The 61,909-nt window shown below is 46.0% G+C and overlaps 2 protein-coding genes across 2 annotated transcripts; one reads left to right on the forward strand and one right to left on the reverse strand.

Moving 5' to 3' along the window:
• Positions 1–235: 235 nt before the first annotated feature.
• On the reverse strand, positions 236–48,595 carry CBL (Cbl proto-oncogene). Its single transcript, XM_032229191.1, has 16 exons — positions 48,245–48,595; positions 41,084–41,331; positions 25,741–25,887; positions 23,670–23,826; positions 22,748–22,869; positions 19,509–19,646; positions 17,443–17,530; positions 16,403–16,534; positions 15,557–15,757; positions 14,004–14,141; positions 11,658–12,017; positions 10,643–10,734; positions 9,408–9,563; positions 8,150–8,253; positions 5,960–6,145; positions 236–4,207 (listed from the first exon to the last, which is right to left on the reverse strand). The coding sequence occupies exons 1-16, from the start codon at positions 48,389–48,391 to the stop codon at positions 3,924–3,926; spliced, it is 2,700 nt and encodes an 899-aa protein (XP_032085082.1). The 5' UTR covers positions 48,392–48,595; the 3' UTR covers positions 236–3,923.
• A 5,203-nt stretch (positions 48,596–53,798) lies between these two features.
• Positions 53,799–60,266, forward strand: CCDC153 (coiled-coil domain containing 153). Its single transcript, XM_032230131.1, has 6 exons — positions 53,799–53,859; positions 55,402–55,458; positions 57,032–57,151; positions 57,901–57,993; positions 58,768–58,898; positions 60,076–60,266. The coding sequence occupies exons 1-6, from the start codon at positions 53,799–53,801 to the stop codon at positions 60,202–60,204; spliced, it is 591 nt and encodes a 196-aa protein (XP_032086022.1). The 3' UTR covers positions 60,205–60,266.
• The last annotated feature ends 1,643 nt before the right edge of the window (positions 60,267–61,909 follow it).

A 61,909-nucleotide genomic window follows, 5' to 3' on the forward strand; every position in this document is an offset into this window, starting at 1 on the left:
AGCCAGCATGGCTGACTTGAGGAATTCTGGGAGTTGAAGTCCACAAGTCTTCAAATTTGGAGAGTCCTCGGGGTCCAGAGCCATAGGTCTAATTTTCATTGGTGTGGAGCTGCTGGGAAACCCATTCTCGGGAGACCCCCCCCCCAAAAAAAACCTGGGGTGCCCTTACGACTTGGCTCGGTACAAGGGATCCCCTATCACAAGAATTGACGTTGACATCAAACAAGCCGTGTGCTACAACAAAGAAATTTATTTAAAAATAAAACTTTTCCTTTTGTTTCTTTTTTTTTTAAATCGACACTCGTTGAAATTCCCTAAAGGCCCCCTCCCCGCCCCCACCAAGCTCTTGAGTCGGCCCCTTACCAGAATGAAAAATAAAAAATAAATAACAATTAGTATAACCTCTAAAACATTAACAATGCATCTGCGAAACAAAAAACAAAAAACCGAGGCCTTTATAGCCTAAATGAATCTTAAAGCTTGGCTATTCTGTAAGAATATTTACCTTCTGTTCTTACTCTTTACATGTCTGAAAGGATTAAATACTGCTAATATTTTTTTTTTATATTAATGATATTATAACTTTTTTTAAAATAGTCAGTGAAAATCTGATTTTTTTTTAACACCAATATTACATTGGTTCTCAACCTTCAGGAGAAATAAAGCTACTTATTATTTTAACCCCACTCTTTCCTACCCAACGAAGATAACTTATAATTTAGTGTAACCTCTCCCCGGATTGCAGTTTTTAGTCCTAAAACGCGGGAACGTTTGAACATTGGGCGGGAATGCCATCCAATGTCACCCGTGATTCATTCCAAAGTTTGCTGCCCGCTACAGATAATTTCCCTCAATGCAACTGCATGTTTTCAACGCAGGGAGGCGACACTTCTAAAGGAAAGAGATCCACTGTGAACCGAACAGGCACTGAACATTTAATCCACAGGAAACTCCTTGTCCAGACACACACACACACACGAAATGAATGGAAACGTCCAAGCACAGTGCTCAAGAGGCAATGCTAGTACACCATCCCTGCCCGCTTTGGTTGACCAAAGGCAACAAAATGCCCCCCTCCCCCAAAACTGGCCCGAGGCAGGCAGGCTCTGGCCCAAGGATGTCCAACCTTGGCAACTTGGGATGTCTTGTGGACTTCCAATTTCCAGAATCCCAACGCCCCCCAGCCAGCTAGAGAATTCAATTCTGGGAATTGTGAAGTCCACAAGTCTTTCAAGTTACCGAAGTTGGGACGCTCCTGGCTCCAGATACACCTGGGAGGAGGTCTACTGGATTTTGCTTCCGGGCCCGATAAAGAGACTGTTTCACGAAGGAAGCCAATGGATGGAAGAGTTGAAGGTCCCCACAGCTACGTTAAAAAGTTGTCCGGCAACGCTCCGTGGCCTTCAGGTGCAGCCTGGGGGGCAGGAAACCCCGGCTTTTCGTTGTTAGTAATGAAGAAGCTTATGAGAAGAGAGCTAGTTGTGACTGATGCTCATGCTATCTAATGGCCAACCGCTCGCTCGCTCCTTCCTTCCATGCTACGATACACCAAGGAGGAGCTCCGGGACTCTGCAGTCATCTCAAATCTGCTTTCAGATTCATCCTTGGAAAGAACAGCATTTTCCCTACTGAAAAGGCACTATACATTTGGCTTTCTGTAAAATAAATTGCGCTTCCCCCCCCCCCCCCAAAAAAAAAATTAAGAGATGGAGGGAGGAGGAGGGAGGTGGGGTGGATGAAAGTCAAATGTGAACGCAGCAGGGGACAGGACCGCAAGAAGCATTTTTGGTCCTCCTGCTTGCTGGGCTGTGACATTCGTGCGGTTTCTAAAGAAACACCCCCCCCCCCTTGTGAAATTTAAGACGGGAAAAGGAACATGAAGGGACGCCTGCAGAGAGGAATCTGGTCGGCTACGCAGCGTGGTGGTGGTGGTGCTGGCTCTGCTCTTGTCTAATCCACGGCATGGCACCCATGGAAAACAGATGCCCCTCCTTGTTGGGACGTGGGGTGAGAACACGAAAGATCTCACTTCCACGCAAGGAGAGCGTCAACGCAATCCCCCCCCCCCCCCCCGGATCACACCAAAAAGCTGCTTCGGTTTTGCGAAGAACTTGACAAAGTGACTCCTGAACTGACCCAGATTTTAACCAGCGTCTTGGAGAGAAACATAAAAGGGTTCCAACAATTTTTTTAAGCTGGGGGGGGGGGAAGCAAAGCCATTGCAACTTTAAAGGTAGAATCCCCCTGCTTCTAGGTCGCAGAGTCCTTTAAGCTCCACCATTGTATCTGGAGTCACCTGCAGGCAGAGAGATCGGACTGGCCGGCCGCACCTACTCCCAAGGGGGAGGGGGGGCTTGGGGACCCCCATGAGGTCTTGCCCATCTCCCGAGTAGAAAACATTTATTCCACAGGAAACCCCCTCCTCCTCCAGCCTCTTAAGAATGAAAGCCTCCTCGATTGGCGAGGAGGAATTAATGCTGTTTAAAACACGGAACCCAATCATGCACGGGGGGGACCGCGAGATGCCCGTTTTCATGCCGGGGTACATGCTCTCTCGCCCCGCAGGCGGCGCAGCAAACGAGGGAAGCAGGTGAGGAAAGCGGAAAAGGGGAAGGGGGGGGGGGGGGGACGGAGAGAGAGATTCTTGCTGACTTTTCCCCAGAAAACCAAAAACAGCTTCATCGTATCTCTTCCCTGAGTACCCAGGAAAAGTAACAACCAAACGCTTAAGCCAGGGAGTCACAAAGTCAGTGCGTTATGGACAACGGCCTTCCAACACACACACACACACACACACACACTTTCTTTTGTTCCTGATATTAACAGGCCAGGAAAAAAAGAGTTGTGTCTTTTATGCTGTTCCGCAGACCCCAAAATTGTTGCCTTTTTACTACTCGGCAGGTAAGAGGTTCCAGGAGATGCTACATACACCCTTTTTTTTTTAAGTGTCTAAGGGACCATGCTTGCGGTTAACTTTTAATTAGAGTTTTTACAGGTAAACGGGGAGGGGGGGGATGTGGAAAAGTCGTAAGGCGGTTAAAATGGGCAGCTCTGTTGACCATCCATAACATCTGGAGACGTTCACGAGGCAGCCGCTGTGGCCCAGCCCAGCCCGGATAACTTCGACGCAGAAAAGGTTGGAGGCTGCAGAGGTAGCCTTTCCCACCTGCCCAAACGCCTTCCCCGATCCGACGGGAGAGCTGTCCGGATATACCACGCTGTGGAATCCAGTGTGCGGCGGGTGGAGCCGGCACCGGGAAGAGGATGGCTTCTGAAGGAGCACCCAACGTGACGGGAGGAAGGGAAAGAGAAGGGGACGGCGGGCGGGGGGGAGCGGAAGGAAGGCGCGTCAAATCCTCCGGCTTCATCAAGAACCCGCACCCGACAGCAGAGGGTTTGAAAAGCCTGAGCCAAGACATACAGCAGCAAGGAGGCCTGCGTGTAGTAGTATCCCATACCACCAGGGATGGGGTGTGTGTGTGGAGAGATACCTTCACCATCTGGGCCTCCGGTTGGATATTCACAGCACGAGACAAGTTGACCAAACCCTTCCCCGTATTCTAACGGTATATCCAAAGTTTAGCAGGTCTGTTCTCTCCAATCAGAAAAGTGCAAGGGGGGGGGGAGGGAGAGGAGGAGCGGTGTCGGATGGGCGGGCGAAGAGAGGAGAGGAGAACCCAAAGAGGTACATGAAGACTGTTGAAGACGCACACCTATCTGCTCCGTTTCACGCCACTCGAAAAAACACCTGGACTTCGCACAAAACCCTGATGAGACCGAATCTCGGCAGAGGCAGGCCCGGCTTTGCAGGGGAAATCCCTCCAGCAGCCTCTACTTAACTCCAGGCCGATGTGGGCAAGAGGCTGCCCGGGCAGGTGGACGAACGCACGGGGCTCCAGGTAGGGCCGAGAGAGAGAGAGGTGCTATGTGGCCACGTGCGTGGGGGAAGAAATGGAGACAAACTCCCGGAGAATATTCTTGGCCATGTCAATGTTGTTGTGGGCGATGAGCAGGGCTTTCTGGATGTCCTGGTAGGCGTAACCTTGGCTCATGAGGTTCTCGATCTCAGAGGAGAGCTGCGGGGAGGCCACAGGGACCGCTCCTGCTCCGCTGGCCTGCAGGCAGCTGCCCGCCTTCCGTTCAGAGTTTATTCTCCGAGGCAAAGGTTTCGGGGGCCTCTCGGGAACCTGGGAGGTGTCCGAGGCATCTGCAAGAGAAAGCAGCGACGTGGCTGAGAGGAAGGGATTTGGAAGGGATTCTGGTGGCAGGTCGACCAGCTACGTCTTCTGACCGAGGCTTCCCGAGAGCCTGAAGCAGACCCCTTGCTCCAACAAAAAACCCTTTTATTAATTTACTGGATGCTCATTCACCTCCAGCAAAGTCTTTCAAGGGAGGATTTACGGTCACAGACCTTCTCTGGCTTGGAGAGCTGCCAGGCAGATATCTGCAGAACTTGGCAAGGAGTCTCAGAGAGTCACGAACCAATGAAGAAAACTAATTGTTTCCTGCAAACTCCACTCCCCCTTCACTCCTCTTTTATCTCCTCTGGGAGGGGCCATTCATTGTCCACCTGTGGCTTTACTCTCAAGTCGACCCCTGTTCTTTAGCTGTTCCCTTCGTCTGGCAACTCTACGCATGCGCACACTGGGAACAGGCTCCAGCTGTTCTTCTGCCCCACTGATGTCTGACTCTGAAGGGAGCTGATAACTGTCAGACGGCCCTGGCCCCCTCTCTGCCTCCGACACAGAGCCCTCATCAGAGCCTTCGCCAGACTCCAGGACTGGCCCATCTTCCTCCCCAACCGCCTCACTGTCTGAATCTGCTGCCAGCTCCGCTGGCCCCTGGTGGGCCACAACACTACGTTCCTTGATGGTGATGCTCCTTTCTAGCCATTAACCTTCTGATTTTCCAAAGAACCAGAGGGCAGGACAAGAAACAATGGATGGAAACTAATCAAGAGAGAGAAACAACCTGGAATTAAGGAGAAACTTCCTGACAGTGAGGACCAGTGAAATGGCTTGCCTTCAGACGTTGTGGGCGCTTCATCACTGGAAGTCTTTAAGACTGGACAGCCGCTTGACTGAAATGGCAGAGGGTCTCCTGCTTGAGCATGGGGCTGGACTAGAAGACCTGCAAGGTCCCTCCCTGTTCTATTCTGATTAATTAATTATATCATCCCAAAGGTGCTTTTTTTTTCAGGAGGCAACTGGACTTTTAGGTTTTTCCTCGAAGACGTTTTGCTTCTCATGAGAAACGTCTTCAAAGAAAAACCAGAAAATCCAAGTTGCCTCTTGAATAAAAGCACCTTTGGGACAACCAGGAACTGGATGATGGAGAATCTCCCATGACAATTAATTAGATGGAACAGTTCATAGGTCTGGCACTCTAGCTTGGCCCAGCTATCGTGGCGCTCAAGATCTTATCCTTGGGCCTTCTGAGCAATGCCTGATGAAGGTCAAGGAAACGAAAGACCCCAAAATTATCGTGGCTTGCCAATTCCTCCCCTTTTCTGAAAGGCAGGAGGACTTGAAAAAGAGAAATAGGAATAGCAGTTAGACTTATATACCGCTTCATAGGGCTTTCAACCCTCTCTAAGCGGTTTGCAGAGTCAGCATATATTTCCCCCACAGTCTGGGTTCTCATTTCACCCACTTTGGAAGGATGGAAGGCTGAGTCAACCTTGAGCCGGTGAGATTAGAACCGCTGAACTGCAGATAACAGTCAGCTGAAGTGGCCTGCAGTGCTGCACCCTAACCACTGGACCACCTCGGTCAGCAGTCATTATTGCCCGGCTCCAAGGATTTGACTGCTGGGGTTTCCCACTCAAAATCTGGGATTTTTGCTTGACATTTTTTGTCAAGGGTAGATGGTCAGCTCTGCCGTCCCGTCTGTTCTCAACCTTTCGTGCCCTGCGTCCTAGAGGGCCCCGCCCACCCTGCCCAAGAACGCGTGTGAGCACCTGAAAGAAGTTCGCCATCCAGAGAGGCCCGGCTGAAGGAAGTGGCTGCATTGGAAATATCAGACAGGGTGCGACGAGTGGTGACTGGCTGGGCGGACAAGCGGGGAACATCGTAGCCCTCTTCCTCGTTCTCTGACTCCTGGGGTCCGTTGGGGACGTCTTCCTCAGCTGCCACATCCCCCGCATCTGAAAAGGATGAAGCCCCTTCAGCACACCTTTAGGCCTGGGTGCGTTTTCAAGATGAACATGGGTAGCCTAAACCAGGAGGTCCCCAACCTTTCGGACTTCAGACACCACTAAATTCATAATTTTAAATCCCGCCGACCACTAATATGATCTGCCTAATGTCTGGTTGGGTGGGCGTGGCTAGGTGGTCATGTGACTGGGTGGGCATGGCCAACTTCATGTCACTCAACAGCCTCTATTTGACCCTCCTCTCCCACCCACTCCCTGTCTGCCCACCCAGGCTCCTTAGGGCCCCAACAGGAAGCAGTTGCAGGAGCTAAGCAGTCACGAGGAGAAAGAGTTGGCAAAACAGCTCAGTTCAAATTGGATCTGACCGAGGAGGAGGCTCAAGCAGAAGCACCTCAATGAGGACTAGGAGCATAGGCTTTCCAAGCAGAGGGAAGACCTACGGGAGTGCAAGGCCAGGTGCCGGCGCCTGGAGGCTCAGCAGACTGAGATGGTCAGCTAGTTCTAGGCCATGATGCAGTCCCACTGGAATGAGGCCCTCCAGCTCTTCGCCACCAGCGGCGCTTCCCTCCAGCCTTCACCCAAAGCCCCCCACCAGGAGGCTGAAGCAGACCCCAAGTCGGAATTTCTGCCCCCCTCCAACCCACACAAAAAGACCCCAAAGGGGGAGACTCTCTGCAGCAACACAAACGTTCACTGCACGTATCCGTCCCAGGGGGCATAGTTTGAGGACCCCCGATTTAGTGCAATATAAAAAATTCAAATAATATTTCTCACGGACCACCAGTTAGTGACCGCTGGCCTAAACCTCAAAGCTGAACCAAATGCACAGAAATTAAAAATTGTGATACATAGCACATATAAAAGCTGTTTTGCAATCTGACAATGGCCTAGACATTAGTATTTGAATGTAATCTTTTTAACGTGTGTGTGTGTGTGTGTGTGTGTGTATACACAATACACAAATATATGTATTTGTGTATTTTTTAAAAAACAAACAAAGGCAACAGTAAAAATATTGGGTTTCTGTCTGGATGGTCTCTTGTGACGAGCCGATGGACAGAGAATGGAAGTAGTGATCTTCCTCCCATATTTGGGCATACCGGGGGTTGTAACTCTAGATAGATAGATAGATAGATTAGATAGATTAGATAGATAGATTAGATAGATTAGATAGATAGATTAGATAGATTAGATAGATTAGATAGATTAGATAGATAGATTAGATAGATAGATAGATAGATAGATAGATAGATAGATAGATAAGATAGATAGATAGATAGATAGATAGATAGATAGATAGATAGATAGATAGATAGATAGATAGATAGATAGGATAGATGGATAGGATAGATGGATAGATGGATAGATAGATGGATAGATAGATGGATAGATAGGTAGGTAGGTAGGTAGGTAGGTAGGTAGGTAGGTAGGTAGGTACATACATACATACATACATACATACATACATACATACATACTAATCTAGGTGAGGTGTTAATATATATTGCCAGTCCATGTATGATATGCCATACGCTAAATAAATAAATAGAAATCTGGATCATCTTTGCAGCTACAGTTTTTTTCATTATACAAAAAGGAAAGTCGTCAGAGAGCAAAAGGAACAATATGGTGAAAGAATTTGTGTCTTAATTTTTGCTCCCTGCTATAAATTGCCAAAATGAGTGGTCAAAACCACAGGCAGGATGGAAGTCCCTGTGTACATAAGGCCCCGTGCAAGTGGGCTCCCACTCTCCGAAGGGACTGCTGAATCCTTCCTCCACCCAAGGGGCAGGAGAAGGAAAGGGGGGTGTTAATGGCTCAGGAGGAGACACACAGAGGAAGAGAGAGAGAGAGAGAAGATAATGAAAGGGGAGGCACCGGCTGGAATGCTTGTGTATTTTTCTTAGCGAGGACAGGCTGCAGTTTCCTTCAATATTTTGGCTTCTTCCAATATAAATCTAGCCTAAACACGATTTCATTTCCCAGGAGACTCACCAGACACACTGGCAGCTTCAGAGGAACATGGCGCCGCCTGGGACTGAATGTTGAACATTGCTTCGTAAGTCGTTCCCTCCATTTCCTGCTCGCCCTCCAAGACGCTGAGCAAAGAGAAAAAAAGAAGAGGCATCGGATTCAACTCCCGCGACAAGAGGAGACGCTCTGCTCGAAAGCCTCAGCAGACAGACAGACAGACAGGCTGCTTCATGAAACGTGGCTCCTTGGCCCAAGGCGCCATTTTGAGTCTGCTGTAAGGATCTCTGGCCATTGCACGTTGGATCAGGTTGCTTTTCAACTCCGTTCCAAACCTCAAACTATTCCAGCTTCCGATGTTGCAGGGAATTCAAAGTCCGGCTGATTTCGCTCGTAAATAGCAGCAGCTTTATATACCGCTTCACAGCATTTTTACAGTCCTCTCTAAGCGGTTTACAGAGACAGCCTCTTGCCCCCCCCCCCCCTAACGATCTGGGTCCTCATTTTACCGACCTCGGAAATATGGAAGGTCGAGTCTCTTGTGGCCCGCCAACAGAACTGGCTCAGACAGTGAGGAGGCTGGGGAGAAACCTGGGCCAGTCCTGGAGTCTGGGGAAGGCTCTGAGGAGGGCTCTGTGTCGGAGGCAGAGAGGGGGCCAGGGCCATATGCCAGTTATCGGCTGCCTTCAGAGTCAGACATCAGTGAGGCAGAGGAACAGCAGGAGCCTGTTCCCAGTGTGCGCATGTGCAGAGTTGCCAGACGAAGGGAAGAGCTAAAGAACAGGGGTCAACTTGGGAGTAAGGCCACAGGTGGACGATGAATGGCCCCTCCCAGAGGAAATGAAAGAGGAGCGAAAGGGGAGTGGAGTTTGCAGGAGACCATTAGTTCGCTTAATTGGTTCGTGACTCTGAGACTCCTTGCCAAGTTTTGCCGATATCGGCCTGGCAGCTCTCCAAGCCAGAGAAGGTCTGTGACTGTAAATCCTCCCTCAAAAGACTTTGCTGGATGTGAATGAGCAGAATTCACAGTCAATTAATAAAGTAGGTATTTGTTGGGACAAGGAGTTTGCTTCAGGCTCTTGGGAAGCCTCGGTCAGAACAGAGTCAGCCTTAAACCGGTGAGGATTGAACTGGTGGCAGTCGGCAGAATTAGCCTGCAGTACTGAATTCTCACCACTGCACCACCACATCTCTACTCCTTTCCACTCGGAGCCTCTAAGATTCAATCACAATCACATGCACTGGGTGGGGTGGGGGTTGGGAAATGCAAGGACTCCCTCACCGTGAACCAGGATTCACTTCCAAAGGCAGCTTGGCATCGGGTTTTTGTCCCACACAGAGAGGTGTCACCAGGGGCAGAGAGGAAGGGGACATGTACTCAGAGTCTTCGTCGTTCCCAGAGGTCTCTCCAGAGAGCAGCTTCGGGGCAACCAATGACCTGCGGGGGAGAAGACAATTCAGGTTTGCAATCTGTGATAGGAGGGCAGCCTCTGCCGATGAAAATTTTAAAGCGAAAGTTGGGAAGGCTTTTGGTCCATGTGTGAAAACCTTTCCAAAGCTTAGCTTTGTGACTCGCAATGTGCCCAGTCTTGCATCACAAATGACACTTCTAGCAATGTGGCTGCACACACACAACACACACACCAGGCCTCACACTCTCTTAAGAGAGAGGTGCCTCTGCAGCTGCTGAGATCCAGTTTAATCCTATTCTAGGATAGGATAGGATAAGAAAATTGGATGATAGGATAGGATAGGATAAGAAAATTGGATGATAGGATAGGATAGGATAAGAAAATTGGATAGGATAGGATAGAAAAGAATAGAATCAATATCAATATAAATCGTAAGGATAACAAGCAACAAGTTACAGTCCTGCACTCCTACGTGGGAGGAGATGGATGAGAGGAACGATGAGAAGACTAATAGTAACAGCAATGCAGCCTTAGTGAATAGTTTGACAGCGTTGAGGGAATTATTTTGTTTAGCAGAGGGATGGCGTTTGGGGGAAAAAACTGTTTTTGTATCTATTTGTTCTGGTGTACAGTGTCCTATAGCATCATTTTGAGGGTAGGAGTTGAAACAATTTATGTCCAGGATGCCAGGGGTCTGTAGATATTTCCACAGCCCTCTTTTTGACTCTTACAGTATACAGTATATAATCCTATTTTCGTTTCATGAGGTTGAACTCAACCCTTGTGGGGTTTCTCCCACGTACAGTCACCCTGAGCCGTCCTATTAAACCTCCCCAAACGAAATGAAAACTCCAGCCTCATTTACCTAAGCAGCTTAGCCGAAAAATTGTCCACTCCATTTTGTGCCTTCCGGCATCATGGAAAGCGATGCCTTCGCTACAGAGAGGATCAGAAACAAATGAGGAACCAGAAGCCAACTGGAAACTCCCCCGAGAGTTTCGACAGAGTTTCTAACTTCGAGTCACCGATTGGGCAATTGGCTGATGGCGCAACGTTCTTAAAACTTTCCGTGGCTGGAGCAGCTTCCTTGGGGAAAACAACGTACCTTACAGAGAGAGAGTAGATGGCATTGGCAGAAGAAGATGGTTTGATCTTAGCATGCTCGCCGTCTAAGCCAGCGGGAAGCCCGAGTTGATTCTGCAAAGAAAACATCCGGGTTAGAGGCCATCCCCGGCGTACCAAAAGAGGGATGCTTATTAAGCCTGTTGTGAACTTTTCTGCCGTTGGAAAAAAGGCCCACTTCGGCATCACCTGTTAGCTTTTAGCCAGTGCATTTGCACTCAAGGAAGGCATCACCACCACATGGGCCCAACTCTTTGGTCAGCTCTTGAATGGCCGGAAGAAATAGCAAGGTTTTTGTCCATTTGAGCCACGGTGGCGCAGTGGTTAGAGGGCAGTACTGCAGGCGACTTCTGCTGCCTGCCTGCAATTGGGCAGCTCGAATCTCACCAGGCTCAAGGTTGACTCAGCCTTCCGTCCTTCCGAGGAGGGTAAAATTGAGGACCCAGATTGTTGGGGAGGGCAAGAGGCTGACTCTGTAAACTGCTTAGAGAAGGCTGTAAAAGCACTATGAAGCAGTGTATAAGTCTAAGTGCTATTACTAAGTGGGAGGGAAGGAAGGAAGGAAGGAAGGAAGGAAGGAAGGAAGGAAGGAAGGAAGGAAGGAAGGAAAGACGGACTGTGGTGGCACAGTGATTAGAATGCAGCATTACAGACTAATTCTGCAGAGTGTCAACAGTTCGAATCGCAGCAGGCTCAAGGTTGACTCAGCCTTCCGTCCTTCCGAGGTGGGTAAAATGAGGACCCAGATTTTGGGGGGCAAGAGGCTGACTGTAAAACCGCTTAGAGGGAGCTGTAAAGCACTGTGAAGTGGTATATTAAGTCTATTTCCTCAGGAGTTACAAGATCAAACTCATCCCAACTAACCAAGGCGGCCAAGGTCTCCCCTAACTCAATGATCCCCAATAGGCGCATGTCATACTGGAAACGGTTCACGGACAGACATACGACCCCACCTCCTCCCCATGGGAAGTTCTGCACGCACACATGGTCGCACTCACCACTGGAGTGTCCAGGCTGAGCGTACTGCCCAGCCGGTGAGGCTCCACCCTGGCATCCATCTGAGAAGGCAGCGAGAAGGGGAGGGAATGGCGGTTCTTCAGCTCCCTGCTGGCCCAGGCTTCCGTGGGGGCCTTCAACATGGGCCGGGAGGGCCAGAGCTCCCCCTGGCGGTTACAGGGCACGGGGGGCAACTTGTCCCTGGAAGGACCGTCTCCTGGAGTGCAAGGCAAGGGTCGTCTCTGGGACCGAGACTCTGCCCCGATGGCGTGGGGCCTGTCCGGTGGAGGAGGCGGCGGGAGATCTCGGTGAGTTGGTGGGATCGGCAGAGGTTTGTCTTTGTGGAGAGAACCGGGTGCAGCCTATAGAATAAGGGTGATATTTTAACCTTTTTTCTCTGGTTTCTCTTGGTGGCTTTCAGATGCCTGGACTTCAACTCCCAGAACCCCTCAGCCACCCATGGAATTCAAAAAGTCCATCAGAAGTTTCCAGCCACTGATAAAAACAATAATTGGATTGTAACAGGCAGGTTATAGAAGAAAAGTGACTCTCGAGTGAATATTACATATGTCAAAGTTTGTAAAGATCCACAACATTCAGTCACCGCAGACAGATATCTACGAGACCGTCTTCTGCCACATACCTCCCAACGTCCGATAAGATCACACAGGATGGGCCTTCTCCGGGTGCCGTCGACTAGACAATGTCGTCTGGCAGCTCCTCGGGGGAGGACCTTCTCTGTAGCTACCCCGGCCCTATGGAACGATCTACCCCCAGAGAACCGGACCCTCCCCACTCTCTCGGCCTTCCGAAAGTCTACTAAGACCTGGCTATTCCGGCAGGCCTGGGGCTGTTGACCTCTTGAATGAGATCCAGCCCCACTAAGATTGAGTGCATGGTGTGTCTTTTAACTTGCTTTGTCTTTCTATTTTTAAATTTTTTAGTGTCCTTTTAAATTGTTTTTATGTAAGCTGCCCGGAGTCCTTCGGGATTGGGCGGCATATAAATTTATTAAACATTAACATTAACAGGAAGAAGTGGGTCCTTGGCAGTGGTGGGATTCAAATTTTTTTACTGCCGGTTCTGTGGGTGTGGCTTTGTGGGCATGGCAGGGGAAGGATACCGCAAAAATCTCCATTCCCTCCCCACCCCACTCCCCTGCTTTCCAGCTCCATTCTCCTGTTCAACAGGACAACAAAAGAAAATTGGCTGGGAGGCAGTGGGGGGCGGGGCCAGCCTATTTGCCGGTTCTCCGAACTACTCAAAATTTCCGCTACCGGTTCTCCAGAACCGGTCAGAACTGGCTGAATCCCACCTCTAGCCCCTGGCTGAAAAAACCAGTCCTTCAAGGCAACTGAGTCATTTAACTCAACAAATTCATCAGCTGGGTGACGAACGATCAAGAAGAGGATAAGTGGGAAAGTCCACCGTGCCATTGAAGAAAATTAGTCAAGCCGAGCAATTTCAGACGGAGCCAGATAGAGCCGAGGTGGCGCAGTGGTTAGGGTGCAGTACTGCAGGCCACTTCAGCTGACTGCTATCTGCAGTTCAGCGGTTCTAATCTCACCGGCTCAAGGTTGACTCAGCCTTCCATCCTTCCGAGGTGGGTGAAATGAGGACCCAGACTGTGGGGGCGATATGCTGACTCTGTAAACCGCTTAGAGAGGGCTGAAAGCCCTACGAAGCGGTATATAAGTCTAACTGCTATTGCTATTTTGAGCCTGGTTGTTTTCTTGCAGATGTTTCATTACCCAGCCAGGTAACATAAAGTGCTAGCTGACATCATCTAGTGTTGAAGATGTTACCTAGTTGGGTAATGAAACATCGTCAAAAAAGATAACGCCAAGGATCCCGCAGTTCGACCCTCAACTGCAAATGCTCTCGTCCATTGGTAAGACATTTCAGGCAAGACATCTTCCTCGCCAGTCTACAAGTTCTGGTACCTGCGGTATCTGCGAGACCGTCTTCTGCCACATACCTCCCAATGGCCAATAAGATCACACAGGATGGGCCTTCTCAATGTCGTCTGGCGGCTCCTCGGGGGAGGACCTTCTCTGTAGCTGCTCGGACCCTATGGAACGATCTACCCCCAGTGATCTGGATCCTTCCCACTCTCTCGGCCTTCTGAAAGGCTACTAAAACCTGGCTATTCCGGCAGGCCTGAGGCTGTTGACCTCATGAATGAGGTCCAGCCCCGCCTAAATTGAGTGCATGAAGTGATTTTTTTAATCTGTTTTTCTTTCTCTATTTTTAATTTTTATCCTTTTAGTGATGTATTTCTGTAAGCCGCCCGGAGTCCTTCGGGATTGGGCGGCATATAAATTTATTGAACTTGAATTTGAATTTACCTTGGAAGTGGTTCCTGGGCTTGAGGCTCCAGGTGGGTTGGACACCCGCTGCTGCTGCTGCAGAAGGTCCAGCCGTGGAGGTACTGGGGGAAGTGCTGCCTGCGGAGTCATTGAGAATGGAGAAGGAGGACGCTCTACCTGGAGACAGGCCAAGAGGAAATCCAGTGAAGACGTTTTTAAAAATCCGGGCTAATAATCAAGTTTAACACTACCTTGGCATTTCAAGTCACCTTCTCTTCAACTCAAGGGGGAGGCCTTCTGTTTATCCTCTACCTGTTCTGACCTCAGCAGAAGCAAAAAACAGGCTCCTTGTCCCGAAAACCCCCTTTATTTACCTCTTGTGAATTAATGGCATTCACACACCGAACAGAAATACGAACTGTTGTCTCCTACGACTACCACTCCCCTTTCCTTTTATTCCCAAGCCAGGAAGGGGCCATTCAGTGTCCACGTATACCTTACTTCCCAAGTCGACTCCTTGTCCTCTGTTGTTCTCCTCTCCTAACAGCTCTGCGCATAGACACATCTGGAACAAGCCCCAGCTGTTCTTCCTCCCCACTTATCTCAGGCTCCAAAGGCAGCTGCCTCTCCGGTGGCTGGGAAATGTCGGACAGCCCTGGCTCTATCTCTGCATTAGAGCATTCATCAGAGGCTACCCCAGGCTCCAGCGCTGGCCCAAATTTCTCCCCACCTTCCTCATCCTCAGAGTCTGCCGCCAGCTCCGCTGGTAGCCGGCGAGCCACAACAGTACCCAACAAATACGAGCAGGTGCTCTTCCTTCCTGTTCATTCCAATATCTCAGCAATAACAAGGCCTGTTTTGTCACTGATTCATCTGCATGCTGTTCTTCAACTTGCAATGAGCATGGTTTTTAAAGGCGATAGATGGCCCCCTTAAGGGGCAGCCAGCAGCTGAGGGCACAGGACTGAGGATACTTGGGCACAGGCCTGGAACTGGTCTCCGCTGAGGCACAGCGATCCCAAAAATCATTAACAGATCCCAAGGGAGGAGAAAACAAAATGGGTCCATCTATTATGCAAATCAAATGTGGCAGGACAACAGACGGGCAATGGCAGCCTCAGCAAGGGCTACGTTTTCCAAGTTGATCGCGAATTCATTACTCAAGAAGACGCAAAGAGTTGCATGGCTAACCAGCACATTCAAATACAACAAGGCAGTATTTGGGTGGGTGTAAAAGACCACAAAACTCAAACACACACACACACGCACACACACACATTACCAATTTGAGTTTTGCATGGCTGCTGGGAGGAAATGTATCAGGATCAAAGTGCTGGCAGAATGGATAGGGCTGCTGACTGCAGTATTTTACTGCAGAACTCCCAGCTGACCGGCAATTATAGACAATTATTGACACTAGGGACTTTGAATTGAAATGGGAATCCTGACAACCAACTGAAACCAAATGCTAGAAATCAATCTACCTACCTGCCTACCTACCTACCTACCTACCTACCTACCTACCTACCTACCTATCCCATTGTAATTTATATTCTGTACTTCCATGGGGGAGACCAACAGTCCAGTCTTACCTTTGCACCAGCCAGCTCTTTCATCAGGAAGAGTGAGTCATCCGTTCTGTCATCGTCATCGTCATAATTTGGAGAGGGGGCTCCTTCTGCCCCTTGCCTCAGAAGCCCTCCCCCTCCTCGGGGATCAAAAGGGTCCACCACAATGGGCTCCGTGCCTTTAATTTCACACCGGCAGAACGGGCATCCCTGCCCCTCCGATTCCTGCAGGCAGAGAGCAAGAGGGGGGACGGGACATACGGACCAGGTTGATTCACTCAGGGCCACCCCATGGAATGCAGCAGCAGGATTATCTGGGAGGGAAGGGGGGAGGGAGGAAAGAAAGTGGAGGGAAGGAAGGGAAAGGAAGGAAGGAAGGAAGGAAGGAAGGAAGGAAGGAAGGAAGGAAGGAAGGAAGGAAGGAAGGAAGGAAGGAAGGAAGGAAGGGAAAGGAATCATAACTTGCTACCATTGTAGGAAATTAACTAGTCTGAATGCATGACTAGAGGCCTTATGAGCCCAGCAAAAAAAAGTGGAAGGAAAATCAAATGTTGTAACCCCCCCCTCTCTCTCTCACGCACACACACACACACTCACACAACACCTTTGCCCCCTTCAAGGCTGCTGCACAAGTCAGCCACCCCACATTCGCAACAACTGCACAAAGACGTTGGAGCACAACTGCATAACCGTTGACCCAGCCTAGAGAAAAACACGCCTTTCTAGGCGCCTTTCGCAAAACTGGCAACAGCGGTGATGGTGACGCCAGAGACCCAGACAGGCACACTGGGCCTGGTGCCGCTTTCCGTAGGGGCTGCAGAGGGCCCTGTTCCAAGGAGCGGGGCTCTGACACGGGGGCAACCCCCATACCTGCCATGACGTGAGACAAGAAGTGCACATGAGGTGCCCGCAGGGTTCTATCTTCACATCTTTGTCGTTTTCGGCACAGATTTTACAGAGCTGGAAAGTGGAGCCCATCTCACAGTAGAGTTCGTATTGCTCCTGAGGGTAAGAAGCCAGAAAAGGGACAGATCTTAAAAACACCTTCCTGGAAACAGCCTTTTAAAAGCTCAGCTTCAAGAAGGGCTGCGGAGAAGCGAAAGCTGGCAACGCATTGCTTCTTGTCCTGCCTTCAGGTGCTTTGGAGAATAGCTTGACTCCCTCTTCTTTGTGGCAACTCCTGAGATATTGGAGGATTGTTATCATGTCTCCCCTGGTCCTTCTTTTCATTAAACTAGACATACCCAGGTCCTGCAACCGTTCCTCATACGTTTCAGTCTCCAGTCCCCTAATCATCTTCGTTATCCTTCTCTGCACTCTTTCTAGAGTCTCCACATCCTTTTTACATCATGGCGACCGAAACCGGATGCGGTATTCCAAGTGTGGCCTTACCAAGGCATTATAAAGTGGTATTAACACTTCAAGTGATCTTTTTAATTGAATTTTTAATTGAATTTTTTTAAAATTTAAATCAGATTTTTTTAAAAAACAAATATCAAATGTATTTCAATAAAATGCTTTCGGAGTAAAAATCTATCTAAAGATAGTTTTCTATTTAAGATACATTAATGATTTAGTTTATTCAGCATGAAACGGAGCTTAGTGATGTAGCATGAGGAGGCTGTATAATCTGCAATATTGGGACTGTCGGTGAGTCAACAGCGGGTCAGAGGAGGAGCAGCTGCAGGACAGAGATGGCAGCGGCTCTTTAAAAATTATGATTTAAATTGGGTTGATTTAAATCATGATGAGGCGTCTCCAAACTTGGCAATTTTAAGACTTGTGGATTTCAACTCCCAGAATTCTTCAGCCGGCATTCTGGGAATCAAAATCCACAGACCTTAAAAGTTGGCAGGTTTGAGAGAGCTCTGGGAAGCAAGGGAGGAGGGGAATGAGTGATCTCCGTTCACCTGGGTGACTTTAATGTGGTCCTGGGGTGTGGGTTCACACAGGCCGGTCAGGTCCGGGTTCTGATTTCTTCCATCGGGATACAAGTAACTAGAGGAGAGATGCAAAGATGATAGATTTTAAAAGGAAGATACAGCTAAACAGAGCAGAGCCTCAGACAAAGGGGAGAGATGACATTCTCGCGGAGGGCTGAATTAGGAGTTCAATCTTAATTATGAAGAGGTAAAGGTAATTATAAAGGTAAGGGTTCCCCTCCCACAAATGTGTTAGTCGTTCCCGACTCTAGGGGGCGGTGCTCATCTCCGCTTCGAAGCCAAAGAGCCAGCACTGTCCGAAGACGTCTCGTGATTAAGTGGCCGGCATGACTCAACACCGAAGGTGAACGGAATGCGGTTCCCTTCCCACCAAAGGTGGTTCCTATTTCTCTACTTGCATTTTTATGTGCTTTCGAACTGCTAGGTTGGCAGAAGCTGGGACAAGTCATGGGAGCTCACTCCGTTAGGCGGCGCTAGGGATTCGAAACACCAATCTTTCTGATCGATAAGCTCAGAGTCTTAGCCACCGAGCCAGCACGTCACTGAAACCTTACAAGGCCCCAAATTTGGGGGGGGGGGGGGGGAATTTAAGCTGTGATTCCCCTGTTGATGAAAACAGAACAGGTACCACGGCTTCCAGTTGCTCAGAGCCAAACCTGTTGCTCAATGCTTTAGCCAATCAGAGGTTTGGCATTTGAAGGAAGCTTGCACCGATTTGCTCCAGGTGGCCTGGGGAAGGACGTCACATGCACCGTGACAACATCACCGCGGACATAAGGCCACACACCCATTGGCATCAGAGATCGCTGTGCAAGTTCATAACTGCCTCTTTTTGCACAATGAGGCGCTGAAACACCTGCCATCTTTTTGATCTTGTTGTGGTTTGTTCCTGATGCCTATCTGTCAAACGCTGCAGGGCTGGAAAGAGAAACTCAAATCTGTTGCACATCGAAGGCCTGTGCAAAACCTTGAATTCAGAGGCCTGATGAGGCAGGTTATATTAGGACAAGCACAAGGGCCATGCTGGCTTTCAGAGAAAGAGCCAATGTTGTGGCCCGCCAGTGGAGATTCGGAAAGTGAGGAGGTTGGGGAGGAACCTGGGCCAGTCCTGGAATCTGGGGGAAGGCTCGGATGAGGGCTCTGTGTCGGAGGCAGAGAGGGGGCCAAGGCCGTATGCCAGTTATCAGCTGCCTTTGGAGTCGAACATCAATGAGGCAGCTGAACAGCTGGAGCTTGTTCCCAGTGTGCGCATGCACAGAGCTGCCAGACGAAGGGAACAGCTAAAGAACAGGGGTCGACTTGGGAGTAAGGCCAAAGGTGGACGATGAATGGCCCCTCCCAGAGGAAATAAAAGAGGGGAGAAAGGGGAGTGGAGTTTGCAGGAGACCATTAGTTCACTTCATGGATTCGTGACTCTCCAAGACTCCTTGCAAAGTTCTGCAAATCTCAGCCTGGCAGCTCTCCAAGCCAGATAAGGTCTGTGACTTTAAATCCTCCCTGGAAAGACTTTGTGGGATGTGAATGAGAGGAATTCACAGTCAATTAATAAAAGGGGTTTTTGTCAGGACAAGAAATTTGCTTCATGCTCTTGGGAAGCCTCGGGCAGAGCAGCCAAGGACAGACTGAATGCCTTTCCGTTTTTCAATTGCAGGGAATCCTCAACTTACAACTGGTTGCTTAACTAGCATTTGACGTTATGACGGACTCAAAATATGTTATTTATGGCCCGTCCTTAGGTCGCACAATTGCATTTTGAGAATTTCTGACCTTTTAACTGGGGGGAAAAATGATCACTGGTTAAGCGGGATTATGATTTATAAGTATGTGATTTGCTTAACGACGGCAGTGACTCGGTTAACCACCGTCATAAAAATCAAGTCCAGCACATGGTGATTTGACTCGTGATCCCAATGGCTCACAAGCAAAATTCTGGGCTCAACGGTGATCATAAGTCAAGAATTGCCTGCAGAGGCACCTTGACTGAAAAAAGAACGAACCAGAGTTATGATACGGCACCAGAAGACGTTACTTACAAGCCTTCCCTGAAGCCATCAATCAGTGCTTGAAAAAGAGGTTTGTTGTGGGGAATTGTCTGGAGGATGTTTCCATCTGCAGTGACGTAGCCAATAGCCCACTGACCAAGTCGGGTGCAACTCAGACGAAAAATGTAACTAAAACAACAACAACAACAAAAAGAGATTGATAGCTGAACAAAAACAAATTTGAACTTCCTACATATGAAGTCTTTTTTGAATGACAGCTCAGCAGAAAATCTCTTTTCCCCCCCATCCTGGCAATCGTCATTATCTGAATGCTTCTTTCAATGTGCATTAACAATCATAGCAAGGATGTCGCTTTTTGGATACTCTAAAAGTTGGCTTCCCCCCCCCCCGTTTTTTTTTATTTTTATTCTTTACAAACAGATCAAATCAATGTGCAAACAATAGCAATAGCAGTTAGACTTATATACCGCTTCATAGGGCTTTCAGCTCTCTCTAAGCGGTTTACAGAGTCAGCATATTGCCCCCAACAACAATCCGGGTCCTCATTTTACCCACCTCGGAAGGATGGAAGGCTGAGTCAACCCTGAGCCAGTGAGATTTGAACAGCCGAACTGCAGAACTGCTGTCAGCTGAAGTAGCCTGCAGTGCTGCACTCTAACCACTGTGCCACCTCGGCTCCTATGCAGCACTTGGGTGTCATACATTGCAGTGCAGACCAAGCTGAACAAGTTCATCCCAATCCTTATATTCCATCCACTTAAGTATTCAATAAACACTTGCATTCAATTATAATCCATCATGGTTCAGTTGTTCCATGTTTTCGCTTTGTAATATGAAGAATGCATCCACAAATATTACCCCTTCACTTATTTCAATCATTCGTTGTAACTCTAGAAGTTGGCTTGATCATCCTAGTAGGGATTCCTACTGAGGAATGTCTTAAGCCTGGAGGAATCTTATGGTTTTTGTAAATCACTCAGAGTCTATCAGTCAGTGACATGGGCAGTATCTACATATGATTGACAAATAAGTTTTTTTTTATAAAGATTTTTTATTTTTGTTACATAGACAACATATACACACAACAATAGAGAAACAAAAACAAAATGGAAAAAATGGATTGACTATATACAAAATAAATACGGGACCAAGAAATTCCAGTTAGCCTATGCTTAAGATCAGAAATGATTTAAATTGTTTAAAGTTAATTCAGCAAGAAGAAGCTAAGATCAATGTAGAGATGTCATTAATTTCTTTATTTCTTTTTTCTCAATAAATTTTAGACTGTGTTTGTTAAAAATCCATACCGTGTACGGGTTCCGGGAAGTCGGGGGGGGGGGGGAGGAGGGGGGTTGGGGGGGAGGGAGGGAGGGGCATACATTAGGCTAGACAAGAATTTGGTGGTAAACTAGAACTATTTTGACACACAAAAAATTGTACTCTGATGTCTTACTGATTGAGGAATGATGAAATGTTTGTTTTAAAAGAAATAAAACTTTTGAACCTTAAAAAAAAAAAAGAGAGAAACAAAAACAAAAAAGAAAGAATAAAAAAACACACAACCCCCCCCCCCCCAATCATCACATACATCATGTCGTTTGGTTACAGGTGTTTTAACATTTATCATTCTTATACATTTATTATTTCATTTAATAGGTTATAATTTAGTATCATTTCTTATTCCCCTACCTGTGGCAATCCATCCAACTACGTTTCCCCCCCCACACACACCCCGTATCTCTCTTTATATATATATTTAATACACAAAACAATAAAACACACACACACAAACACAAAAAAAGAAAAAAAAAACACACACACAAAAAAACACCATCATTACATATAGCATGTCGTTTGGTTACAGGTGTTAATCTGTAAGTTAATCACCAATATGCCTGTTGTGGCCCACCAGCAGAGCTGGCAGCAGATTCGGACTGTGAGGAGGGTTGGGGAGGAAGATGGGCCAGTCCTGGAGTCTGGGGAAGGCTCTGATGAGGGCTCTTTGTCGGAGGCAGAGAGGGGGCCAGGGCCATCTGACAGTTATCAGCTGCCTTCGGAGTCAGACATCAGTGAGGCAGAAGAACAGCTGGAGCCTGTTCCCAGTGTATGCACAGAGTTGCCAGATGAAGGGAAGAGCTAAAGAACAGGGGTCGACTTGGGATAAGACCACAGATTAACAGTGAATGGCCCCTCCCACAGGGAGTAAAAGAGGAGCGAAAGGGGACTGGAGTCTGCAGGAGACAATTAATTCATTCCTGCATTCTAGCCAAGTATTGCGGCGTCTGAAAGTTATCGGCCTGGCCACTCTCCCAGCCTGATAAAGGTCGGTCATTGGGAACTATCTTGAAAGACTGTGGAAGAGGAAAGACTTGGCTGGGGAGGAATCCACTGTAATTTAAATAAAAGGGGTTTAACGGGACAAGGGCTTGGTGCTGCTGGGGAAACCTAGGTCAATTTATGGTGTTTCGAATTTAGGGCGTCGCTGGCATCAACTATTTTTTCTTTCTTTTCCACAAGTCTTTTTTATTTCCATTTCATTCTATACAATCACGTTTACTGTGCATAACCGAGGCATATAACATTGGGTAATAAACACAGCCCTCACTTTTATAGAAAATGCCCCCTACAATACAAACCCAATATACCGCCTTAGCCCACCATACACCCTCTTTCAACCCCCTCCAACTTTCATTCTTCCTTCTCTCATACCGCTCTACACCTACTTCCCCTCCCCCTCTATCTAACCCTAACCCCATCACTCCCTCTCTTAATCCATTCCCTCCCTTCCTTCTCCTCCTCCTCTCTCTCACCCTCTCCACCCTCCTTCTTCTTTCACTCAGCTCCTCCCTTCGGTATACTTCTATTACCTTCCAATATATTCAGTTTGTTCTGTTTTGACATTAACATTAAAAAGCCACAGTATACAAGTGCAATCATGCTTTAGAATTTAACACATATTATATTTCCCCCCTCCCCCCCCTCCCCCTAGATCCCCACCTCCCTTCCCTCCCCCCGACTTCCCAGAGCCCATACATGGTATAACTTTTTGACAATCACAGTCTAAAATATCTCTACATTGAACTCAGCTTCTTGCTGTTACCCAAATTTTTAACAGTTTAAGTTATTACTGATTTTAAGCATAAGCTATCTGGAGTTTCTTAGTCCCGTATTTGCTTTGTATATAATCAATCCATTAACTATTTTTTGACTTATAAAATGCTTAAGCAGACCATGAATGGAGGTTAGAAAGGATGCCTCGAAGCACTCACCTTCCAGGTTTATGAATGAACTTCTGAAGCCGGGCTTTGACTTCATCGTAGGTGAGGAATGCCATGTAGCCAGGATGAGTCACCGCAAGGCTATTCCAGTTTCGGAGCAAAGAGGACCAGGGCTGGATTTTTTTTGGGGGGGGGGGGGGGTGAAAAGATAGGGAGTTATTTCAACAAGGAAAGAGCCCTTCCAATCGTAGCTCATTCCACTTCCCCTGCAGTCCCCTCCCCTCCGTGAATTGACTTCAGCAACGTTCATCCTCAACTGTTACACGAGGTGTTTCCCTCTATATAAGAGGTTATTAGAGGGTGTTTCTCTCTCTCATCATGTATTTCATTTCTCTCCTTGTGTCCGAGCTGAGTGGTAAGGGAATTTATCTCCATGTATATGCTTCTATATATTGGAATATAAGCCACTTTTAATTGTCTGGAGGCTCTGTGTGCTGTGTGTTGTGTTTTGCTCCTGGGTTTATCTCATAGTAATAGTTACGCTGCCAAAACTCTGACAGGTTATGGGCCCAGTATGCTTCTGCTCCCATAAATTGCTCTTAAAACCATCCATGTTAATGGGTCTTTTGCCCACATACATAGATTCACAACCACAAAAATGGAAGTACACAAATAAAATAGCAGCAGAGCATTTAATGGCCCTCCAATTTTTCTCTTCACAGCTTTCCCTACATGCCAGGGTATCAATCCTTCCTGATCACAGAAATCCAAACGTTCACCATAAGACAGAGAGATTTGGGAGGCAAGGAAGCCAGTAGATGGAGAGAAGGAAGCCCTGAGGGTTGAGGCTGTGCGAGTCAAGGAGAGGAAGACCAGCCATTTCGGCAGGAGGGGGAGAAAAGCTGTTTCAGTGGCGAACCAGTGTCCGTCTTTGGGAAAATCGTGGCTCATCAAGAAAAAGAAAAAAGCTTACCTGAAACAGACGGGTGAAAATATCAAATTCAAACACTGAAATGTAATCATTGCATGTCAGGTCGATGGTGGATTTCAACGCCATGGCTTCCAATCCGGAACTGATGGGGTGGACTTCATGTAGGGCTTGGCGGAAGGTTTTCCATGGGACAATGGTCCTAACAGTGGGATAAAATATAGATATTTATATATAGGGATGGTTACTTTTGCATCGTAGGAACTTAAAACGTCTGCTGATTCAAGCAAAAGACTTCTTCCACCCTGTGTTGCCTTTCCTTAAAGACTCTAACCCCTACTCGAATTGTATGAGTGTTGAGTTCTTAAATGATGTAGTGCCTGTATGTCGTAAATTGTTTGTCCTTCCCCCCTCCTTTGAACTGTGAGCCGCCCTGAGTCCCCCCAGGGAAAAGGGCGGCATACAAATAAAGTGAAATACAATACAAATACAATTCCTAGGAGAGCCAATCAGATTAGGACAGCGTTTCCCAACCTTATTTTAAGATGTGTGGACTTCAACTCCCAGGGGGTCCTCTGGGAATTGAGGTCCACAAGTCTTAAAGTTGCCAAGTTTGGGGACCTCTGCTCTAGGAAGTCACTGAACAAGAAAGCTCTGTCCCACTCTTACTTCCTAGCCATAAATATTCAAAGCACAAATGTGATACTGGGCATTATAGTGTGTCAAGGTACTGGGGATTTAATAGCTGCCAGCTGATGAAAGGTTGTAAGCTGTAATCAGTAAACTGATGCAATGTAAGGCAAGGCTGATGCAATGAGGTGTCTCTCTCTCTATATATATAAGTGGTCATTAGAGGGTGTTTCTCTCTCTCATCATGTATTTCATTTCTCTCCTTGTGTCCGAGCTGAGTGGTAAGGGAATTTATCTCCATGTATATGTTTCTATATATTGGAATATAAGCCACTTTTAATTGTCTGAAGGCTCTGTGTGCTGTGTGTTGTGTTTTGCTCCTGGGTTTATCTCATAGTAATAGTTACGCTGCCAAAACTCTGACACGTTATGGGCCCAGTACGCTTCTGCTCCTATAAATTGCTCTTAAAACCATCCATGTTATGTTATGGGTCTTTTGTCCACATACATAGATTCACAACCACAAAAATGGAAGTACACTAATGCAGGCACATTTGTTCCAAAAATGAACCGCTTTGAGAGAAACAATGTACAATGACTGAAAGCTATAATCCTTAATTTGTCCAATAACTGGTTAAAGCAGCTACCGACGTTAACAGCAGTATAAAAGGAATGTCACATAACTGCATCTCAATAAGATCTCTGACATTTAAGTAACTGTTCTGAGATACTAAAGGAAGGAAGCAACGAAGGAGGACCAACTGCTTGCAGGCAAGGTTATGAAGTGCACATATTTCATGAGTCTTAATTTGCAGATACGCCGCCCATATTTCATGTGGGAAAAACTTGAATCTGGAATGCAATCAAAATTAATCTCCAAAGATAAACATCTCAAGTTATGGCAGTCTAGCCTGTTGAAGCCAAGTGAAACATCAATTCCTCAACAAATCAACCATGAGCACATTTTCTCCCCCGTGTCAACCCTTCTATATCAAGGAAAAGGGCAAAGCTGAAGATTGTCATATGTGTGTGTGTGTATTTTAACCCTATAAGGGTGGGGGCTACGGTCAGATAAATTCAAAGAAATACTTGAATGGCTTCACCCAGCCTTTACAGTCCAATAGTTTTGGCGTTCCATCCAGTGGTGGCATTCAAAATTTTTTACTACCAGTCCTATGAGTGTGGCTTGATGGGCGTGGCAGGGGAAGGATACTGCAAAATCCCCATTTCCTCCCAATCAGCTGGGATTCGGGAGGCAGAGAATAGATGAGGCCGGGGCCAGAGGTGGCATTTGCCGGTTCTTCGAACTACTCAAAACCTCCGTTACCGGTTCTCCAGAACTGGTCAGAACCTGCTGAATACCTATCTGTGGTTCCATCTCACATATGTTGGATGTGGCAAAACCACAAGAGACGAACCCCTCCAGTTATGTGTTGCCTGAAGAATTGCCAGAAGTCTAGCAGCTTATTCTGGAAATTGTACTTACTTCTCCTCGAAGGCTCTTCTCCAAAACTCGGCTGCATCGGCCTTCGTGATTCGGAAAGTGTCTCCTTGGAAGAGTCCATTTGGGAAGATGCCTTTCAGTTCTGCCAGCATGTGGCTGAAGATCAGGGACAATTTGGTCAGGTTGCGCCTGCGAGGACAGAAAAGCACATCTTTGTAACTCTAAGGCCAACCCCACAGAGTCATTCTGGATAGTGAGTTGAGTGGCATATTAATCAAGCAAATAAATAGAATACTTCATTGTCATTGTACGTATATACACAGTATACCCATACAACGAAATTCACATAACCCACCCAGAGTCCAGGCCCAACACTCGACAGCCCCAAACACCCACCCTCCAAAAATTCCCCACACCTAAACCACCCAAGCATCCACGCAACAGACCAAGTAACGCTGTCCAACAGCTGACTGATGGTGACCCTTTAGTTCATCGTTGAGTGCAATTATAGCTCTGGGATAAAAATTATTCAGAAGGCGTGTGGTCTGAGTTTTAATTCTTCTGTATCTTCTGCCACGTGCCATGAAAGCAGCAAGCAGAAAATGAAAGAAGAAACGGGAACGTTGATTTTTCGCTTCACATTCTGAATTGGGTTTTTCTAACCATGCATTCAAATTCACAGCAGATTGGAAATTTAGCCTTACAGAACTTTTCAAGCCCTCTTTATCTCTGCGTTTTTTATTTGCCTACCCAGGGAGGTGCAACAGAAAGATGGCTAAAATGCTTTTGAAGTAAGGCAGAAAAACGATGACCCAGCTAGGAGTTACAAGCCCTTCAATCAGTGCTATATAATGACCATCCGTCCAGACAACATTTCATTCAGAAGAATTCCAATCATAATTTAAGTGTACCTTATTAAGCAAATTAAGGTTTGGATAACTGAGTGCGCAAGCTACCTATTCTCAGGTTACTCAGGTTTCAGGTTTCGTTTTATGTATATGCCGCCCTATTCCCAGCGGGACTCAGGGCGGCTCACAAACCCAAGAGGGGAAGGGAAACACAAGAATTACAAATACAAGCATTTAAAATAACCAAGAGACACACAATCGAGAGGGGAAGGGGAACTCATCAACCCCAGGCCTGCCGACACAGCCAGGTTTTAACGGCTTTTCGGAAGGCCTGGAGAGAGGTGAGGGTCCGAATCTCTGCGGGGAGTTCGTTCCAACTCAACACGAGTTTACAAGAAAGGGTACATTTAGGGTGCAGAAGGGACTGCATTTCTTGTTAGAAAATTATCAGCCCCATAGTCAGCAAGAGGGAGGCTCCTCTTGAATAGGCTTGTCTAATCAACAGTGCCAGATGACAACCAAATTCAAAGGATAAGCTTCTTCCTTCACTATTACTGCCCTTCGGTTTTAAGAAGTGAGAACATCTACATGGGGTGCTTCTAATCAACGAGGACTACACGAGAAGTTAACACCATGCGCAACTTACTTTACTCACACACATGGAAAGTCGGGGTATGGACCGTAAAACGTACAGATTGCTAAATCTCCTCCCCACACACACTTTTCATTGCCCAAGGGTGATCTCTTCTGCTAGCGTCCTCACAGTATTTGATCGCCTTAAAGCAATGTTACCTCTGGACAAAATTGATGAGAATCTGACTGATGATGGCTTCTTTTGTTCCAGGAAAAAAAGGAAGGAACAAGCACCAATTATGTTTGGAACTTCATGACTGGGCTTAAAACACAATTTTTGCATAAATAATAAAATGTTCAAGTGTCAAATAGAAAAGGATGTTCTGACCTAGGCTTCCTGAGACAGTAAAAAGCACACGCTTAGTCCCCAAAACCCTCTTTTTATTTCAACGGCTGTTAATCATGTTCCTTCACAGCCCATAATGAGTCACAAAACAGTTTGTGAAGAGTCCTACAGTAGTCTGCCAAAGTCCTTCGGGATAAGGCAGATAAGCACCCACCTTTATCTCCCTTGAAACGCTGCCAAAGACCTAATTGGCAATTAGCTTTGCAAGGCTACACGGAGCACAGAGTCAAAACGGAGTTTCAGAGTTTAAACCGACCAGAACGAACCAAGTTGCTTCCTGCAAAGGCTCCCGTGCCTTTGCTCCTCCTTTATGTCCTATGGGAGGGGCCAATCACCTCCAAGCCTTACTCCTGAGTCGCCCCTTTTGTCTTAACTGCTCGCCTTCTGGCAGCTCAGCGCATGCGCGCACTGGGAGGAGGCTCACACTGTTCTTCTGCCTCGCTGATGTCCAACTCTGGAGGCTCTGAAGGCAGCGCATAACTCCCAGACGGCCCTGGCACCCTCTCTGCCTCCGACGCAGAGCCCTCATCCGAGCCTTCCCCAAACTCGAGGTCTGGCCCATGTTCCTCCCTAACCAACAAAGGTCTCTGGAAGTCAGCATACATTAAACAGGATGTGCGCTTTACTTACAGAACTTACATAGAGCACCAAAGATATGTGAGGCACTTTCTAGACCTTAAACCCAGAAGGAGCAGACATCTCCTTCTAGCAGCAAAAGAGAGCATTTTTATCTGTTGAGTAGTGACATACCAAAAGGAGACAAGGGGGAAGTGGCCCCCCAAAAGGGAAAATTAAACAGCAAAGGTGGGAATAATGGGAAAAGATAGGGGGGGAAAAACTGGGGGAAGTTACCAAAACAATAGAATTAAAAGGGAGAAAAAAGATTGGGAACAAAAAATATAGAAATTATAAAAACAAGAAAAAGAGAAAGCTAGGCGAATGGGTGGAGAGAAGAGAATATAATATAGTATACTCTCTCGGCCTTCCGAAAGGCTACTAAAACCTGGCTATTCTGGCAGGCCTGGGGGCTGTTGACCTCATGAATGAGATTGAGTGCATGATGTGTTTCTTTTTAATCTGTTTTCCCTTCCCTATTTTTAATTTTTATCTTTTTAGAGTTGTATTCTGTAAGCCGCCCGGAGTCCTTCGGGATTGGGAGGCATACAAATTCATTAAATTTGAATTTGAAGTAAGAGAAGTGGAAGTTCCTGAGAAAAAATGGTTGAAAGGAGGAAAGGAAAGGGATTTACTAGTAGAATAGATTGAAATATGGTAAATATTGCCAATGGTATATAGTTAATATGATGTGAGGGAAATAGACCGACACTATTAATTATGGATAATTAATTGAAATGTTTACTATACAAAATTAAATTTGAAGATATATGTTATCGATAGCAAAATAGAATAATAGATGGAAATGGAATGTTAAATTGGATTTAAGGGGCAAATAATAATATTTATTTTATATATTAAGAAGAAATTAAAGTTAAGCTGGAAAATATGGAAAGAAAATAAGATGACCGAAATGTGAATATGATGTAAAATGAACTATGCATAAGAAAAAATGTAAAGGAGGCGGGGGGGAGAGAGAGACCTGGACAACACTTTTATAAACACTTTGTTTATAAAAGAAGTTAAAATATGTAACAAAAAAATTAAAAAAGAACTTTGTTTTAAAAAAAATAAAAATACAAAGCGGGAAAGGCGGGTGGTGAGATAAGAGTCTTGGCTCTGGGCCAGAGTGGTGAGCCTCCCATCCAAGGAGCCTCCCATCCAAGGATGCACCGTCGTTCAGACGACGGTGCATCGACGGCTGAAGACAACGTAGCTTCACCAGACGCCAGGATGAAAAATTAACACCCTATTAAATGTGCCACATCAAAGCAAGGGATGCTCTGCTTTTTTCACTGCCCTCCACTTGGCTTCCAGTTCTTCATTACTTTCTGGCTCCTGACATCCTGCAGAAAAACAGCAAAAGCTCTCAGCCCCACTGCAGCCTTTAGCGGGGCCTCATTTCCCCGAGTTCAGTTTTCTGCTGCTTCTGCCTCTGACCTGTTCTTTTCCGGCTTCCTGTTTGAAAAACATTCTGCCGTGATAACGGCTCTCTCGCCTTGCAGAAGTCCCTGGGATGTCAACCCGTTCCGTCCTTCTTCGCGCCCGTAAATCTTTTAAAACCATCCTTTTGCGCATCCCGCTAGCTCCTCCAGAACTTCCCGGGAGTTCTTCTGAAGGACAAGAGGTTTTCAAATAAACTAAATCTTAATCTTAAACTTAATCTTAATCTTCAGTTCATTTAACGGGGCTTATTGCATTCAGCAGAAGGGGGGAAAAAACTGCCCTGCAGACTCTGCAGAGAAAACATGTCTGCCTCGCATCCTTTTTCCTGAAATTATGCATCAGGACAACCATCACGAATCCAACTTAAGCAACATTCTCAGATTATTTGGGGGAGGGAGGGAGGAGCCAGATATCCTACTAACTCTCTGGAATACAAGGCAGATTCAAGTAGAAAAGCCTTAGGAAATCTCTCAGCGATTACTACCATTTACTGCTAATTCCTCTCGTACGACAAGCGGAAGATAAATTAAGGAAGGGAAAACACACATGATAATCTGCAGTGATGCAGTCTTGAAACACTTCACAGAATTTCTCTCTTCTGGGTATAAAAATATACCCGTATTTTTTTTAAAAAAATGTAGCGGCTACAGTGCATTGCAGGCTCAAGGTAGATGGCACATGCCGCTTATATTTTAGGGCACCAAGTAAGGTCCGTGATCTTCTAGAATATTCCAAAGGAGAGGCTAAGGCAGTGATGGATAACCTTTTCTGGACCGAGTGGCCGAAGCGTGTGTCAATGCACATGCACAAACCCCCAAATGCAATGTGTGCGCCCCCGTGCATGCACCCTCCACATGCATGTGCCCCCCCATACGTCCCACCCCATGCATGTGTGCGCGGGGCCCTCGCACTCCCCTCATGCATGCACGGCAGAGACCCGAAGACCAGCTGGCTGGTGGGCGGCACATGCGCCTGCGCAGCAGAGCTGAACCGGGGCAACGGCTCGCACACCCACATAGGTTTGCCATCATGTTATCATATACTGGTGGTCCTTGACTTACAACACTTCTTTTAGTGCCCATTCAAAGATACAGCAGCAGTTTTAAAAAGTGACTTATGACAGTTTCCCACACTTATGACCATTGGAGCATCCCCACGATCACATGATCAAAATTCAGATGCTTCGCACCGGGTTCATATTTATGACGATTGCGGTGTCCCCAGGGTCATGTGATCACCTTTTGTGACCTTCTCATTCACTGAGCGACCATGTTACTAACTTAAGCAATGCAATGATTCACTTAACAACTGTGGCAAGAAGAATAGGGCAAAGTCACCGAACAAATGTTTCACTCAGCAACGTAAATTTTGCACCCAATTGCAGTCGCAGCTCCAGGACTTCCCTAAGAGAAGAGCGAATATACTTGGCAAATTTAAACGCAGCTCTAGCAAAACACGAGCAATTCAAATGAAACGCACCGTTACTTTTTCAACCTTAGCCCTAAAAAAATCTACCTACTCGTACTGTCTTACGATTAATATAAAACTCCTTGCAGAATCAAACTAAGTAAACAGGTGGTGCTTTGACAAAATGATTGCATGTTTCAAAAGACAGGTTACAAATTGGAAGACTGCAGATTGGGTAAACAAAACAAAACAACAGGCGGGTTTTTGAGGTATTAATAAATACTAATGTTATGAATGGGCTTTAAACCATGAGACAGACAGACAGACAGAGAGAGAGAGAGCTCAGAAAAAATGTAAATATCCTGTCTAAAAATAACAACGGTGCTTCCTTGTTTACGTTTGGTGAGGAAGACTGAAGACGTACCTGGGGACAGTTTGTGTAAGCAGATCTGGTCCCTCAATCGCTGTTTATTCAAAATGTCCAAACTCAAAGACGGATGAAAGGAAACAAGTCTGCCGCCCCCCCAAAGAAGGACAATAATGCATGTCGTTTCTCCTGATCTGCACTATTAGCTTTAAGCAGGCACCAACCTTTTTCAGGGAAGCCAGATGTGCTGGCTCAGATGTGCGGAAGGGTTCAATTCACAGACTGATAAAGATGCAAGATGTTTAGAAGGGGAAGCCAAGTTTCTACAATCGGGGGGGGGGGGGGCGCAGGCAGGCTACAGGTTTGAGCTCAGACAGAGAAAACGAGGGGCCTGAAAGATCAGAGCAAAGGGGGGGGGGGTAATAGGACCTTTCTTCCTGACGAATTGGGGTTGAGAATGTAACAGGGGGGGATAAAAATTGATTTTTTAAATGTTTTTAAAAGCCATTTTTTAAAATTTAAATCAGATTTGTTTTGTATTCAAATCAGTTTTTTATATCTAAATCGGATTTTTTTGTATTTAAATCAGATTATTTTTGTATTTAAATCGAATTTTTTAGATTTTTGTGAAACTCTATCTGAAGATAGCTTTCCATTTAAGATGCATTCATAATTTAGTTTATTTAGCATGAAATGGAGCTTAGTTATGTAGCAGGAGGCTGTACGTTCTCCAATATTGGGGCTGTCGATGAGTCAACAGCGGGTCACAGGAGGAGGAGCTGCTATGGGACAGGTGATAGTTGCTCTTTTTTAAAATTTAAATCACTAGGAAAAAAGGCTCGATTTAAATCAATTTAAATCATAATTTTTATGATGATTTAAATGGGACTTGATTTAAATCAAATCCACCCTGGAATGTAATTTTGCAGACTGAGGGAGGACGACTAAAAAATCTGCACAAGTGTACGGGTAAAACTCAACTTACAACAATTCATTTAGTAGCCATTCAAAGTTACAATGACATTGAAAAAATGGGACTTGGGACAGTTTTTCGGCCTTACGACCGTCGTACTGTTTCCAAGGTCACGTGATCAAAATTCGGACACTTGGACGTGCAGTGAAGCAAACAAATATTGGAAAATGATTCAATCATGGTTAGAACAAATGGTGGGAGACCAAATCTTGTTTAAACCGGAGATTTTTCTCCTAGGTATAATACCGGAGGGGGTATAAGAAAGATACACTTTATTTAATTATTCATGTACTAACTGCGGCGCGCATAACTTTTGCACAGTATTGGGAAAAAGAAAATGCACCATCAGAGCTAGATATAATCAGAAAAGTGTTGGCCTGTGCTGAAGAGCAGATAGGATCACTCTTGAACTTAAAAATAAAGGGGGAATCAGAATATTTTGAAGTCTGGAATATATATTTATGACTGGTATAAGACAACGTGACAAGACTGGAACAAACTGTATAGACCAGTGATGGGCAACCTTTTTGGCGTGGTGTGTCAAAAATCGGCAAAAAATCGAGCATAACTCGCATGTGTGTCACTTCGACAAAAACATAATTTTGCGCAATTTATAGTTGCTGCTAATGGTGCTCACAGTTCCCATTGGCACTCCGCTGTTCCCTGCTGTGGTGCGGTCGTAACCGACAGTCCCAGGAGTAGACTCTCTGTGCCGGCCTGACTGGAGAGAGGCGCGCACTGTTCCCGCGCTCCTCTCTGCGGGTCCTCCCTCGCCGCGCTGATGATGTGTGTGCGCACGGCACGCACGCCTTACCAGCAGCCCCTGCGCTCAGAAAGGGGCGGCGGCGATACAGTAAGTGAGTGTGGGCGGGGGAGATCACACGTCCCGCCCCCCCGTTCCTCCAGCACAGATTCTTTCATCTTCGGCGGCTGTGCAGGAGCCGAGGATGAATCGCATGAAATCCTGTGCGTGTCACCCCAAATGGCTACGCGTGTCAGCACTGACACGCGTGTCATAGGTTCGCCATCACTGGTATAGACTGTGATTGGACAGAAGGAATGATAATGTATTTAGTGGGCTAATTGTTAATAGTTGTGACTAGCTGTATATAATGTGAACGTATAGTCACTCCGACTTCGGGGTACTGCATTGTTTTAAATGTAAAAATAATAAAAATATATTGAAAGAAAAAAATTCGGACACTTGGCAACCGACTCAGATTTATGACTTAATCCCCTTTTGCGACATTCTGACAAGCTACGTCAATGGGGAAACCAGGTTCACTTAGCAACAGCGATGATTCGCTTAAGAACCGTGGCCAGAAAGGTTGTCGAATGGAGCAAAACTCACTGAACCAGTGCCTCGCTTAGCAACACAAATTTTGGGCTCAACTCTGGTCGTAAGCCGAGAACTACCTGCATAGCAGAATATCAGGATCGCTGGGGTGGCAAATTGCGTTGTGACTTTTAGACCATAACCTTAGGAAGAGTTTCTTTCTGAAAAGTGGGAGGTCTCCCAAAAGCCCAAATCCAAATCCTTTTAGGATCTCAATACAATTTGGCAGAGAAGGAGTAGTGATATTGCTAAAGACGTAGGCTAAAGCCATTAATATTCAGAGTCTCCCCCCCCTCCTCGTCCTGTAGCCCCGTCTTCCTCTCAATGCCGAAATTTGACTTGAGCCTAACCAAATGGAAACATTTAATGACAGCCTTTTCAAATAGTTTTAGAAGCTTGTGAAGAAAAGCAGCATGCGCCTCTCTGGGTCAGGGGGGCCAGGCAAACATCCTAGCTTTACTTCCTCCTTTCCTTCCTACCGCTGTAGATTCGGGCAGTGAGAAGGTTGGGAGGAAGATGGGCCAGTCCTGGAGTCTGGGGAAGGCTCGGACGAGGGCTCTGTGTCGGAGGCAGAGAGGGGACCAGGGACGTATGCTAGTAATCAGTTGCCTTCAGAATCAGACATCAGTGAGGTAGAGGAACAGCTGGAGCCTGTTCCCAGGGTGCGCATGCGCAGAGTTGCCAGACAAAAAGAAGAGGGGTCAACTTGGGAGTGAGGCCACAGGTGGACAATGAATGGCCCCTCCCAGAGGAAATGAAAGAGGAGCAAAAGGAGAGTGGAGTTTGCAGGAGACCATTAGTTCGCTTAATGGGTTCGTGACTCTCCGAGACTCCTTGCCAACTTCTGCAGATATCGACCTGGCAGCTCTCCAAGCCAGAGAAGGTCTGTGACTGTAAATCCTCCCTTGAAAAGTCTTTTCTGGATGTGAATGAGTAGAATTCACAGTCAATTCGTAAAAGGGACAAGGAGTTTGCTTCCTGCTCTTGGGAAGCCTAGAAAAGGAGAACAGAACAGGAAGGGAGACAGATAGCAAAGTCATGAGCCTCTCAGGGAGGTTTCTTATTCAGCCTGCGGTTATCCTGCAAAGCTGAAGGATTCGAACCGCCAAAGTGCCGACCTTTCTGATCGTGTCCCAAATTAGAAGGTTGTTTAATTCAGAGGTCCCCAAACCCTGACCCGTGGATCGGTTTGAGAAGTGGAATGAAGTAGCCATAAATATGATGAGTGGGTGGAAAGTAACTAGTTGGAGCTTGTAATTTTACCGTAAACATTTACTGAAGCTTTAACTCTGGAACTTTGCCCCACCTTAAGTCCTTCGGCTTTGCTTTCACAATGAAAGATCAAATATATAGACAGTGCATTTCTTAAAAACTCAGGCCTGGCCAGAAGGATGCCACCTGTGAGCCATGTGCTTTTCATCTCTGATCCAACTAACAGATTCCACCAAGGTGGTTAAATTGGTGCCTGGCCTCCCAGTAAGAGCCTATTGCACGGAAGCTACAGCTATTGTGAATTCACCACTCAGGAATGCTGAGTAGTCCTATTTAAGAACCATATGTTGACATGCATACTTCCTGCAGCTTCAGAGTCTGCTTCCCATAGCAATCAATTTTGTAAAAAAAATAAAATAAAGGGACAACTATACTCTCAAATCAGCTTTACAACACACAATTTGAACTTCTACTTTGCTCCAATCAGCAGCATAGAATATGTTACTTTCTAGAGAAGTACAGAAAACTAAACAGAGTATACATTTCATACAGATATAAGTAACTATTATTCTTATAATATATAATAACAGAGTTGGAAGGGACCTTGGAGGTCCTCTAGTCCAACCCCCTGCTTAGGCAGGAAACCCTACACCACTTCAGGCAAATGGTTATCCAACATCTTAAATCTTCCAGTGTTGGAGCATCCTATGTCACCATCAAGTGCCTATATAAAGAACTATCCAGCATTAGTCTTGATTTCGTAAATTAATTTCCCCAATGCACTGGCATAAAATTCAGAGCAGGTACATGAAGCAGCGTAAAAATAAACGCTTAACCATGGAACGTTCCTTAACATTAAAAAAAACAAACCCAACCCAACAATATATTTGTTTCTAATCCCCCCATTCCACCTTGGTACCTAACACGGCTATATCCTGACCTCCAAATTTTATGTTCTCCAGACCGGGGGTCTCCAACCTTGCCCACTTTAAGACTTGTGGATTTCGACTCCCAGAATTCCTTATATATTTGTCACCACACTTTGATAAAGAGACTGGACTGCCATTTGTCAGGAATGGTGTAGGGACTCCTGCTTGGGCTGGGGGTTGGATTAGATGACCTCCAAAGTCCCTTCCAACTCCGTTATTCTATTTCGGACAAGTGGCTGTCCAATCTCTTCTTAAAATCCTCCAGGGATGGAGCACCCGTAACTTCTGAAGCCTGGTGGGACCAACAGCATCCAAGGCTGTAGAAAGCAGATATATCGTTTCCAATGTTATTCAGTAAAGTCATAAAATAAAAATCCTAGGGATCAAAACTAAGTCCAAAGATCGAGAACTCCTCCTCAAGATCATCCCATTGCCATTATTCCTGAGTTTCAGACAACAACAACAACAACAGACCCAACTGATCCTAAAGCAGGGGTTTCCAACCTTGGCCTCTTTTAAGATTTGTGGACTTCAACTCCCAGAGTTCCCCAGCCAGTAACTTTGGCCGCTTTAAGACTTGTGGACTTCAACTCCCAGAGTTCCTCAGCCAGCTTTCTGGGAGTTGAAGTCCACAAGTCTTAAAGTGGCCAAGGTTGGAGATCGCTGCTCCTGACATACCACCAGTCGCCATGGGTAGCTTGAACTCATGGCCACTGAAGTTCCTTTCATCGGGAAGTTTGGGGGAAGGCGGATAAATCGTCAGCAAAGGCTCGCGCATCTTTTCCTTGGTAACCGTGTTTATAGACCAGTTCCAAGCCACTTTAAAATGGGCAACGGGAGGTGTTTTGCCCATTTCTCGCCAGAGTACCACAGACCCTTGCACTGGCGTAACATTTTCTTAGACAGCAAACAGTTCACGTTGCTTTCTGGCAATTTTGGAAGCAAAACGGCATCCTTTTTCCTCTCCCCTTTTGTACTTTCCCTAAGAAGCGCTAATTGAAATGCAGGAGGAGGGTGTACCAGTTGGATACGCTCTGGAGGGCATGGCTCACGCGAAGGAAGGGGCAGGGCGATGGTTTAACCGCAGACGCGGATAGGCTGCCTCAACAATGCCTTGTTGTGTTTTCCTGGTCCGGCGCCCGCACATTAAACAGCAAAATGACTAGTAGCGGACTTCCTTCTGAATGGGAAGGGGGAAAATGTCTAATGCTTCGAGTACATTAAACACGAGAGCTGTGCATATTTTAAAACTGCTTTTTTGAAAAAAAAAAAAGAAAAAAAAAGACTGAATAAGATCAGCTTCCTTCCTACAGGGAGCTGCACGTATTTACACATAGAAACACACTGGGTGTATCTGCAGCTTTTTTCCTGTATGGATTTCTCCCTCTAGGCCTGTGAGCCTATGGCAGCGCCGGAAAATGGCCTGAAAATAGCCCCCCAAATAAGCCGTTGGGGGTCATTTTCAGGTTGTTTTTCAGCCACTCTCAGGCCAAAAACAATCTGATAAAAGACCTGAAAAACAGCCCTGAAAACAGGCATACGTGCATCAGCCAGATTTCTGGTGCTCCAGCAGATGCGAAGACCAGCTGGCCGGTGCACATGCGCTTGCTGGAAAGCCGAAGATCAGCTGACTGGCGTGCACGCATGTTCCGCTTTCAAAAAGGCTCGCCATGGCTGCCCTAGGCCGTACAACTGAAGACAAGCATGAAACCTTGCAGAGACAGCCAAGCCCCTCCGGTGTCCCCACAGGACGAGACAAGGAGCTCAATACATTGGCTACTCTTGGCTTTAAATGCTCACCACCTCCTCCTCTGCCAAGTTATGTTTTCATTTTAAAACGAAGGATAATTTACACATCCCGGGAAGCCATTTCTTTAGAGTTGAACATTCCTATCACGTACCGTCCTCCATGTTACAGTCAAATCATACCACCAACAGCTGAAACTTGGACCTCTGAGCAATGACTGAGGCATTAATTTTTACCACCCATGTTCAAAATCAAGCAGTTCCCTTTAGGGGCGTGATGGCGAACCTATGGCACGCAGAGCCCTCTCCGTGGGCACATGCGCCATCGCCAGCTGTTCTTCTGGTTGCTCATTTGGTCTTCGCAGGTGCCAGAAAACAGCCAAAAAACGACCCCAAAATGGTCAAAAAACCAGACCATTTTCCAGGCCAAAAACAGCCTGGAAAAACGGATGAAAAACAGCCAAGAAACTGCCCCAAAAACAGAATGCTGGCTGGGGAATTCTGGGAGTTGAAGTCCGGACATCTTCAAGTTGCCAAGGTTGAGAAACACTGAGCTAGCTGATGCGCACATGCATGCATGTTCCGGTTTGGGCACTTGGTGCCAAAAGGTTTTGCCATCTCTGCTCCAGGGGATTAGGATTCCGGCAAATCCCTTGCAGAACTCTCTTGAAGATATGGCTGGCTGTTAAAAATAAAGCCTGATCTAGGTTTACCATTTGCAATGTACCAACAAGATATTTTTTCCAGTCTCTTGCGCCTCACCCTTGGTTCAAGGAAGCAATGGGGAAGGCTGGAGGTCTTAGGAACAAAAACATACACTATCAATGACTCGTAGTAATGACCAAAGGGCCTCCTCTCCCTTAACCAAAACTACTTAATATAGCAATAGCAGTTAGACTTATATACCGCTTCATAAGGCTTTCAGCCCTCTCTAAGCGGTTTACAGAGTCAGCATATCGCCCCCACAGTCTGGGTCCTCATTTCACCCACTTCGGAAGGATGGAAGGCTGAGTCAACCTTGAGCCGGTGAGATTTGAACAGCCGAACTGCAGATAGCAGTCAGCTGAAGTGGCCTGCAGTACTGCACCCTAACCACTGCGCCACCTTGGCTCGTACTTACTCCGTGTACTGTTCACTGATGCCCTTTAAGGCTTTGTTGAATTCCTGGCATCCTAGCCAGAGGTAGCGATCGACTTACATACCACAAAAAAGACTTAACTATAGCTTTAAAATGATTAAAATAATAATAATAAATACATGAAAATGGCTTTTGGCAGCTCCCAAGGCCTTGAAGACACCACGTTCTCAGCATAAACTACCCCACCTTCTTCCCAGCAATTTCCTGACATGTGCTTTTGCACAGCAAGTAGCAGAAAGTGCTTCTGTCCTAAAGTGAAACGAAGCTCAAAGAACAGTGGAGAGAAACCAGCTCTATTTATGGCTCTAACCACAAGGCTCAGATGCTTTCTTAACTCTAAAGGTAGGCCGCCTAGAAGTGGAAAATATTGCTTGCGCTGTGGTAACAATGAAGCTCCAGGGTTGTTTATTTAGAGCAGTGCCCCAAACGGCATTTCAAAGATGCTCGGTTTATACAGTATTATTTGACATTATCTCAGAGCTCTGTTGGTTACTAGGGGGAGGGGGAAGGGGGGGGGGCAGCTGGGATGCTACATCCACATTAAGAGATGTTTTTTTTTACGGACGCAGAATGGCCTGCCACCTTTTCCCATGTGTCTTCCGGCATCCATCCACACTTAATCCATCTGAAAAGTCCTAATCCCTAATTTGAAAATGTTATCACCACAGGATGAAAACAGCCACCTGCCAACTCTTCAAAGCAGGCTGGAAATTGCCTGTTCCCCTTGCAAAGTAAAAAAAACAACCCCCCCCCCCCAAAAAAACCCTGCATTTCTTTAGCAGGGATCTCCCTGGGGAGCCTACAGAGAAAAGTGGCCAATAAAAGAATAAGAATAAATAGATGGGAAGCTTCTGGATATTCAATGCATCTCCAAGTTACCTAGAGAAGATAATAAGGCAAGTTTTAGCCTCGGGTTAAAATATACATTCTCTTCTGGCCTCACTTCAGTGCCTGCACCCAAAGGTGCTTTTTCGAAAGGCAACTGGAATTCCTTTGTTCTGCCTGAAGACGTTTCGCTTCTGGTCCAAGCAGCTTCTTCAGTTCTGACTGAATGATGGGAGCTGAACGGAACTGAAGGATCTACTTGGATGAGAAGTGCCCTACATGGAGCTGCCCCTGAAAAGTGTTCGGAGACTACAATTACTCCAGAACGCAGCTGTGCGAGCGATATCGGGTGTACCTAGATACACCCATGTTACACCTATCCTCCGCGAGCTGCACTGGCTTCCGATCGGTCTCCGAACGCACTTCAAGGTGTTGGTCATCACCTTTAAAGCTCTACATGGCCTAGGACCTGGCTACCTGAGAGACCGCCTCCTGCCACATACCTCCCAATGGCCAATAAGATCTCACAGGCTAGGCCTTCTCCGGGTGTCGTTGACCGGGCAATGCCGGCTGGCGGCCCCTCGGGGGAGGGCCTTCTCTGTAGCTGCTCCAACCCTGTGGAACAAGCTACCCATAGAGATCCGGACCCTTCCCACTCTCTCGGCCTTCCGAAAAGCCACTAAAACCTGGCTATTCCGGCAGGCCTGGGGATGTTGATTTCATGAATGAAGTCCAGCCCCACCCAGATTGAGTGTATGGTGTGTTGTTTTTAAATTGTTTCTCTTTTTCTATTTTTAACTCTTTATCTTAATTTTGTTTCTGTAAGCCGCCCGGAGTCCTACGGGATTGGGCGGCATATAAATTTATTAAAAGTTAAAGTTAAGAAATGCCTTCAAGCAAAACAAAGGAATTCCACTTCCCGTTTGAAAAAGCACCTTCGGGACCACCATGATGACCAAGAATCTGCAGAGACATTTGTTGTCTGTACTTGCTTAACGTGAGTCAATTGCATTGGTGGATACTTCATTTGGATAGTCCTATTTTCACTAGCACTTCATGGGCACGTCAGCATTTCGATAAAGGAGAATATTTGTAGCTCAGGGTTGAAGTGAGGTGGTTTTCTTGCAGACGTTACTCAAACATCATTGGCCCTGATGATGTTACCTAGTTTGGGTAATGATACGTCTGCAAGAAAACAGCCAAGCTCAGAGAGACCCCCATATCAGCATTTCTTTACTCATTTTGCCAAGCATTAGCTGGTTTATCAACCAAACTCATTTCTGTGCATAAACTATCGTGCAAATCCCAGCATCTTCAAGATGCGAGTGGCTTTAAACTAAAGCAGGGACATGGAGATTTCAGTGAAAACGAACGAAGCAGAGCAGCACCTCCAACTCAAACTGCTGAGTTGCCAGAGAAACATAAAACTTAGGGGAAAACCAAAAGTTTGCATCAAACAAAAGCATACCGAGACAAGGAATTTGGAAAGAAGCACGGGGACTTCCCCGGATCCAGGCGCGCTCTAGAATGCTACGGATAAGTTCCGGCACAAGCCAGCATTTACCTAGGCTGGGAATTCTCTTCATACATTCTTTCTTTTCCTTCCTTAAAGAGGCTGATGGTTTGTTTTGTCTTCTTCATCAAGTTTTCCATGAACACCCGGAAGTATTCGTTCTCCCCCAGAGTCTCCATCTTTCCCTCGTAGCAGGACAGGATGGTTCGCAGGTGCTGGTAGGTATCGGGTAGGAGGTCTAGAATGTAGGGAGGGCTGTTCTTTAGGGCCAACTTGGGGTTCTGACATAAACGCACAACCTAAGAAGTGTAAAGAGCAAACACAATCAAATGTAAAAATGCCTTCCGTAGGGTCAGCGCTCTTTTGAAATTTAAGAATGCATTCTCACAATAGCAGCATGCTTTAATGTATCCTCAAAAACGTGACGAGCGAGAGGTTGAACCTACAAGCTACGAACTCTTGATTCGCAAAATTTAAACCTACAAAAAGTTCAGTTCAGGCCACACCGCATACTAATCTCAAGACTCAAGGCGAGAGAGGTGTGTGGCGCAGCCTACCTTCTGCCCCAGGAACTTCTCCCAGAAAGACATTCATTAAGAGGCCATTTAGAAGTTGACGAAGTTATTCCTATTCCATCATCCGCTTTTTCGGGACAGTGCGCACAAAATAGCAATAGCAATAGCAGTTAGACTTATATACCGCTTCATAGGGCTTTCAGCCCTCTCTAAGCGGTTTACAGAGTCAACATATCGCCCCCCCACAGTCTGGGTCCTCATTTCACCCACCTCGGAAGGATGGAAGGCTGAGTCAACCTTGAGCCGGTGAGATTTGAACTGCTGAACTGCAGATAGCAGTTCAGCTGAAGTGGCCTGCAGTACTGCACTCTAACCACTGAACCACCTCGGTGTAGTACCAAAATAGTGACGCAGGAAAAAGGTTTCACTTACGGGAGAAATGTACTAGCTTCTTGACTTTGTGTGTCCACTCAAGAGTGGGGTCTTAGCAAATAGTAATAGCAATAGCAGTTAGATTTATATACCGCTTCATAGGGCTTTCAGCCCTCTCTAAGCGGTTTACAGAGTCAGCATATTGCCCCCAACAACAATCCGGGTCCTCATTTCACCCACCTCGGAAGGATGGATGGCTGAGTCAACCCTGAGCCGGTGAGATTTGAACAGCCGAACTGAAGAACTGCAGTCAGCTGAAGTAGCCTGCAGTGCTGCATTTAACCACCGCACCACCTCGGCTCTTATTATCAGTGGAGCACCTTGGTAGATGACAATCGCCATCGATTTACTCAGCTCTCTGTAAGGATTCATGACCCATAATCGTTGGAAAAGGAAGAATGGGTTACTGGTACATTTTTCCAAGGATCTGCTAGCCTACACTTGGCATTATTGTAATTCTACGCTCGGAACAGGAGAGGAAGACAGACCAAGGAACTGGTCGTAGAAGGGTGTGTAATCACTGGAATATTTTGCAAAGCTCCTCTTAGAGTGAACGGCTCTTCGATATGTAACACTGAAACTTTTCAATGCTTGGTAAGTTTAAAAAAAAAAGACCTGAAGAAACAACACCCTTTAATTTTACTGCAAGAGACCATTTTTTGCTATTGGACGCAATGTACTAAATCTGGGATAGTGGGAGAAGGGGCTACTGTATGTAGACACTGCTAAATTGCAAATATCAGAAGGCTAATGAGAATAATCTTAAAGTGCAGATAGGACTTGGCACCTAAACTATCAAAAAAGGAAATGGGCTATGGAAACAGCTAATCGGTTATTGTTATCAGCTGTAGCTTTTGCTGACCAGTCAGCTCACTGTGTTGTTTAATACAAGCAAGGATATTGTACATCCAAAATATCACATTATTGTGTTCTAATTCTACAAATCCTTCCTTGGGAACTAGGTAGAGCAGTGTTTCTCAACCTTGATAGGTTTTAGATGTGTAGACTTCAACTCCCAGAATTCCCCAGCCTCCATCCCTAACTAAAAGAATAATTCTGCCTGCAAGATTCTCAAATAATAAATCAACATTCAAGAAAAGTGAATTCTCTTGGGACTGCTACATTGTGAGAAACCATCAATTATGACATTAATGGATTTTAACAAGATTCCAAGCTATGGACTTGGCCAGCTTTTGTAAAGGCCAGTTCTCTAGCTATTATTTCTCAATATGATTTATCATTCACCTCCTTCCTCAGGTGTGAGTTTTTCTTTTAAAAACATGCACGTTTGACTAAATAGTAACTCTAAGCTACTGCACAACTCCATGCAATCCAATGTGACTCTGGATTTGTTAAAGATTCCAGAATAACAACTTGTTATTCTGGTTTAAAGATCTAGAGTTCAAAATGTAAAGGACAAAATGCTCCAAGGGGTATACATTATATAAATTTCTTAAACAGGCTAACAAAGGGCACAATGCAATTAAAACAACTGTGGATTATACTTCAGCTCGAGTTTGTTCATGCTTTCATTAAAAAGCCTTTAAAACCATGAAAACATGTGCTAAAGTATAGAACAAAAATGCATTTTATTTTTGTAAAACCATTTTGTATTCTGAATAGCTTGAAGTGGAGATGATTCACTGACAACAGCATTATCCAGGAAATCAAAAGCACCGAAAAATCATGTTCCTGTGTCAGAAATAATGGGAAATGGAAAATTGCATAGACACCATAAATCTAATTATTATATACATTATACATGAATTCTCATGACTTCTAGGAAACCAACCCATCTCCTGTGAAAAGTTAACAAGTCAGAAAATTAAGGGCACATTAGCTTTCATTACCATTACCCGTAGTTATCATTTAGTTCAAGTACCTTCAAAGGGTAGAACATAAAATCCATTTTTCTCTTAAAGAAATTTAAGAACAGCTATTCAGTATCAGTAGTTATAACTTTAAGTTATATTAAAGTTCATTTTTGTCACAGAACCTTAGCAATCCTAAACTCATGATTTCTTGCCCAAAAACTGTATAATTAAATGGAAGCAGAATATAAATATTGTGTAGATAGAGATGCAGCAGTAAGATTTTAAAGAATAACAAATTTATTTCAGATATCAGAATAGCTGTATAGTAAGATGTTTTCTTGTTGATATATCACTCCAGTCTTGATTGCTAAAGTAAATAATTCATTTCCCAAATTTAATTTCAATTGAAAACCGTTACTGAACAACATTCATATATGGAGTTGTGCCACATTCAAAATTTGGGTATTAGAATTTATATTCTAACTCTATGAATTATTTATAACGCTGTACTGATTTAATGCATTATTCACTACGCATATTTTCTCTTAATTATTTGCACTATGTTAACTAGCATCTTTAGTTTAAGATTTAATACAGATGTTTGAATTTTGATTAGAAAATGGATATTAAATATTTTATTTATAAATCATATTTATATGGCCACCCATTGCCGAAGAAGTGACTTTAGGTGGCTAAATCATTAGTAAATACCAGCATTTCTCGACCATGGCAACTTTAAGATCTGTGGACTTCAACTCCCAGAGCTGTCCTGGCTGGGGAATTCTGGGAGTTGAAGTCCACAGATCTTAAAGTCGCCAAGGTCGAGAAACTCTGGCACATACTATATTTATTCTCCTTCCTTGGCTTTAACAGACAGCGCCTAAGAACAAGTAACTTCAACAACAAGAGGCTCTTCTCCAAGTGTTAACGTCATAGCAATAATTATAGTCAAGTGTTATCTGATCACATCAAGGTTTCTATCACGATCTTTGGGATAAAATTAAAAGAGAGTCTTATGTCAATCAAAACAAAGCTAGAGGGAGTGAAGATGATGGTTTAGTTGAGCTGTATTCACAGTGTAGGGACTTAATATGGGCATGATAATATCATTATATGAATTACAAGTTTATTAATGACATTATGGCACCCAGGACATCATTTCACTCGTGGCTGCCCAAGAAGATGCCCAAGAAGATGCTGGCAGCCTTACATTTTAAAATGGAAATATTTGGCACTGACAATTGTGTGATTCGGTAAAAAGTGTGCCTTCTCAAACACTTTCCCAGTTTGAAAACAGATTACTATCTTGTCTTCAGGGAGGCAAGGAGTAAAGCATAAACATTTTAAGTTGTTGCTCAATATTTTAAAGAAAGGAAAAAGAGGAAACAGCAAAAACATTTCAAATCACATGAACTGGTGAGCTCCCTTCAACAGATTGACCTACCCTGCTTCACCTCTCTGCCGCATTCTTGCTTCAGTTCATGCATATGAAATAGGTTATTAGCTACTGTACTAGCTAATTATTTGCTAATTAGGTCCCCAATTGTTTTATTTTTTCAATGCACTCCATGGGATTCAAAAAAGCGCATTTTAACTGGCATGCCATTTTGCTATTGGCCCCTCAACTTCCACTCATTTGTTAGCAACCAAACTATCCAGCATAATGTTGTAAAGATACTTAAAAACATTGGTCTAAAAGCTTGCCAAAATTCAGAAATCATTCTTTAGCTTATAATGTGATGGTCACGTTGTCTATCCTTGGAAAACTTTCTAATTTTGCTAGACCCAATTCCTCAAATACAGTATTTAGGTGGCTTGTTCTTATTTTTAACATGCTCATTTCAACTGTTACACATCAGCTATATTAGTATATCGCCTACACAGCTTTTAATACCGAAACAACATATTAGGTTTATGAACGAACCAAAAATCTATTACAGTCCAAGACCTGATGATACATCAGACTATTATAAGCCTAATAGCTGCACATATCAGGACCAAACAATTAACATAAAATAGGGGGGGGAAAGTTCCATCCATGTTATCTGGCTAAAATATCTAGGGCAGCTGGCTATAGGCAGATTTCTCCTCCCATGCCAATCAGCAAGTGAGTAAGCCAAGTGTAGCAATGTGTGTTAAAACAGAATTTCAGGGCCATGGCAGAATCTCTATCCAGGAGCAGCTTGATTCACAAGCAAGACCAACAGGATATCTCAGCTCAAATGTTTAAAACGTATGTAATATAAAGAAACACCATATCCACAAACATTGAAGCATTTTTCCTCAACAGTATGTGCTACCCTAAGAAAGTCTCTGCCTTCTAAAACCCGCAGTTGAAACATTCATCCCAATAATTTACAATTTCAATACTTGGCATCAAATCAGCTTATTTGTAAAACTGAGAAAGAAATTAATTTCCAGGCCACATCATTGGTCCAAGCCCTTTCATGCAGATTCTTATCAAACCTTTCGTGGCATCTAAAGTTTGACCTGAAGCCAAATTTCCAGTTCCCCAATATCCCAATTTCCCAGAAGCCGACCTACAACTATTTCCTTCTTTCCAGATAAGCCAGCCTTCTCCTCGGGATATTCACATTCAGTCAAAGAATAAAGCAGAATGTAACTGCTTTTTTTGCCTGCATTGATTTCATGTTCCTTTTGCTCTTCCTCACTTCCTTCCCTCGCCTTCTAAATTAAGATCAGCTCCTCGGGACAGGAACTTGTTTGCGATAGGCAGCAGTTGCAAAATAACCAATCCAGGACTGACAGTCTTGTATCATTCTCACTCCCCAGGAAGACTTGAGCTAAGGTTCACACTGAAACACTATGACATCCCAGCCAGCCAGCAATCCTATCTTGCTTTTTTTCCTATGCTATATTTTCTCCTGGAAAATATTGATAGCTCAGGAATCTTGGGGTCTCAAGAGAGCCTCTCACAACTCCATTTCTGACCAGCCCAGTCTGCAGACCTGACCCTTGCATGCACAGATGGAACCTCTTTTCCCTTCCAATAAGTATGTTATTACGATGATGCTAGGTCGCAGTGTCAGCCAGATGTTTAGACTGGATTTGGAATTTTGGACTACTTATCGAGTCTCTCCCAAGGACCTGAGACAGGTAGATGCTGTTGCTTGATGGCATTAAGAAGTACAGGACGTTGTCAACTGTTCCAAGTCAATCTGCCTTCTGCAATTGACCGATGGGGACTGTGTCAATGCCAATGGTGTTCCAATGGCGCTCCAGATGTTTGGGGGGGTATCACCTAAGGCACCTATTGCTATTGGTAATACATTTCCTTTCTTTTGCTAATTAGGACAGTCAGCCAGATGTTCAGACTGGATTTGGCCCTTTCTAGTCACCTACAGGTCCTTCCCAGTCACAGGTGGATGTTTTACAGTGCCAAAAGGTACCATTGCATGATGGAAGCAGTTCCCAGTCAAGCTGCCTTTTGCAGCTGACCGACAGGGATAGGCAGGCGCACAGTCAGCCAGATGTTCAGGCTGGATTTGGCCTTTATTATCCACCTTCAAGTACTTCCCAAGTACCCAGCATAGGTAAGATATTGATGGTCTTAAAGGTATGGTGGCAGGTTGTAAGCTGCTCCAAGCAAAGCTGCCTTTTGCAATTGATTGCTAGATTATTTGGCAATGTGTGTCGCAGATATATGTATGTACATACCATAGGTACATGTGTGTTATGTACGTGCTTGGGTAGATATATTGCAGATGTATATGAGAGCAGGTAGCAGAATTTCATTTCTAGTGTGGGCAGGTGTGCTCGCAGTACATAAAAAAAATGACAATAAAAGTTATCTATCTTATCTAACTTACAGGGGTCTCCCAAAACCCACCCATGCTCAGGGCTGCACCCAGACACCCCCCCCGCCCGCCCCGCCCGTGGCTTCCCTTGCAAGAATTTCCCCATGGCACCCCTTGGGTGGGTGGGGGTTGAGAAGGGGGCAATGAAGGGCAATCCTTCAGGTGCATGCCCCCCTCCTTCCCCCCTCAGAAGACCCCCACCCAGACACTGCCCTCGCCCCCTTGGGCCACGCCTGGTGGGAGGAAGGGGGGGTCGGAAGGGGGGAGCCCGTCCCCTTCCTCCTCCCCTCTTTCCCCCTCCCCTCCTCCCCTCTTTCCCCCTCCCCACCTCCCCTCTTTCCCCCTCCCCACCTCCCCTCTTTCCCCCTCCCCACCTCCCCTCTTTCCCCCTCCCCTCCTCCCCCTCCCCTCCTCCCCTCTTTCCCCCTCCCCACCTCCCCTCTTTCCCCCTCCCCTCCTCCCCTCTTTCCCCCTCCCCTCCTCCCCTCTTTCCCCCTCCCCTCCTCCCCTCTTTCCCCCTCCCCACCTCCCCTCTTTCCCCCTCCCCTCCTCCCCTCTTTCCCCCTCCCCTCCTCCCCTCTTTCCCCCTCCCCTTCTCCCCCCTCCCTTCTCCCCTCCTTCCCCCTCCCTCACCTTGTCCATCAGCTTCCAGCACTTCTCAACCATCTTCTTGTCCACGGTGCAGGGCTGATGGGGGCCGAGGTGGTGGTGGTGGGGCTGGAAGGCGTCCTTCATGAGGCCGATGAGGCCCCCGGGGCCCTTCTTCAGAGGGGCCGCCATGAGAGGGGGGGTGGCGCAGCGACACCCCCCGCCGGGCCCCTTGAGGAGGCCGAGGGATTCGGGCGGCTTAAGGCGGGTCCTCCTTTTCCCCGTCCCGAGGGCCGCGGAGAGCCCCGGCTCGGGCAGCGTCGGGCAGGGCTTGAGGGAAGCGGCTCCACGAGCGCCGGGGACGCGCCCGACTGACGAAGAAAAGGGAAGCGGGGAGGGAGGGAGGGCAGGAAGGGCTGCGGCGCATGCGCGCCGGCGCGAGCCTCTCCGGGCGGAGCCTCCTGATTGGCTGGCCGGACGGAGAGGAGGAGGGGAGGGCGATGGCTGGGAAGGAGAGGAAGGGAAGCGGGCGCTGGGCGAGCCTCCTCGAGGGGCGGCGTGCTGCCATTGGCCGCCCAGAACGCCGCCCCACCTCCTCCAGCGGGAAAACCTGCTCCGATTGGTCCAAGGTTTCGAGAACGCCTTCCCCCCCCCCTTAGAAAAGCCGTTTACTGATTGGTCCGTGCAAAGGAAGAGGGCTGGGCGCCCCACCTTCCTCTTTCTCTTCACCGGAGATCGGCTCTGGCTCGCAAGCGGGAAGAAGCCGGGTTTTTAAATGACCTCAGTCCGATTATGCCGGCCATTTATTTCCTTTGCGAAGGACACCCGAGAAGCCGGCACTCCCATTCCAGGCAGGACAAGAGGCATCAATTGCTCGCTCTGTTCACGCCCACCCGGCGTCGGATTAGCATAGCCCCGCCCCGCCGTGTGTCTTTAAATGTCTTTGGTGCGCCACAGAGCCGCGCGCGCATGCGCGGAGGCATGCGCAGTACTGGGGGGAGAGGCTCGCGATGCCATGATGGGATGGGGCAGCCAGGCGTCTATAATAGAGACTGCAGGATTGAGCAACCAGAATAGAAAAGTACAGTTATGCAATTGTGCTGGCCTAATGCAGACCTCCTTCCCTGCCAGTCTATAAAACAATTATAGTGGCAGAAATCAAATTCCTTCTTGGGCTTTAATTCTGAACCAGCCAGGTGGTAACTGGAAGGCACAGCCAAGGAGAGAACCGATTCAGGGTGACTTGGTTTTCCTTTCTAAAATCAGATTAACAGAAGGGAGCTTGCAGGTCATCTAGTCCAACCCCCTGGGGCCCAAGCAGGAGACCCTAGACCATTTCTGACAGATGGCAGTCCAGTCTCTTCTTGAAAGCCTCCAGTGATGAAGCTCCCACAACTTCCCAAGGCAACTTGATTGATTGTTCCAACTGTCAGAAAATTCTTCCTTATTTCCAGGTTGAATCTCTCCTGGGTCGGTTTCCATCCATTCTTCCTTGTCTGGCCTTCAGATGCTTTGGAAAATAGCTTGACACCCCCCCCCTCCTCTCTGTGGCAGCCCCTCAAATATTGGAAGGCTGCTGTCATGTCTGCCCTGGTCCTCCTCTTCACTAGACTAGCCATGCCCAGTTTCTGCAACCGTTCGTTGAATATTTTAGCCTCCAGCCCCCTAAAATCATCCTGGTTGCTCTTCTCTGCACTCTTTCTAGAGTCTCAACATTTTTTTTTTATAGTGTGGTGACCAAAACTGGATGCAATACTCCAAGCGTGGCCTTAGTAAGGCTTTATAGAGTGGTATTAGCATGACCCGTCAAAACCGCGCTCGACTAAACCGTGCCCAATTAAACCGCGTCGCTGATGTCATCAACAGGGCGACAACAGCCAGCGCGGAGAAAGAAGGGCGCTTTAAATAGCGCTTTGAAAGCAAGCCGATTCAACTTAAGGTAAGGGTTAGCTTTAGGGTTAGGGTTAGGGTTAGGTTTAGGGTTAGGTTAAGGGTTAGGGTTAGGTTAAGGGTTAGGGTTAGATTTAGGGTTAGGTTAAGGGTTAGGTTTATGATTAGGTTTAGGGGGGTTAGGTTTAGGGGTTAATTTTAGGTTTAGGGTTTACAGCGTGCTTCTGTCTCGGTGCTGTTGTCGCCCTGTTGATGACATCAGCGACGCGGTTTAGTTGGCCGCGGTTTAGTCGAGCGCGGTTTTGTGGTGGAACCGGTATTAGTATCTCCCTTGATCTTGATTGTATCCCTCTGTTAATGCAACTTAGGATTGCATTGGCTGCCACCTTACCATCTTTACTCTCCTGTTACTCCAGACTGTCTACCCATAATCCCCAGCCAGTGTGGCTTTCGGGCTCCAGACTGAGGAAAGCTGCCTTAAACTCAAATTCTTTGCAAATTTTATGAGAGTCAACGCTTCCTTCTGACAAGGGAACAGAAAAAAACACAAGGAAAATATGCATGTGGCTGATAAAACGGAAGTAAAGCAGAAAAAAGAGAAACGAAGGCGCTGGGAGAGGTTTTGGACTGACGAAATATCTTCACTGGAAGCCTTTCCGAAAACAAAGAGGAAGTGATCCAAGAGAAGAAGCTCGGGTTTTAGAGGCTGACCTGCGTACAGAAAATGGAGAAAGACCTGGGCAAAACAGAGAAATGACCCCTTCACTCGAAAAGTGTTTGTTTTTCTCCAGAAGTCCTAGGCGGCTTCGGGAGAAAGTGACTTTTACGTGACTTCTCGAGATTCAAAACCAGGAAGCGAGACAAACGTTTGTCAATTCCCCAAGTCTTCTGTTGAGGAAGGGCATCATAGCACTGGTGGAGGAGGGGGTGGGGGAATACACACAACTGTTGAATTTATGTTTACTTAATATGTAAGCAGCCTGGGTTTGAATCCCAGAATGGTCTGGCTAGCTCAGGGAGTCGGCAACCCGTGGCTCTGGAGCCGCATGTGGCTCGTTCATCCCTCTGCTGCAGCTCCCTGTAGCTGGTCGACTCCACAATGGATAGGGCTTTCGGTTAGGACAGGTAGAGGAAAAAGGATGCCGTGCTAGGAGGAGACTCTATGGTGGGGGGAACCGGACTTCCGGTCAGCTCCAGAATTGAACAGAGGGCTTCCGGTTAGGACCTTTGTGGCTCTTTTAATGTTTAAGGTTGCCGACCCCGGGCTAGCTGATGAGAGCTAAATAGCTTGAAATAGATCTAAACTAGTCTCCCTTTACTTATTTTTTTGTCGGTGAAACTTAAATTCAAAAGAAAAAGTAGTTTGTCGCGAAAGCCTGCGAAGGCTCCCGGAAAGGGGCTGAAAAGTGGAAGCAGTATGCTCTGTCCCATCATTGGGTAGACAGGTTGCCCCAATAGACCGGCCTCACCAAAAAAACGCTTACGTTACACAACTGCTTCCCCACACACCCACTTCACGGTCTCTGTTTCTGTTGGGAGGAGGTTTCAAAGTATTTCGAGCAGGACTTCCCGATTCTGGGATAGTTTTGTTCCCTTGTGCCATCCGTTTGGGAAACTGGCGAGATTCGTTTCTCTCACCATGGACAGGTATACATCCGAACTAGACTCTGTTGTTTCTCTGGGTCATTTAATATATGTGGGTATATGCATAATTCTGTATTTATTTATTTAGTCATGTTCATATAATGGAGGTGGTGACCCAATGAGACTTCATTTTAACGTATGCCAATCAGTGTTATTCAAAGTGACAATAAAGTTATTATATTCTATTCCATTCCATTTTTCATTCTCTATTCCATTCCATTCTTCATTACTCTATTCTATCCTATCAAATCCATTCTTCATTGTTCCATTCCATTCCATTCTTCATTCTATTCTATTCCATTTTTCATTCTTCCATTTTATTCCATTCTTCATTTATTCTATTCAATTGATCATTATTCTATTCTATCCATTACATTGTTTTATTCTATTCCATTCTTCATTCTATTCTATTCCATTTTTCATTCTTCTTTTCGTTTCCATTACATTCTTCATTATTCTATTCTATTTTCTATTCAATTCCATTCTTCATTCTTCATTATTATTCATTATTCTATTGTATTCTATTTTCTATTCCATTCCATTCCAATCTTCATTCTATTCTATTCCATTTTTCATTCTTCTATTCCATTCCATTCTTCATTCTATTTCTATTCCATTTTTCATTCTTCTATTCTATTCTATTCCATTCTTCATTCTATTCTATTCCATTTTTCATTCTTCTATTCATTTCCATTCCATTCTTCATTATTCTATTCTATTTTCTATTCCATTCCATTCTTCATTCTAATCTATTCCATCCATTATTCTATTCTATTCCATTCCATTTTTCATTCTTCATTATTATTCATTATTCTATTCTATTTTCTATTCCATTCCATTTCAATCTTCATTCTATTCTATTCCATTTTTCATTCTTCTATTCCATTCCATTCCATTCTTCATTCTATTTCTATTCCATTTTTCATTCTTCTATTCCCTTCTTCATTCTATTCCATTGATCATTATTCTATTCCATCCATTCCATTCTTCATTGTTTTATTCTATTCCATTCTTCATTCTATTCTATTCTATTCCATTTTTCATTCTTCTATTCATTTCCATTCCATTCTTCATTATTCTATTCTATTCTATTTTCTATTCCATTCCATTCTTCATTCTAATTTATTCCATTCCATTCTTCATTATTCTATTCTATTCTATCTTCCATTCCATTTTTCATTCTTCATTATTATTCATTCTTCATTATTCTATTCTCTATTCCGTTCCATTCCAATCTTCATTCTATTCCATTCCATTTTTCATTCTGCATTATTATTCATTATTCATTCTTCTCTTCCATTCCATTCCCTGGACCTCTTTGAGGCACTGCAGCCCCGTAGTGACTATTCTATACTACCCTGCACCTGGCGTTCTTCAAGTCCTACCAGATCTGCAGGATTCTGCTCTGGAGAGGACCTTTGGCAGCTGGGCCCACACAGTGGCCCAAACTATGTGCAGATGTTCAACACTCTGGGCAGAAAACAGGAACGAGCCAAAGAGGGGGGGGGGGGGAGTGAATTTTAAAAATTAGGCTACGCGCTTCAGCCCAGAAGACCGAATCTGGTACCGCTGTCTCCGTTTAATTTGTTGCCTTGTTTTTTTCCTCCCCTCCCTGCAAAAAAAGAGAAAAACTCAAACAAAACACTTGGCCCGAATCTCAAAATCCTTTCTTTGCTGAACAGTTCAACGCTGCTGTGCATTGAACTCTATTTTTTTTTTTTTGCTAAGCTTTCCTTGCTCACCATGGCAGCCAAGAATGGCTGTTGCTATGCAACACAGGAACACTAACACAACTCGGATCCCAAGGAAGGATGTGCAAAAATCCAGGGGCTTTTTCTGGCCTTTTTTTTGCACATTGGACGGTTCTGGTGTCGCCACAGCAAACGTTTGCAATTATATGGTGGCGGGGGGAAAAAACCTGTCGCCACCGACTGCATCGGGTTTTTTTCTACCAGGTGTGAGACGCACATCTGTGGACTGTTGCACCGGCTGAAGACTTGAGGCGTGCGGAGCGTGGATTTCTGCAGAAAATTGGGAGGGCTGCACAGGCTGAGCCTTCCCAAGGATGCCTCTTCCGAAGAAAAGAAAAGTGAAAAAAACGAGGAAGCAAAAACCATCCACTCTAGGTAAAATTCGGTGCAGCCGTGCAAAGAGTCTCAGGTGTGCAGGTTTTCCCCTTCGCGCTCCTTCCGTGGAAAGAATTATAACAAGAATACAAGGCAAACGTTTGCACAGAGTAGGAGGAAATTAAATCAGAACTGATTTACAGTATTTTTCAGGCTATAATGTTGCAGTAGGCTTCACACTTAAATGTCCAAATCTCACTTTACGGCTGCTTTAATAAGATGCACCGGTGTATATGATGCGCCAAGATTTTGAAAAGGTAAATTTTTTTTTTTTACAAAAAACGTTTTTCCCCTCCCCGGTGCCCAGGAGCGCTCTGCAGGCCTCCGAAACACTATGCACGCCCTATTTTTTTGAGAAAAGGGGCCACACAGAGAGTTTGAGAGACGTACAAAGTGCTCCTGGGGGCCTGGAAGGGCAAAAATGCGACACGGGGGGCGGGCATTTGGGAGGTGAAAAATGGGCCCATTTTGCGCAAAAAACGGTGTGTGCAGAGGTTGTGGGAGGCCTGTAGAGGGCTCCTAGGGGCTGGGGAGGGCAAAAAAACAGCCTGTTTTTCGTGAAAACAGACCCGGTTTTTTTTTTTTTGCAAAAAAACGGGGTGTACAGGGAGTTTGGAAGGCTTGAAGAATGTTCCTGGGGGCTTGGGAGGGCAAAAACAGCCCCGTTTTTGTGAAACAGAAAACATTGCCCCCCCAACAAATCTGCATTCTCATTTTACCCACCTCGGAAGGATGGAAGGATGGGTCAACCTTGAGCCTGGTGAGATTCGAACTGCCGAATTTCAGGCAGCCTGAGTCTCACCAGGCTGAAGGTTGACTCAGAAGAAGTAGCCTGCAGTACTGCACTCTAACCACTGCACCACCACAGCTTTAGCTTCTTTGGGGTTTTTTTTGCCTTCTCTGGAGGCATGGAAATAGAGGTAGGGGGGTATATCTAATGATTCTTCCTAACACTGGTATTTCCGGGTCTTGTTGTTATGATGCTATGATTCTACGATGTGCCTTCCTAGGCCTTTGTAAGGCTTCTAAAGTTGACTTCAACTAAACACCAAGTATAAGGACCTCAATATTTTCCATTTCGGGCAAGAAGATAAGGATATGTTAAGCATATTGACATGTAGCGGAAATACACCAATGAGAGGAGGAGTGGGAAACAGAAGGGAGAAGAAAGGTGGGAAGAGAAGGATAGGAGAGAGGGTAAGGGGGGAAGATGAGAAGGATAAGGAGGAGTGGATTGTAGAGAGAGGAGCAGTAGAAAGGAAGGGGAAGTAGAGTAGGAAAGGATGATGGAGGGAAGATAGAAAGTTGGAGGGTGGTAGAAGAAAGAGGTGTATGGAGAGCAGAAGAGCTATAATGGGTTTTTATTTTTGGGGGCATTGTTGAGAAGAGGAACTGATGTAATTATTATTTAATACTATATGATACGGGCTATGTGTAGTATACATGTAAGTGTATGTTATGAAAATAAAAATGGAAATAAAAAATATTTTTAAAAAAATATTTTCCATTTCCTTCGGCATTTGTTCTCATTCTTCCCTCCAGGTGAGGAAACGCACAACAAGGCATCGCCAGAGGCTGACGTATTGAAGCAGCACTTGGGTGAGGAGATCTTGAGACTTTGTGCATGGATGTCAGTGGTGGGTTTCAAACAATTTTGGCACCTCTTCTGTAGGTGTGGCCTGCTTTCCGGGTCCACTGGTGGAACCTCTTCTAACCGGTTCAGTAGATTTGACGAACCGGTTCTACCGAATAGGTGCGAACTGGTAGGAACCCACCTCTGATGGATGTGGGAAACAGAGAGAGCCATCGAAGTAGCTTCAGGAGTGGAGTAGAAGATATATGGAACTTCTTCACTAGCCCAAGGTTGTTAAATTATTTGAATCCCACCGCTGCTTTTTCTGCATCGTGCTGATAGAGGCTTGGTCGTTTTTACTAAGAAACCGGAGACAGTGGGAAGATTTTAAGAAAAAGCTCAACTCTATATCCTGGCGACAATAGCCGTTATCTGGTCAAGTATCGCCTACAAACAAGATTGAAATAAAGGAGGAGCTTTGTAGATTGCAGATGAAGAGCTTGTTACTACACTTCAAACAGAATGATTAAAAAGAGGGACATCTCCATAATTGGGTAGAAGTCCTTGAGAACGGACGTTCTGAAGATGTTTCAATAGGCTGAGCACTGGCCTGGCTAGAACTAAAGACCACATCTTTAGTGGTGGGATTCAAAAAATATTTACTACCGATTCTGTGGGCGTGGCTTGGTGGGCGTGGCTTGGTGGGCATGGCAGGGGACTAATACTGCAAAAGCCCCATTCCCTCCCAATCAGCTGGGACTCGGAAGGCAGAGGATAGATGAGGGCAGGGCCAGCCAGAGGTGGTATTTACCGGTTCTCCGAACTACTCAAAGTTTCCACTACCAGTTCTCCAGAGCCAAGTCAGTAAGAACCGAGGTGGCGCAGTGGTTAAATGCAGCACTGCAGGCTACTTCAGCTGACTGCAGTTCTGCAGTTCGGCTGTTCAAATCTCACCGGCTCAGGGTTGACTCAGCCTTCCATTCTTCCGAGGTGGGTTAAATGAGGACCCGGATTGTTGGGGGCAATATGCAGACTCTGTAAACCGCTTAGAGAGGGCTGAAAGCCCTATGAAGCGGTATATAAATCTAACTGCTATTGCTATTGGTCAGAACCTACTGAATACGACCTCTGGACCACATGTAAAAGTGGGGATTTCTCCCCGAGGATAAAGATATTTACAATCAACCAATGGAACAGAAGTTGCATTCAGAAGTTGTGGGAGCTTCATCCCTGGAGGCTTTCAAGAAGAGACTGGACTGCCGTTTGTCAGAAATGGTGTACAGCCTCCTGCTTGGGCAGGACTAGATGACCTACAAGGTCCCTTCCAATTTAGTAGACATTCTACTCTACTGCGAAAATTCAAACAACTATCCATTTTTTTTACACCAACATGCATACAGAATGACTCGCTGGCCAGAAATATCTCTGCCATTAATATGGTTCGGTACTGGGCTAGAACTGTACAAATCTATATTTTATTAAAGCGGTTAATTTTTCCCCGATATTTAAATGTCTAATTTCTCCCTTTCTAATTCCTGTGTTTTTCACACGAGACAAGACCGAATAGTGAAATGGCTCCTGTCTCCTTTTGCCTTGCAGTTCTGCAGAGGGACCTGGCCAAGCAGGCAATGATTGACAGGGAAGGATTCAGGCAGAGGCTGACAGAACTGGAGAGAGACCTGGAGGGAGCCAAGAAAGACAAAAGGGATATTTATGAAGGTTATTTGGGGGAGGTGGGCAAGAGGGGCTGCTCCCTTGGAGAAACCAATTCTTTCCTTCCCCAGAAATGGGACTGGCAGTTGGGTGGGAAATGCCTTGGTAGTTTAGCTCTTTCAATCCTCTGGGGGATCCACTTGAACAGAATGTTTAGGGAAGCTCTCCTAAGAATGCACTGTCTGCTAAGAACAAGATCAAGGAATATGTAAAGATTTAGCGGAGTCTCGGAGTGACCTTTCTAAGAGGTTCTTCAGCGTCAGTAATACTCTTTAAGGTTGCGCAGACTTGGGATTTCTTCATTATTAGGAGGAGGCCATAACCCATTCTCCACAGCCTTGCCATCTATCTGCATCTTTTCCATTTGTGCCCTCTTTAACTTTTAGTTTAGGGCGGTGTTTCTCAACCGCGGCTCTGGAGCCGCATGTGGCTCTTTCATCCCTCTGCTGCGGCTCCCTATTTCGCTCAAAATATGTGTCATAACCGCCAGTGTGCGACATCCTCCGGCATGCAATTTATTACCCCGGTAGGCCGGCCATGGATAAGTCTAAGAAAAGAAAAGTTTTAGAAGAAAACAGGAACGTTTAATTTAACGTCAGGCACGGGAAGGGTTTTGTGGCTCCGGGTGTTTTCTGTGGGAAATGGGCCCAAATGGCTCTTTGAATGCTTAAGGTTGCCGACCCCTGATCTAGGGATTTAGGGGTAACTAAGGGTCTCCTCTTCCTTCTGACACCATTCCCATTTCTTCATTTCAGAGATGATCCGTCAGTATCAACAGTTTCAGCGCCAGGCGGACGGCCAGATTCAGCGTTTGGAGGCTGAAAAGCAGAACTTGCAAGAACAGCTGGGTATTTACACAAAGGTTTGGCCTGGCAGAAGCCGAGATGGGCTGCGGCCTTTCAGAGCTGCTGTTTTAAGGACTTAAAAAAATTAAATTTTAAAAAAAATTCTAAAAAGAAATAGCTGCACCCACTTCCTTGCATCTTTTAAACCAAGGGTCTCCAACCTTGGCAACTTTAAGCCTGGTGGACTTCAACTCCCAGAATTCCCCAGCCAGCTATTCTGAAGCTATTTATTGCAAAATGATGATGATGATGATGATGATGATGATGATGATGATGATGGAGGTGAAGTCCACAGGACTTAAAGTCGCCAAGGTTGAGGAACGCTGGTCTAGATGGATGGAGTTGACTAGAGCAAAATATCTCAAACTTAAGCAACTTTAATGTCTCTGGACTTCAACTCCCAGAATCCCCCAACCAGTCATATCCTGAGAACCTGGCCCCACATTGGATCCCAGTGTGGACACCTTCCATATGGATGGTGTTGACTAGAGCAAAGTATCTCAAACTTAAGCAACTTATAACATTTCTGGACTTCAACTCCCAGAATCCCCCAGCCAGTCATATCCTGAGAACCTGGCCCCACATTGGATGACAGTGTGGATATCATGCATGGAGTTGACTAGAACTATGTCTCTCAACCTTCAGCAACTTCTAACAAGTTTGGACTTCAACTCCCAGAATCCCGCAACCAGCTCTCACTCAGCTCTCTTCCGCTTTCTCTCACCTCAATCTCTGTCCTTCTCCCCCACCCAAACCCACCTCATTTGTCCTCAGCAGCTGCCTGCCAAAAAACCCTGCAGCGGAGCGAAGAGGAGCGAGCAAAGATCTCGGAGGAGAAGGACCAAGCTGTGGCTCAGATGCAGCAGAAGGCAGAGGAGATGGAGAAGGAATGTGAAAGACTCCTTCACGTGAGTCAGGGATGGGAAGAGACATCCATTCTGGCCCCAGCCAAGAACTTCAGGGGAGGAGACCAGATGTTCAGCATTGCTCATTACCAAAGTTTCAGGAAAGGGAGGGAGGGAGGGAGGGAGGGGAAGGGAGAGAGCAAGAGAGAGCAAGAGAGAGATGAATCTTCTCACGATTGCGCATGTTAAACTATGCTCGATACTCTACATGCTTCTGTGGGTTATAGGTTGAGCATGACGATAGTCAAAATGATTGGGCAACGTTCTTCATCTCATCGCCCTGTTCAAGCAGAGAAACTAGTTTGTTGGTTTTTTTTCAATGCACTCAGATCTTCCCTTCCATCACTTGGCCTGTCTGCTTGGACCACAACAGATAGCTGTGTGTAGCGGTAGCCCAAAAAGCCAACGCAATCCTAAATTGCATTGACATAGGGATACAATCAAGATCAAGAGAGGTACTAAGACCACTCTATAAAGCCTTAGTAAGGCCACACCTAGAATCCTGCATCCAGTTTTGGTCAACACACTGTAAAAAAGGATGTTGAGACTCTAGAAAGAGTGCAGAGAAGAGCAACCAGGATGATTTTAGGGGACTGGAGACCAAAGCATATGAAGAATGGTTGCAGAAACTGGGCCTGGCTAGTCTAGAGAAGAGAAGGACCAAGTGAGACAGGATAGCAGTCTTCCAATATTTGAGGGGCTGCCACGGAGAGGAGGGGGATCAAGCTATTTTCCAAAGCTGAAGGCCAGACAAGGAATAATGAATGGAAACTGACCAAGGACAGATTCAACCTGGAAATAAGGAGGAATTTTCTGACAGTGAGAACAATCAACCAAGTTGCCTTTGGAAGTTGTGGGAGCTTCATCACTTGAGACTTTCAAGAAGGGACTGGATTGACATTGGTCAGAAATGGTGTAGGGTCTCCTGCTTGAGCACGGGGTTGAACTAGATGACCTTCAAGGTCCCTTCCAACTCTGTTAATCTGCTCAAAAGTAGTGATTAATGCCTATAGGAAGCCTTCCAGCACCGAGGTCATTTCAATGCTCCCCTTCTGGCTCTCCAAACCTCCCAAGACACTTTCAGAGGGGGAAGTTCTCAGGTAACATGATTGCAAATAAACCAGCATGGATCTTTGTCTCTTCCCTCTGCCCTTTGAACGTTCTCACTTCCTTTTAACAGGACAGCTTGGATCAGGTGCTTTCGAAACTACAAGCCACAAAACTGGGCTGGGAGACGGAGGCCACCCTCATCCACACTGAATGTAAGAATACGCTAAAGGAGTTTGGACTTAACCCACTGGAGATCTGAAGCAGCGGTCAAGCAGAGCTAAGGTCAGTCTCTGGAGGTTTCACATTGGCACCAGTGGTGGGGTTCAAATTTTTTTACTACTGGTTCTGTGGGCGTGGCTTGGTGGGCGTGGCAGGGGAAGGATACTGCAAAATCTCCATTCCCTCCTCACTCCAGGGGAAGGATACTGCAAAATCCCCGTTTCCTCCGCACTCCAGGGGAAGGATACTGCAAAATCTACATTCCCTCCCCACTCCAGGGGAAGGATACTGCAAAATCCCCATTCCCTCCCCACTCCTAGGGGAAGGATACTGCAAAATCCCCATTTCCTCCCCACTCCAAGGGACGGATACTGCAAAATCCCCATTCCCTCCTCACTCCAGGGAAAGGATACTGCAAAATTTCCATTCCCTCCCCATTCCAGAGGAAGGATACTGCAAAATCCCCATTCCCTCCCCACTCCAGGGGAAGGATACTGCAAAATCTACATTCCCTCCCCACTCCAGGAGAAGGATACTGCAAAATCCCCATTTCCTCCCCACTCCAAGGGACGGATACTGCAAAATCTCCATTCCCTCCCCATTCCAGAGGAAGGATACTGCAAAATCCCCATTCCTTCCCCACTCCAGAGGAAGGATACTGCAAAATCCCCATTCCCTCCCCACTCCAGGGGAAGGATACTGCAAAATCTACATTCCCTCCCCACTCCAGGAGAAGGATACTGCAAAATCCCCATTTCCTCCCCACTCCAAGGGAAGGTTACTGCAAAATCTCCATTCCTTCCCCATCAGCTGGGACTCAGGCAACAGAGAATAGATAGGGGTGGGTCCAGTCAGAGGTGATATTTACCAGTTCTCCGAACTACTCTGAGTTTCTGCTACCGGTTCTTCCAGAACCGTTCAGAACCTGCTGAATTTAAACGTGCTTAAAATGTACTCAGAAGGGAATATTTGTAGCTCACGGTTGAGCTGTCGGGCTCCTTGGTGCCCTCTGAGCTTGGTGGTTTCCTTGCAGACATTTCGTTACCAATCAGTCACATAGAGATAAGCACATCTACATACCAATCAAAAAACCCAGAAGGAACTGAGAGATCAAACCATCTCCTTGCCAGTAACCAACACCCAGATAAAAAGAGATGAACGTCAAGATTAACACTAGACCAACAACCAAGCCACAGACGACACCCCAATAGGGAGCTACCGACTCACATAAACAAATTCACAGTAAACAATAACCTAATCAAGGAACAATCTAGGCCACTCCCACCAACACTGACAGGGCAAGCCAGCTGTGTATAAACAGAAAGCAGACTCCCTCTCCCTTCTAGCACTGATGATGTTCCCCAGTTGGGTCACGAAACGTCTGCAAGAAAACAACCAAGCTCAGAGAGCACCAAGGACCCCACAGTCCTCCTCCTCCTCTCCCCCCTCCTCCTCCTCCTCCCCTCCCTTCTAGCACTGATGATGTTCCCTAGTTGGATCATGAAACATCTGCAAGAAAACAACCAAGCTCAGAGACCACCAAGGATTCCAAACAATAAAACATTTGTCAACATTGCACAGCAACTCACCCAACACATGAAAACACAGTATGGTTTATTTGAGCTGGTTTTAGTGTCGTGTTTGAAGTTAGATATTGTCCTTCGTGCCTCGCGACAAACCCCTATTAAAGCAAACTATGGTTTAGCATGACGGGTGAATCCAAACAATCCAGTCTTTAGGTGTGT

This window comes from Thamnophis elegans, chromosome 13, assembly GCF_009769535.1.
Source record: "Thamnophis elegans isolate rThaEle1 chromosome 13, rThaEle1.pri, whole genome shotgun sequence".
In the NCBI taxonomy this organism is placed as follows: Eukaryota; Metazoa; Chordata; class Lepidosauria; order Squamata; family Colubridae; genus Thamnophis; species Thamnophis elegans.

What these genes read in the sequence shown, in the direction of transcription:
- CBL (XM_032229191.1), bottom strand. Translation starts at nt 48,391, where the DNA reads ATGGCGGCCCCTCTGAAGAAGGGCCCCGGGGGCCTCATCGGCCTCATG. An exon ending in GATGGCTTCAGGGAAGGCTT is followed by an intron (nt 17,531 to 19,508) that starts GTAAGTAACGTC and finishes TCTCTCCTCTAG; the next exon opens with TTACTTGTATCCCGATGGAA. An exon ending in ATCTACTCTCTCTCTGTAAG is followed by an intron (nt 9,564 to 10,642) that starts GTACGTTGTTTT and finishes TCTCCCCCGCAG; the next exon opens with GTCATTGGTTGCCCCGAAGC.
- CCDC153 (XM_032230131.1), top strand. Translation starts at nt 53,799, where the DNA reads ATGCCTCTTCCGAAGAAAAGAAAAGTGAAAAAAACGAGGAAGCAAAAA. An exon ending in CGTATTGAAGCAGCACTTGG is followed by an intron (nt 55,459 to 57,031) that starts GTGAGGAGATCT and finishes TTTGCCTTGCAG; the next exon opens with TTCTGCAGAGGGACCTGGCC. An exon ending in CAAAAGGGATATTTATGAAG is followed by an intron (nt 57,152 to 57,900) that starts GTTATTTGGGGG and finishes TCTTCATTTCAG; the next exon opens with AGATGATCCGTCAGTATCAA.